Genomic DNA, 60,948 nt, shown 5'->3' on the forward strand with positions numbered 1-60,948 from the left:
TATGGTGTATGTAATGTGCCTCCTTGTCGCAGGACGGATTTCCACTGCTCTTTTATCTAGTGTTTCTTCACTGAGACGACTTACCGAAGGCAAGTAAGCTGCCCCTCCCGAGCCATTATACTGATCCGGGTCAACCAGTCGTTGCACTATCCCCTTCATGCTGAACGCCAGGCGAGCAAGTTACAACTTCCTCTTTTAAAGTCTTAGGTGTGACTCGACCCAGGATTGATCCTGGATCTACCGTTCCAGAAGCGGACGCTCTACCTCTACCAACTGTGCTAACAACCCAATACCGAGAATCATCACCTTGGACGCCGTCGCCCTAAGCTTGGAAGGTCAGTGGGCTGTGTAGCTTAATTGTGCTTAATTTGAATGACAAGCACAAAGACTCGATCCATGTTTAATTCCACAATTTAATAAATACATTCTTATTTCCTTAAGCATGTGAGATTCTCATTTATGTTAATCGGATTGTGCGTATTTATTCATCAGTAACACAGCTTAACATGCCTATGAGATTATTCGCCCACTAAGAAACGCGTATATAAGCCTATATATATACATACCATTAAAAAGCGAAGTAGAGCTTTCATCAGGATCACTGTGCACGAGACATGTGTTTCAGCCTCGTACCTTGACCTGTGGTCGGGAGTGTTTAGAGTGAGGTGCAGCTGCCGCAGTACTAAAAAATATCAAACATGGAATGGTTGTTAGCTTATTATTTCAGTTACTGTTTTGCACTGTTAATGCACGAAAGAACAAGCGTACTGCCATCACTAAGACAACAATAACGTCGCCCTCCCATAAACTACTCACCGCAGCCTATACAAAAAAATATTTAAAAAAAAAACAGAAAACAACTCACAGTGGCCGGAAAATGACTCTGACTGTTGTCAGGTAGCTAACAAACTGCAGCCGAAACAGCGAGTGCCGAATTCGAACACGGCACCTAAAGCCATGAGGCTAATAGTCGATCGATGGCAGCTCAGACAGCCAGTCAGCGGTTTACCCGTCTGTGTCAGCGGGCATTAAAAATTAAACATTTTAGAGCTTTGAATTGAATCTTCATTTCAGTTATGACACTCTATCTCAAAAACGTCTTAAATTTCACAATACCTAGACGTTCTCTTTAATGTTTTGTTTACGCCTTGCTCAAGATGGCGGCTGGTCTTGCTGCCGTTTCAGTATGACCCAGATTCACTTGAATTTAATGGATCTATGCATGTTTAAGTGGTAAGGTTACGTGATTGTTGCATGAGGCACTGATTTATTAGCTACTCACCGCGGTACTCTGCATTAAACCCTCGATCAAACGAATCTCCGTCCACACGCCATTTGATGTACGTTGCTAACGTCTCTGCAGACACAATCAATAAACGTCATTCAGTAGAAACCCTGACGTCACAAACACGAATGGAAGTGTGTGATATCATCCACCGAACGACGTGTGACAACTCGTTGCGCTCCCGTGATTATGACGTCATGCCTTTGACGGTTGTTTGACATCCAGGGGAATGGAGACGCTCGATACTGTCTGACATTTCATTCACCCTTGCTGGAGTCATATACAAGGGAAACATACGGGGGTTGGCTGTTTCGTGGTGCGTTGTCTTTCAACTGCTCAGATACACGAGGTGTATAGTTCATACCGAGCTTCACAGAAAGAATTTCTGAGATTTTTGTCGTCATCGGTGGGTTATTGCCAGTTATTAAGTAAATATTAAACGGGTAGGCCTGCATCAGTTTTCTCCATCAATTAAAACTGACAACCGCGAAATATTTTGAGCGCTGTCTTAAAAAACAATCAAGCCGTCAAAAGTGAATTAGAAGTCCATTTAGACTTAATTTTTGGTACACTCATCTTCATCCAAAGAAAATGGACCTTAACGTTAACAGGCCAACTGTCTAAGTTGATGCTACATTTTTATTTGTTTATTTATTTGATTGGTGTTTTACATGGTGTCGGGTACTCAAGAATATTTCAATTATATGACGGTGGGCAGCATTATGGTGGGCGGAAACAGTGCGGCTACACCTTAAAACTACTCCCTAAATAATTCAAATACATTATTTAATACTGACTAAGTTGAGGCTAGACCTTTGAACTACTTTCTAAGGTATTCAGATACATTAACTCTGGCTAAGTTGTGCTACACTTTTGAACTACTCCCTAAAGTATTCTGGGGTCGATTCCACAAAGACATTTCTGGATTAAGATAACACTGATGAGGTGGAGAAAAGTTTACTTGACAAAACCTAAAAATAAGCTCAAAAAGATCGTATTTCACAATGTCTTTGTGGAATCCGTCCCAGATACATTAATACTGGCTGAGTTGGGGCTACACTTTTGAACTACTCCCTAAAGTATTCCGATATATTAATACTGGCGAAATTGAGGTTACACTTTGGAAGTACTCCCTAAAGTATTCAGATACATTAATACTGGCGAAGTTGGGCCTACACTTTTGAACTATTCCCTAAAGTATTCCGATACATTAATACTGGCAAAGTTGAGGTTACACTTTGGAAGTACTCCCTAAAGTATTCTGATGCAATAATACTGGCTAAGTTGGGCCTACACTTTTGAACTACGGTGCTCCCTAAAGTATTCAGATACATTAATACTAGCTAAGTTGGGGCTACACTTTTGAACTATTCCCTAAAGTATTCAGATACATTAATACTGGTTAAGTTGGGCCTACACTTTTGAACTACAGTACTTCCTAAAGTGTTCAGATACATTAATACTGGCTAAGTTGGGGCTACACTTTTGAACTACGGTGCTCCCTAAAGTATTCAGATACATTAATACTGGTTAAGTTGGGGTTACACTTTTGAACTACGGTGCTCCCTAAAGTATTCAGATACATTAATACTGGTTAAGTTGGGGCTACACTTTTGAACTACGGTGCTCCCTAAAGTATTCAGATACATTAATACTGGTTTAGTTGGGCCTACACTTTTGAACTACTGTGCTCCCTAAAGTATTCAGATACATTAATACTGGTTAAGTTGGGGCTACACTTTTGAACTACTGTGCTCCCTAAAGTATTCAGATACATTAATACTGGTTAAGTTGGGGCTACACTTTTGAACTACAGTACTCCCTAAAGTGTTCAGATACAATAATACTGGCTAAGTTGGTGCTACACTTTTCAATTACTCCCTGATGTATTCAGATACATTTTAATGCTGACTAAACTTAGGCTACACTTTTGACCTACTCCCTATAATGTATATTTAATTATTTATTTATTTATTTATTTATTTATTTATTTATTTATTTATTTATTTATTTATTTATTTATTTATTTATTTATTTATTTGATGTGACTTGCCGCCCTCATGAATATTTTCTCGTACACAGCGGCTGCCAACATTTTGGTGGGAGGACACTGGGCAGAGCCCGGGGGGGGGGACCGTTGACCTTGCGCAGGTTGCTGGCAGACTTCCCCACTTACTGCAGGAGAGGAAGCCAACAAGAGCTGGATTTGAACTCACAGCGGCTCCTGGGTCATTGTGCCGCGCTGACGTGATAGCCACTTCGGCCACGAAGTCCGCCCCCCCCCCCCCCCGTCACCTCCACCCCCACCCCCACCCCACCCCCCACCCAACCAAACAAAGTATAGCATAAAACATCAATTGCATAGGTCTAATTCAATAAGTAAACGCATTTTCCAATGAACTATTCGTATAAAACTTGGTGATAAAATACAGCAAATGATCCTGATGATTTTGAGTCTGTAAAGTCACATTTAGATAATCCACATCAGAACTTTCAGATGAATGCTATGTGTACACCCGTTTGACTGAATTGAAAGAGTACTCTTATGTACCAAAAAGAATAAAATTTGGAAAGGGAAAAGGTTGCTAAATATTCCATGACATGATATTGGGTCGAATTGAATACGACAATCTCGTTATTCATCATTATTTATTTTATTTATTTGGTTGGCGTTTTACGCCGTACAAGAATATTTCGTTTATGTGGCTACAGCCAGAGTTATGGTGAGAGGAAACCATTCATCGGGCCGAAAATTTATTTGCTTTATTCGCGTGAACGTAATGAACTTTTATCAGACTAAAATATAACAGGCCTACATATATTCATTTACGCGAAGACATTTCACGTAGTTCTATAGGAACAAACAAAATGTGTCTGTGGTTTTCTGTACAGGTATAACCAGACCCCAATGGTAAACACAGCAGTTACATAACAGCAGATCTTGCGCAAGATATACGTCTGCCCATACAAACCTCCGCCTATACGCTTTACAATTACTTGTACAAACAACAGCCATAGAAACGCCTCAAAACCCTCCCACGTGCACAACCGTGCACCAGTCCGTCTCTTATAGTCCACATAACACAACCTTTATGTACGTCTCTTACAGTGCACAAACACAGTCTTTGTGTACATCAGCGCCTGCATTCACTTCTGGCGTACACTTATATGTTTGTGCACTGAGAGTTGAAATGAGAGTTCAAATCCAACCGCGTAAATGGCTTTATGATACCATGTTTCCTTGATTGTATGCTAAAAGTCTGCTAAATTTGCAAGTAACTAATTTAACACAGGTCTACTATATTTATTTAGGGATATTTGCGTACACATTTATTTACGTTTTACAACACGTAAAAATTATTACAAATACATGACTCTGGTTTAATACGTGAATGGGGAAACTCTTGGAAACCATGGCACTTGAAGATAATATACCGAATATGTTTGGCAAAAAGTCAATATTGGCTAATGAAATCTATTCTTTTGTATTTACCAAGACTGCTCAAATTTTTGCCTTTCAGTAAACATGAGTAAATATACTATTTATAGTGCAATGAAAATGATTCTAAAATTTGAGTTATAATGCGACCCTCTTAATAAATTTTAGATACTATTTAGCCTGGTAGCACGTCCACAGACGAGGTTGATATTATGGGAAAGGCAATTTATACCCTAATTCTTCTCATTTTTAGGACATATTAGTATATTGCTGAAAGCAAAGAATTACCTTTCTCTCTCAGTTTTTTGGAAGATTAAAGATATGAATATGTTGTTCATTAAATGGACGAACTATGTGAAAAGAGAAACTAAATATTCCTCTTACAACTACATGTATACTGGCTAAAAAGAGCAGACCATGTGCCCCAAAAATAAGAAAAATTAGAGTATTTCGAATATTCTAAAATAATGATAATGTTTAAAAATCCAAAATTATGTTACAATTTCTAAACAAGTTTTACACGATCATTACGTAATCATTTTACAGTCTAGGCACGCTTATTATAGTGTATTTGACATTTTAACACTTAGAAAAAAATTGTTATTTGAACATTTATATTTTAAGAGCGCATAGAGGAGGGAAATACCTTGTTGTTCACCTAATCACTGCGGAACTTATCAATATATCAATACAAACAATAGTCACGTGTCTCACCAGCTCAAAGGGTCGTCTTCAAACACAGAAAAGAGATGTCACGAAGAGATGTCCCCTTTAGCTTATGGGCTTCAGTATGATCACAAAATCCATATATTGACAAGATTCGATCAATTCTGTGATATTTTAGGTTCAAAGTGTTAATTGGGCCTCCGTGTCCGTGCGGTACAATGACACCTGGAGGCTCTCACCAGTGTGGTCGCTATGAGTTCAAGTCCAGCTCATACTGGCTTCCTCTCCAGCCGCACGTAAGAAGGTCTTCCAGCAAACGGCGGATGGTGATGGGTTTTGTAACATTTTAGAAAGTGTTCATGTAACATTATAATTGTTTCCCCTCCTAAACCATGGCCAGATTGTTGAATATAACATTATTAAAGCTGTATATAACATTTCAGTTTGAAGAAGACGTGAAATACATATATTATGCGAACCTCAGATTTGATTAAGAGAACAGGAAACATGTCCTGAGTCGTATTGAAGAGTGCCAACCGCATTAGGTTGTATAAATGTGGATATAGTTGTTTTGTGGGCGTTATCTACGTCTGTGATCTCTTGAGTCCTTGACTGCAGACAAATAAACCTGATTTCGTGTGCAATCGATTGTCTGCGGCTGGGCTGACCTCTTTCCCCTTTCGTCTCCATACTTTGTCCACATGTATAATTCGAAAGCTTTGACACGTATACTCGCACAGATTTATATAAACCGCTGTTGAAGAATGTCTTGACGGTTATACATTGCAATTCGTGTTCTCTAAAAATGCACGTTGCTATCAAATGTCAACTTTGCATTGTGGGTGAAACTAACATAACTGGCTAGGTCGTTATGTCTTGTTGGACCGATCTCTTAACATAGGACCATTCACTTATCATGGATGGAGGTGGTTGGGGTGGGGGGCTTATGGTACGGCGACATGGACTTATTGTGGGATGTAGAAGCGCGATTTGGGCGTCTACTTTTTATTTGGTGTTTTGTGTCGTATCTACGAGTATTTCATCTACATAAATAAGCGATTAAGTCTTGTACGTTTAAAGAAAAAATCTACACAAACCAGGTTATGTTATTCCTGGGCATGGAACACCAGCTGGTCCTGATAGCCCCGAGATACCGTCACAACCAGACTGTTAAATGCGACTTCCCAAAACCAGTTTATCCAATTCTGATTATGTACCGCATTCAACCAAACCAATTACAAAAACTTTTCATGAAACATGTATTTGTTACATTTTTATTTGTTCATGAATGAGCCAGACATTTATCTTAAATTATTCACCATCTACGAGTAAGAAAAAACCTTTAACTGGCACTTGGGACAAGAAATTGAATCCAGGGTTAATTCGAAAGGTACAAGTAACCCTCCAGAGCATGCCTGCAGCGAAATGTCTGTAGTCATTGGGTATCACCTGATAAACCTGGCGCTGACTCACAGACCACACTCATACATCAAAACCACGGAGATGTGAAGTATTTACCCGGCGAGTTAGTCATTCACCATGATAAGCTGATAAGTCTCCGGGGGTCACGCGCCGTTAACAGACGCCTGTGTCATATATGTATGGGTTTAGAACCGATCGATTTTCACCTCTAAAGAGGTCGGGTACACTCTTAAAAGATTAGGGTACAAGAAGTCCAAACCAAGGTTTGGAGTTAAATATGTGGCCTTGTTGGTCCATTCTCTATAGACTGTATGCAAGCATTTGTACACAATGACTTTTCATTAAACGTGAACTTGTATATGAGATAGGTGAGTTATTAAGAAATGTAAGCGAGTGAGCGAGTGCTTGGGGTTTAACGCCATCATTAACAATTTTTCAGTCATATGACGACGAAGGAATCCTTAGAGTGTATGTAAGGTGCCTCCTTGTTGCATCACGTATTTTCACCACCCTTGTATGTAGTGCTGTTTCACTAAGACAGCTTACCAAAGGCAAGTAAGCCGCCCCACCGGAACCATTATACTTGTAAGGGTCAACAAGTTGTTACACTATCCTTTTCATGCTGAACGTCAAGCGAAGAAGTTACAACTCCCTCTTTTAGGGTCTTCTGTGTGGCTCGACCCAGGATTGATCCAGGATCTACCGCTCCTGAAGCGGACGCTCTACCAACTGTGTTATCGGGGCCGGTTTAAGAAATGTGTGCCAAACTATTGTTGGCGTAATGTAGAACGTTTGCGTTTCTTGAAGTGTGACAGACCGTTTGTTTTAAGAGTTTCAGCACTAGGATCGTATGAATCATCCATGCATCACCCATGTGAGCTTGAACGCCCATAAGGTGACTTATCCTTATATTTCATTGATATTTCACCACTGTTTCAACGTATTTCAAAAGACATCTAGTCTCTCGGGCTATTCAACTCCATTATATTCGTCACCATTTTCATTGTGTCATTGGAAATGAAAAATTTTAAATACCCACTTTTAAAATATTATTGGAAAGCTGAAAGTTGAGAACAGTTAAGTGTTGATTAAAGATCTTCAAGGGCAACAATAATGTGGATATTCCTGTCATTCTAGGCTAATAAAAGACTGGTGTGGACGCTTTTTAAGAAGTGTTATTGTCTAGGCGGCGATATTCGTAAGTAAAAATAAACGATTTGTTTGTTTGTTTGTTAAATTGGGGTTTAACGTTGCTTTCAACAACATTTCGGTTATATTATGAAGATGTCTCTTTGTAACCGCCGGGGTCAAATGCCGACAAATTTATAGTGCAGTCTCACTGGAACACATTGTAGAGGTCACCAGATACGACGTCTCAACCAGCCACAGTAATATACTGAAATCAGACCCACCGGTAGTTGCCCTGTTCATGTTATGAGGCTCAAGTAAAGTAGTTCCGTGGATGGAAGGTTTGCGGCAACTGTCTATAAGAGTTGTGAGCCATTGCGAAGGGTAACTGCTTTAGCATGGTCCGTTTCACAAAGCGATTTCGGTGCTTTGCCTGATATTGTAATGGCTTGGTGAAAGAAAAGGACGCTGATGCCAGTAGTTTCGTAGACCCTCTTCTGTTTCGCGTTACTTGACCCCCAACTCATCGCCTGGTAGCAGAACCGTTAAAAAAAATTTGAAAAATACCAACGACGCCCAACGATTGAAAACAATCGCACAGACAAGCAGTTCTACGTGAATTCTAATTGGTCAGTTGGATTTCTCCCGTGAGGCCGTTTATAGTTGGGAACATGAAAACCTTTGAGCGCCTGTCATTTCCCGGAAAGCCAATCAGATTTCGGCAATGACATGTATTTTGTTGCTGTGTCAAGAACCTCTGTTTACAAGATAGTCCGTTGCACGCCAGTTAACGCGAGACAATACGTGGGAAAGATTGCAGGCTAATGAGATTCAACCTTAGAGCGTCTACGGCCGTACATTCCCATACAACTAAAATTAACTGTATGAAACGCTATCACCCGTGGAAAAACACAGGCGCTATTCCTGAGACATCAACAATTAACACAATTGCTCACTAGACTATGTCGTAAACAAATGTACATGCGTAATGAGTAGTCCCGTGACTGGTGTCCTTTTCTAAGGAGACGCTGTATACTGCCACAAGTATACGGTCACTTCAGTTTACTTATACTTTACTGTCAGTAATACAGAATATTTATAAGCCTTGCTATAGTGATCGTGTGCGTGCATGCTGAAGTCATGGGGTTTTATCTTATAGAAGGAAACAGACGTCAGCTTGTGTCACAAAGTCCACGATAGCTAACAGATTATGACTATAAGTACATGATTAGAATAACACAGTTCATACGTGATGCTACACTAAAAGTTTCAGATAAATTTTATGCGGGTACAGGTCAAACAATTAAACACAAATCCGCGATATAGCTGTGACCTCCAGCAAGAAACTTATACACAAGTCACTACCCTATATAATCATGTTGAAACCTTCTGGTATAATATTAAATTGGGTATTTTATGAATATAATTTGGATGTAAAATTTACATATAGCCGGCGCTTAATGACGCAAATATGGACATGCAGTGAAAAAAATTTCGGCAATATACTCTAATGAATGACTATGTATGGCGTCAATTCCGTATTCATTAAAACCCTCTGTTTTCATTGGTTGATGGCTCTTGGTAACACATCGCGGTCGACAACGTTGGTGTGACCGATTGCGCTGCCTGACCTTGGCTGAAGACCACTTGCTCCCCATCAATACGGTGTTTATACTTGTATGTCACTTGTGGGAATGTTCGACTGCAATTTCCCAAAGATCAGTGGTTGATACCGCCATAGTATAAGTGAAAAAAATATTCGTTAAAACACTGATAACGCTTAAGGGACATGTACGTTGGAGATGCAGCATAACACAGTACCGTTGAGGCTTCTACTATGGACATGCGCAGTGTGTCAGGCAATGATCACGACTGACATATGATAAGACTCATGAATACTAATGCATCTGGCATATACCGTTACAGACCGATTACTTTCTAAGGGTTCGAACCGAGGATATACTAACCTCTCCGTCCTATATGCAGAAAGCCCACTGTCCCTGAGAATGGTACGGCGAAAGTATGGAAGACGGAATCGATCACTTTCCCTACAGTTTTATTATGTTGTTCTCCTTTAATTATTATTATTAGGTCTTGAACGTTCACGTGTGCAACATCATTACATTCACATAAACAACCTTACTTCGTTCACATACATAACGTCTTTACGCTCACATATATAACGTACGTCATTATATTCACATACACAATGTCTTATGGTTCATACATATAACATCTTTACGATCACATATATAACGTACGTCATTATGTTCACATGCATATATAACGTATACGTCATTACGTTCACATATACAACGTATTTACGTTCAGCTGTACAACGTCTTTAGGCTCGCAATTATAGCGTACGTCTTTGCGCTCACATATGTAACGTCTTTACACTAGCATATATAATGCCATCAAGTTCACATTAAGCAATTTATTTATTTATTTGAGTGGTGGTTTGTGCCGTACTTTAAAGTATTTCACTTTACGACGGCGGCCAGCATTATGTTGGGAGGAAACCGGACAGAGTGCGGTGAAGACCCGCGACCCATCACACAACATGCCAGTTCACATATATATAATGACATTGTCTTCAAAACGTTTTTACATTCACGGCATCTTATAAATTCCCGGTTCCAGTACTGTAATATTATCCCGCTGTATACTTTAATCCCCACAAAAGCAGATCAGACACTGTGTACGTGAAGGTATACTTAGCACACTAAATCCTTTAGACGGTAAACTAGTCTGACTTGGCTTCCGTGGCGAGTCATTATATGTTCATGAATCTCTCGAAAATCAATGTGCCCTTTGACCTTTGACAATGCGACCAAAGTGTGTCTTGACGTCATATTTTCAGGTCATCGAAAATTTTCTATATAATTTTATTATGATTAGATACAACTGGTACCAATAGAAATAGTGAGTGAGTGCATGGGGTTTAACGTCGTTCTCAACAATTTTTCAGTCATATGACGACGAAGGAATCATTAGGGTGCATGTACGTGTAATGTGCCTCCTTGTTGCAGGACGGATTTCCACCGCTCTTTTATTTAGTGCTGATTCACTGAGACGACTTAAGAGCAAGCAAGATACGGGTCAACCAGTCGTTGCACTATCCTTCATGCTGAACGCCAAGCGAGGAAGTTACAACTTCCTCTTTTAAAGTCTTAGGTGTGACTCGATCAAGGATTGATCCTGGATCTACCGGTCCCGAAGCGGGCGCTCTACCAACTGTGCTATCCGGGCCGGTCAAATAGAAATAAAAATTTGGTTCAGTTAAAAAGCCAGGTGTGTTCATACTTCTCCGGTTATCCCTAAGACATGTCACATATAATGTTCAGGGCCCGGTTGTTGAAAACTTGTTTAAGGCTTAATACCAGATTTATCTTTTGACGAATTCTTCAATTTTGTACTTGGCCTAAAAAAAAAATTGTATAACATTATATTAAATATGACCTAAAACTGCCTCTGCTACACTTTGACTTTGGAGTACTGCAGTGGCTGCTGAATTTGGCTAAAATTTTAAATATAAAATATGACTTAATATCAGTATTAGCTAATACACTTTCGAACAACTGGGCCCAGAACAGTTTTTGTAATATATTTTGTTACAATAAAACTACATGTTGTATGAGTTTTTGCCTACATATTCCCCGGCCGCCGTGTACGACTGAGCTCCCGTCGGATATATCTACGAGGTCAGCAAACCCACTGGACGGACCTGCCTTCTAAACGTGCTACTGGACCTAAGACATGATGTGATATGTCCAGGGCGATCCACGTCTGTTGACTGAACGCCTCAAACAGTCATCCATCCGGTCATACCTGAAACGGCACGTATCTTTGTACGCCTTCCTTCTGCTCTTTCAAGCTTTCCCAACTCCGTCTCAAGTCTCGAAAGACCTGCTTTTGGTGTACATGCACAATTACCCAATGCCAAACAGAGTGACAGAGGCCACTTGGCAGCATCAATACTGCATATGTTATTTCCCCCATTACATGAATGCAGACCTTCTGGCCATATCCAGTTTTCATACATACAGGCTATACAAGATGCACAAAAAATTATGTAAACAATGTACTCTACATGCCAGAAAACACTGAGCATAAACCTGAAAGGTTCGGCCGTATATTTTTTTTCTGAGGTGAAGGATTTAGAGACGGTCCGTTTTGTACCATAAATGACGTTCCCAACGGGCTTCCGTACTACCGAATGGGAGTCACATATATGTATAATCCCACCGCTGTTCAATATTCCACATCAAAGATAAGAAGCGTGTACATGTATGGTTTGTGCATACTAAGAGCTGGTGTCAGATATGGAGTTATTGTGTGTGTGTGTGTGTGTGTGTGTGTGTGTGTGTGTGTGTGCATGTCTTAATCAAATGTGATCACCAATGGGCTTCCGTACAAGCCTAATCACGCTGCTGTTCAATAACAGCACGACACCATGCGACATGTGTGCATGGATTCTATGCAGACAACATGATGACGTGGAGTTGTACACTGGTAGCTCTGTGTATTCGTGTGTGTTTACAAAAATGTGATCACTACCGGGCTTCCATATATGTACTGTGCAATATGAAACCGTATCAACATAGGTGTAACGATAGTCAATATAACAAAAAACATATGTTTTGCCTGCTGTTTGTGATATCGACAGCTGCAGATGCAGATTTATATCCCGCCTTCTCTCCGTTGAATAGCTAATAATTAATGGTCCATTCTTGATTGCCAGAGCCTGTTGTCAACAAAATCACTGGTGTTGACTCATATATATTCTGTATACACTCATACGGTCATATGGCCTCGATTATGGATGATTTACCTCGCCGTGATCAATATATGCACGGCCACTGCAGGACCACTGAACTCGGCTTGTATATACACAGATCGCCATATAATGAACCCGCACGCACATCCGCGTCGGTCGGCCGGCCCCTTGCCACAGGCAGACCGACACTTGACAGAGGCGGCCAGTGCGCCTGCGTGGCCTTAAAGCCTGGCTCGAAGGTGGGTCGCGGTATGTATGAGTAAACCTTGACACAGCCTCTTTCCTCGTCCCTTAGAGACACGTACATCCTAACGGTCAGATTTTTTTTTTTTTTGTTCGTTACCCAGAAAACCACGGAGCTGTGGCACCAGTTCCCACCCCTCGAAACCTCCTCGCTTAATTTACCTGGATTATTATAGAAAGCTATGGAAATTACCTGTGCGGTTCCATAATAGAGATTTCTCCAGCCCAAGGATGGGGTTTAACGTGTCGGTGTGGGCTTTTGTGGCCATATTGATGTCCTGTTGTTTGGAATACGCCACAGGTAAGCCAATGTCTATACACGACCAGAATCTAGAGGATATGGTTACCAGTTCTCTCTCTTGCTTCCTTTGTTTAATTAACAAATCGATTATCTGCATTTTTATTGTTTTTGTATTACGCATCCGCGTGTTCTTCTATGCGCTGTTAGACGTACACCTCGACTAATCCATGGGCTATATGGTAAACCGCTTTAGCACGCGTGCTTCGTTCATATCATTGTTTTGTTCTGCCTTTCTATTTATTTATTTCATTCTTGTTAAACCTACATGCCTTTGTAAGAACTCTCTTAAACGTTTACACAAAAGCATGAAACTCCTTATCATCTGGTTTCGTCCCTTTTGGTTACGTTTACGCCATTTTGTTATGACATAAAATGTGCTTGTCTTTGGTATACAGATGGCGTTTTCCTTGTTCCGGGTTCACAAATATTCAGTTGACTGAACCTATTACATTTTGGCCTTTTCAAATGTTAATACTTTGCTCCCTCTTAATTCTTGAGAGCTTTTAAGTAGTTACTCCTATAAGCCTGGGTGTTTTCACAGAGCGATGAATGGAAGAAAAGACTGAACTTTAGTTGTTCTTCAAACAAAAGCTGCCCGTCAGACACAACCCGTTACGATCCTAGAACTGGGATGACACGATGTTTACCCGTCTAACATTCTCTTTCGACGCGTGGGTTATTTCAACTATTTTCTTTGTGTTAATTTTCACTACCTCTCCATTCTCAATCCATTCCCCTTGTACACTTACAATTTCATGACGACAAAGAGGATCGTTGACTTCGTCCAGCAATATGATAGGGCGTAATAATTCGCACTTGGGTTTCGCGGGCATTGTTAATGGAGAGTGCCAGGTTCTTATCAACCTTTTCTGTCAACATCCAACAACAAACATTACACTCTCAGTTTGCTGTTATAATGATGAGTGCATTTGCTGTTTGTTTTTAAAGTTTAGTTTGTCTGTTCTTCTTAGCTATGACAAAACAATCTTCCTAGTTCAGAAAGGTTATGGCCTTATTTACGATGAAAACACCTGTGCTGTTTTCTAGGAGGTTCGCGAAGGAACCGAAGCATTTCCGTTTTAGGACTATAGCAGCTCAGATGCTCACCAAAACCCGTTTAAAATGGTTCAGTCTTCCTTTATTTAGTTATGTGAAATGTGTTGCAGACAACATTTAAGTAATGTTAACAAAGCTTTGAGAAACGAAGTTAATTTTCTTAATCTCTCGATGTAACAAAAACTTTCCCCCATTTTGTGAATACTGGTACGTATATGTTGATGTATATATGTATGTATGTATATATTTGCTGTGTGAACCTAGACTAGCGTGTCTGTATGCTGTACATATGTAAAAAAAACAAAATGTCCTTCAGGGTGAAAAGATTTATATCTCTAATCCACCCGCCCTGGAGTTAATCAGGTAACAGTATGAAGGTAAACAATATAACCTAAAATCAGTCAGCCAGCACTTAGAAAGTGGGATGCCAGGTTTTTACTTGATACATGAAGGACATGCAGTCTCTCCACATTTGAACCATGGAATGAAAACTTGATCACTCGACAGCATATGTTTACTTTGTCCAATGCTTAAGCTGGAGATCGTCACTTCACATCATGTCTTAAACACGGGATAGAGCAAAAAAACAAAGTAAACTACAAATACACAAGATTGTCTACTTGGAAAAAAGAAACACATTTTTATACGGACAGAGTTTATTACACGAGATGTTATCGCTCAACTTAGGCCTATACTTATATATGTCTAAATTTCATGAAAACATCTGGTAGAACTTTACCCGTAACTGCAAAGGCACATAATATGCATTCAAAGGATTTCATTGATTTGGAACACATGCACAAGACACTCCGTGGCCAGTACACACATGTATACACGTATAAACTAGTACATAAATCAAAATTTGAGAAATCTCCTCTTAACAAATGAAGGTAGAAATGGGAAGTTTTCCTGCATAACTTTGTGAACAACCTTATTTGACAATCTAAAGGTCATTATTGCGGCGATTCTTATCATAGGCATTTTAACCCTATTGCGTTTATTTTTGTTTTCTTGTAAAATCGATGCCTGTTTAATTAATAAAATAATAAGATACGAAAAATGAACATTGGTTGTATCATAACATAACACGTGATTACAAAGATAAACCCCTAAAACGAAAAACCATGGCTAGTACTCGCAGGACACAACGTACGCGCATTCTCGACCTTCATCAAGATACCTCTTCCGGCAAAACATTTTTTTTCTTTTTTTCTTTTTTTTTTTTTTTTGGCTTGTGTTACTTTTTGTGTATAAGACCTACAAGTAAGCTTTTATTCACCTTAAGGTCCAAAGCGCCCTCGTATTTAATAGAGTATATACGTATTTAGGAGAGATGTCTGAGGCGAAAGCTACGTTTAGGTTATTCATAATAGGCGTTTTCAACTCACACCACACGTTTTCCTTAATATTTGCCTTATTTTTCTAAGCACGTGTTTCGTTTTTCTTGAAAACTTATTTACGTTTTCTGTTGAATGCCACCGCAGCCTTTATAAAAAGGCGTCATAGAGTAAAACTGACGCGTTTAATATAGAAGCAACTTACGCCTTTTGTATAAAACGCTTCGCCCTTTTTGTTCTAATAATATTTTGTGGGATATAAACACGTGCAGTTTTGAAGTAAAGCGGTTGTTAGTAGATGAAAAATGTGTTTCGTGGAATAAAATGCGCATGTTCATGAAGTGAATATGTATGTGCTGCACTTCTGAATACAGCTCATGGTGTTTCCAATCATTTCAGCTTTAGTACACTTCCTGTGGTTTTCAGGATTTTCAGCTTTAGTATACTTTATAGAATTTCCGGTACTTTCAGCTTTAGCACACTTCATGGCGATTACAATACTTTCAGCTTTTGTATATTTAATTGGGTTTATATTAATTTCAGTTTTAGCACACTTCGTGGCGTTTCCAGTACTTACAGCCTTAGCACACTTCGTTTCCAGTATTTTCAGTTTGAGTACACTTCATGGCGTTTCCGGTATTTTCAGTTTTAGTACACTTCATGGCGTTTCCAGTACACTGAGCTTTAGTACACTTCATGGCGTTTCCATTACGTTCAGCCTTAATATACTCCATGGCTTTTCCATTATTTTCAGCTTTAGTACACTTAATGGCATTTCCAATACTATCAGCTTTAGCATACTTCATGATGTTTTAATACTTTCAGCTTTAGAACACTTCATAGCGTTTCCAGTATACAGCTTTAGTACACTTCATGTTGTTTCGAGTACGTTCAGCCTTAGTACACTTCATGGCGTTTCCAATACTTTCAGCTTTAGTACACTTAACGGAGTTTCCAGTATTTTCAGCTTTACTACACTTCATGGCGTTTGCAGTACACTGAGCTTCAGTACGCTTCATGGCGTTTCCAGTACGTTCAGCCTTAGTACACTTCATGGGGTTTCCAATATTTTCAGCTTTAGTACACTTAACGGCGTTTCCAAGTCTATTTAGCTTTAGCATACTTCATGGTGTTTTAATACTTTCAGCTTTAGAACACTTCATAGCGTGTCCAGTATACAGTTTTAGTACACTTAATGGTGTTTCCAGTAATTAACACTCATCATTGCGTTTCCAATGCTTCCAAAGTTCCAGTCAAGGTGTCATCAATACTTTCAGCAATATATTGAGGATTTGTGTATAGAGGCACTTAAACTTTTACATTTGTAAGCCAGTATTGAATATATACGGCGTAAAGCACCAATTAAATAAAGTAATCAAATAAAGAATAAAAATCCAGTACAAAGATATGTATTAAAGAAAGCAAACAACACTTCTATATTCGGCGTGTAGGCTAAGATGAAAACATGGTTGTGCATATATTGACATAATTAATCGGAAATGTTGATTCGGATTTGCATACATTTTCATATTTATGCCCGTTAAACACCCCAATCAAAATTCCCGACGTAGTATATACATAAGGTTTAGACGTGACTACATTTTAATGTGGTACTTACTATTCTCAGCAGCATCTTGGGACATTTGTGGGAGTTGATACTTAAAGGGAAGTGTATATAGTGAACATGACTGAGCATATAACACGTGTTGGGTTGGGAAAATACACGTATGTATACAGTCAAGTGTTATGGTTAACCGATGGAGGCGGTTAAATAGTATACATTGCTATATATAACACCATAAATAATAGTGTGTATCAGACAGATTTTAACTCGGACACACAGTTCTATCAGTCATTCTGTTTGTCTGCCGTTCGGCCGGTCAGTCGGTTAAGTTTTAACATCCATTTTTTTTTTAACATAAGTCATTCCCATATAATGAGGGGCCTTGATGCATGACGACATTGTTTTTCTCTAGTATAAAGCCGTATGACTATTTAGGATTTGCGCTTGTTCTTTCATTAGTAGCTAACTAAATACACTAGTCGAATTTTGAGGCCAGATAGCAAATTTTGAATAGGTGTAAGATGCTAGTAGATTCCAAGGGACTGTAAAAACGTGTACATCACGATATCGTATTAATTATACTTGATCGAGCGTGACAAATATATGCAGGAATTTTGTATCAACACTACACACTTTTTTGCACGATGAACAATAGAATAATGTCAGTTGGTTTCTGTCCTTGATACAACATACACTAAGTATGGAACACATTATCCCATAAGCGTTCACGTTACTGTATATACTTATTGGTAACCAATGCATTCCCATCAATGCAAACTGTTATTTTCTTACTCCTCGCACTTTATAATTTAATTATTTACCATACGCAATTCACAATGTTTTTAAATAACAAGTGAAAATCATGTCAATATGTCACTTGCTCATATATAGGTAAAAGAGAGTTGATTATACCAGCAAGCTTTTTAATTAAACCTACCACCCGATAAGGTTTTCTAATCTACAGCGGAAAATCACTAAAGCCTTTTCCCACATTGAACTCGTGAATTGTATCCATTAACCTACATACACAATCAGCCGTCTCGCTATCCAAAAACCACAACAAATTAGATTTCCCGTCAGAACTATGAATTAATACTCTTTTTCCCGTAAGCAACAGGTCAAAGAGTCAAGAGCATTGCTGGTAAAAACAAATCACATAAATAACATTTTGAAATAAATTGAAAATGCTGTTAAAATCCTTGAAATTGAATGTCGACATCGAGTAGCCTTACCTCAAAAAGGTCGTATATAGTAGTTCTTTATATATATATATTATATATATATATATATATATATATATATATATATATATATATATATATATATATATATATTGTGGAGGCTTTCCACTTATTGTGTGCCTCACATGCAGATACGGTATTCCACGTATATGTACATAGTGGGTAACGTAAGGTAAATACATATACAATATATGTCTCTATATACCTAACCCATGCACGGGACCTGTCTGCCTCTATATTTTATTATCACAAAAATATGACCGAAGTTCAAGATACACATATATAGTTAGTGTGATGGCCTTTATTTTAACGTAAGCGATATACTGATAGGTCTTATGTCAGCGTGACTGACCCATTTGTTTGAACAGGTGTCATTTTTATTACATTATCAACGTTTGTAACGCTTCGCCATTCGAGCGAGATAACGTTTTAAGAAACATTAAATCTCTAAAGCAAGAATTCTACAGCGCATGATAAAATAGCATGCTGTGAATACTTGAGCTTCTTAAGTCACCACTTACCAAAAAGGAATTGAGATACGGTGCATCGATTTCCTGTGGCAGTTATATATAAAATGAACTTTGCAAATTGTAATACATTTTGTATATTGTCCTATTTCCGAAGACATTATTGTAATTTTACTGTTTGTGAGATCACACATATAGAAGGGAAGGTAATTCCATGATTCCGTAATTCCATGACAAACTTTTCATTTCGCTATTCAATATTTCGACATTGGTTATATTATCAAATCATTTTCAAGAAATACGCTTCAAATGCACGCTGTGTACGGTCTCCAAAATGGTTATTTTTACACAGCTCACAATATCGTACTACAGTACAACACACTAAGAAAACATGTCTCTTAGTATTAAATTTCACTCCTGCCCTGGGTATCATTAAAACGACATATATCTACCAGTTCTTAAGTTTGCCTCACATCAGCCATCAAAAGCAGTACAGTTTGAAAGTGTTTCAGTGTAACACTGTTGTATGACATGGTGTCAAATGGTGCAAATTTGATTTTGTTTTGTAAAAAATATGTGTAACAGGTGTAACGCAAGGTAAATCCACATGAGTGCAGTCACTGCCCTGCGTTCAGTGTGAAAGTATTGCCGAATGAGAGGCCACACGAGTAAAGCAAAACTGAAAGTGAAAGCAGTAATACAGTCCTCATGTGGAAAGTTAAAGTACATTCAACATGAGTGACTGCACTTATAAGCGTTATATATTACCACTTTTATAAAGTTTATAATCAACACCTTAAACAGTGCAGTCACTCCTCATGATCTCCACAGTGTTAAATGTAACACTTTAGTTTTAAGACAATATATAGTAGTTAAAACACAGACAGTCTATTGCGAACATATAATACATATAAATCCATAGGTATCCATTATAACCAGATATTTATTAACCTATTCCGTGAAGATAGGTCGGATCTTTGATGTAAATATATCGTATTTATGTTGACGAAAGCAACACTTTTTTCATATTTTGTTGTGGCATAACTGACTAAAATAACAATTTTTTCATTCATTTTATAAATAATCGCTGAGTTCACGAATGTGTGTGAATATATATATAGGCCTATATATAATCTGGCAATTTTAGACACTGTACAAATCTCATACAGTTTGCTTGGCTGTTGCTTTAAGTAAGGATGTTTGTCAGGTACACGGCGTGCGGATTGACACTGGTTTACTTGACCATAAACCTGATCCATGTCGTATAAGTGACAAATAATTGCCCAGTGTGGTGTTAAAAACCAACAAAATGAATGAAAAAAGAAGCTTTATGTCTTTATATGAGAGGAATACCAGGAATGCGTGGTTAGTTCACGTGTATCTGTGTCAAAGTTCAATCCACAGTAAAACCAAAGGTCAAGAATGTCTCATAAATGACGTCATCTAATGTAGTATCAGCACAGACATGGATACAAACACACTGTACATTTTCGGAAAAAGCGATTGTACTGAGTTTTACGAATGTAAAACTCTGTGAACTTCTGACCTGCATCTTCTATCTAATTAAATATGAAAAAAATGTCAACTATATATGGGGCGTTGTTCGTGCTTCATGGTCCGTGAAAACTGACATATATATAGGTCAACATGTGTCGTGGTTCATTGCCCTATAGGATCTTGACTATAATGGTCAAAATGAAAACACTGAGAAAAGTTGAATGCAGAGGCACATCGTCTGCTGGCCTCGCATGCACGATGCTATGCTGTACATGTGTTGTAGGCGTAGAAGGTAATAATAACACCGCACGACCGACTCTGCTCTAGTAATAGCTTATATAAGAGGACTTTTGCAATTTACACATGAATGTTACTTGGCGTTTGGAATAATACCATATATACACTGATTAGAAGATATATGCTCCTTCAAATCATTTTTGAAAAATAAGTACATTAATATAGATTTGTCTTGGTGGGTGGGGGGGGGGGGCATTTGTTTCTGGTATAGCCTGTGATGGTCAAAAGATTATAGGAAATAGCTTGTGAATTTCATGTCAAACAATCGAATATTGGCTATAACACAAAATAGAAGGATACTGCATTTCAGCACCTTTCAAGTTTTCAGGTATCTTCCTTCAGTTATCGTGTGTATATTTATCATTTAAATATACATAACATTATATGCCGGTTATATAAACTGTACAGTATTTTCTTCTCTTCTTCTTCTTCTGTATATAGAACTTTGGAGTTTTTTATTTATTCTTGCGCCTAAGCCAATGAGCCACATCACAAATAATATCCCCCTCCCGCCCCCGCCCTACCCTGTACCTTTAACTCAGAAACTACGTTATTCATTGTCTAATTTCAACATAGCTGGGAACGGTAGAAAACTTGTCTTTCACTCTACCCTTTCGTTTTGTCGGTAAATAGATGATGAGTCTCAATTATGGTTATCTAAAGCCGTGTAGTGGGACATACTGATGGCCCGCAGATCCCTTTCTGATGACGATAAGTATATGGGACGTCTCCCGCCTTACTGGTTGCAGTCCAAACAGGCAGTTGGCGTCATTCTGGTAGTGTTAAACTGACAACCTTGCTGGTGTTATTCAGGTGCTTACGTGACGAGCAAAAATTCTGAACACATAAAAACAATTTTCTCGGTAATACAGGTAAAAACATTTAAAATCAACAACGTAATAAAACTATAGTTCATCCTATGAATGCCAAGATTATGAAGACCTCCGGAGTGTTTGTGAAGGGAGCAAGCTTTGTGTAATGACCTCTGTAAAATGTAGACAAAAGAGCTTTTTGAATGACTGACTGAATTTCTGCCATATCGTGGAGAGATCAAGTTAGAACCGGAAACATTTAAAGACCCTTTCGTTCTTCCTACACCGTAATACAGCATAGTTGTTAATACAGCACACGATTTCCCGCCTACAGGCTTTGAGCTTTGTCTTTGTAGCTTTACACTATATACTGCAAGTTTTGAGCTTTGTCTACATAACGTACTACGGTTCAGGCTATATAGCTTTCCTTTATATACTGCAAGTTTTGAGCTATGTCTTCACATAATGCGTTACGGTTCAGGGTGTGTACCTTTCCGCTATATGCCACCAATTTTGAGCTATTCAAGCTATATCCTGCCTACACAGTCAAGACAATAGATTATTTACAAGCTTTGAGCGTCTTATTTCACACATCGGACAAAGATGTACACATGGTTCCGACAATAGACATTTTCACCATAGCAAATTTTGAGCTTTGTCTTCAAACTTTACATTCTTGGCTAAGGCCAAAATTTTCCTCATTTCTATTTTTAGCTGTCTTTGTATATACAACATTTTATTTTTACACATCGAACAAAGATGTACACATGGTTACGATATTAGGCTTTTTCATAATAACAAGTTTTGAGCTTTGTCTGGATCTAAGCTATATGCTACATACGCAGTTTAAAAAAAACAGACTAATTATACAAGCTTTGAGCATTTCATTTTCACACATCGGACAAAGATGTACACATGCTTATGGCATTATCCTTATTCACAATTACAAGCTTTGAGCTTTGCCTACATGTGCATCTAAGCTGTATTCAGCAAACATAGTTAAGACTACAGGCTAATTACTAGCTTTGAGCATCTTATTTTCATACATCCGACAAAGATGTATACGTGGTTCCGACAATAGACTTTTACACTGTAGCAGATTTTGAGCTTTGTCTTCAAAATGTACATTCTTTGCTAAGGCCAAAATTTTCCTCACAGCTAATTTTAGCTTTCTTTTGCCAATAAACAGTGTATATTAAAACGGATGACACATGCAGCGGTTGCTATTCTGGCTTGCTGCAAAGTTTAAGCTTATCTTATGTAGTCGTCACGCATGTACACATTTATAAGCATGTAAACCCCCTGTTTCTATATCATAATTAAGTGTTGAACATTGTAAATATAACGTATAAAAGGAATCATCACATTAGATACTTTCCTCCTTAATTCAGCTCCAGATAAAGAAACCCAAATCTACAGCGGGTGCCGTGCATGATATAGTTGAATACATATATACACATATGATATATACTGTGCATTTCCAGAACTTATACATGTTGTGGGTATTTCTGAACAGAATATACCCAGAACATATATAGATTAGACTATCTGGATATAGGAGTCCGTGGTCTCAGGATAGAGAGAGTGGCGTGGACATTGTTGTCGTGTATTTATGATTTATTGGTCGTTGTTCAAAGTTTAATCTTTAAGCAAGGCAAACAGTACAAAGTTGTCATAAATCCACAAACCCATAAATACAATGCAATAAAACTGTTCAAGCTGACAAACTATGTGTTTGAAATATACTAGAGTATGTTAATATAGGCTTCGCGCGGCATGTAGAAGTACCTTATAAACACACAAAACAATGATGCTGGGGAGACAAAGGGTTAATCAATTCATTTGGTTGTCCGTTCAGAATTCCTGTTGAAAACCTCTGACCTCAGATGGTCATAAGTGTATTAGCTATAATACTGGTAAGTTATATTTATATTCAAATTTTTAGCCAAACTCAGCAGCCAATCCAGTACTTCAAAGTCAAAGCATAACGGAAACACTTATTAGTTCATAATTACTATAATGTTGAAGAAAAATTTAAGATTTGTCTTAACGTTAAATCTGCTATTAAGTCTTAAACCAGTTTTGAACAACCTGGAGCTGGAGAATATCAAATGTTTGATTTATATGACGCCATTGTCAGCAACGGTAGGAAGACATACAAACATTTTCCTGTGGACGGCCGCTTTGTTTAATTTTATGGAGGCATAGTGTTGTTCTCTCGTTTGATTCACCCTGTAGCGAGTTGATGCGGCCAAGAGTTCGGTCACATGGCGATCGACTGTGTATTTAGCAAGAGCTTATTTTCTCAGTTACCTTACAAGTCTTTTTTGCTGATAAAATATGCCTTAGCTCTGTGAGAGCAGGTTGAATTTGAACCCGCTCGCTCACCAGTGCGGTCGCTGTGAGTTCAAGTCCAGTTCATGCCGGCTTCCTCTCCGGCCGTACGTGGGAAGGTTTGTCAGCAACCTGCGGATGGTCGTAGGTTTCCCCCGGGCTCTGCCCGGTTTTCCCCCCACCATAATGCTGGCCGCCGTCGTACAAGTGAAGTATTCTTGAGTACGGCGTAAAACACCAATCAAATATATAAATAAATAATAAATCGTTTTATGGGAGCGCATACCTGATCTGACAAACCAACCGACGAAAGAAAAAAAAATGTGCAATTCAGAGATGGGATCGAATACTCGACCACCTTAATGGTGCATTTATTGTCTTGCTATGAATTATAACTTTTCGTTACAACCTCCGGAACGGAGCAAGACAATGAATTAGGTTTATCAGAAAAATTCGTTAATCTTGCGTTTTGGCCAGAGCGCTTCCATGCAGTTTGTGGACTCTGCTGGTGTTCATTATTATAAGATGATTATATAGACGCGCGTATCCGTAACAATACCAAGGTGAATACAGTGCACAGTTACTGGAGCGTCGCCTCAGAGCGAGTTGTGTTTTTATCCAGTTTTGGGATTGTTTTGTTTGCTGGCTGACCGAATTCCCCTACTTCGTGTACATACATGTGTATGATATTGGAAAATCTCTCTATTCTACCTACACATGACTGTCCATCCGTAAAGCAATATCATATCGAAAGGAAGAATTTCTTTGTCATTCGATCGTTGTAAATATTGGGTTTAATCTGACATCAGAAATATTTTTACCAGTGTATTGTTACTTTTTTACAACTCACGCGACAAGGGTGATTTTTATCTGTGTTTTCTACATACATCGTACGTTTTTTATAGCATGCACCATTGCTATCAAGACTTAACAAAACTTGATAGACCTCTGTATAGCCTTGTGATTTCTTACTCTACTATTTTCTCTATAAATATTAGTGTGTATGACATGAGCCATATATATATATATATATATATATATATATATATATATATATATATATATATATACATATATATATATATATATATATATATATATATATATATATATATATATATATATATATATATATATATATATCCGCGTCGTATATACAGTCATTTTTACATATATACCTGGTAATTCAGCTTTTTGCGGAAACATGCGGTACAAAGACAAGATGCCCGGAAAAAGTGGTATATATAATCAAATATAGTCAAAGACTATATATATATAGTTAAAGTAACATTTCCCCGTTTTAGCCATAAACAGCACATTATGACATAAACCAGATGCACCCAGATAAATAGAGGCCATTTTCATATTCCTTAATTGCCTGGTAATTTAATTTTTCACACAAGTAGGAGGTATATTCAAACACTGTATGATCTTTATGAACATTTAGACTCGCAAATAACTGCAGGTATATATGCATAGTCTGATAGCTCGATTATTTTAACTATATATAGTAGTTTACGATTTATTTATTTATTTATTTATTTATTTGATTGGTGTTTTACGCCGTACTCAAGAATATTTCACTTATACGACGGCGGCCAGCATTATGGTGGGAGGAAACCGGGCAGAGCCCGGGGGAAACCCACGACCATCCGCAGGTTGCTGACAAACCTTCCCATTTACGGCCGGAGAGGAAGCCGGCATGAGCTGGACTTGAACTCACAGCGACCGCATTGGTGAGAGGCTCCTGGGTTAGTTTACGATATGAACCACATACACCTATATGTATACATATCGGTCACATGTGAATAGTTCCCTGGTAATCTAGTCTCGTGCAGAAGCATGACCTGTATGCACTCAGTATATACTGTGCATGTACACGCTGCTCGGAAATGCCTGAACACGCCTTTGTAAGAATTTTACAGCCGGATCCGGTCTTGTCTTCGTCCCCAACCCAACCCCCACCCCCACCCCCATCCTCCCAAACCAACAAACACCTGACTAATCTAATGGAATTCACGATAAGCTAAATGACCTAGAATGTTCGTTATCACAAACACGTTCTCCCTGAAGACGCCAAGGTATATAGCAGTATATATACTACAATTCTTAAGCCATTTCACATGTTTGCAAGGTGTTTATTCAAGAGGGCATATTTCTGTGTAGACTGATAGGCCTATCCAAACAATGCAGTTTTGTCTTCAACATCAAATTTTAAAAATGTGCATAAAGTGCTCTTTCATAGTGGCATTTTCCATGCAGTGCTGTTGATGGAGCCCCCACTGTGAGAAGTATGGTAATGTGACCGAAAATTGCAGTCGTTGAAGCCATCATTGTGAGGAGGGAGGCAATGTGACCGAAAATTGCAATTGTTGAAACCTGCACTGTAGGAGTATGGTAATGTGACCGAAAATTGCAGTCGTTGAAACTTGCATTGTGAGGAGTGGGGCAATGTGACCGAAAATTGCAATTGTTGAAACCTGCACTATAGGAGTATGGTAATGTGACCGAAAATTGCAGTCGTTGAAACTTGCATTGTGAGGAGTGGGGCAATGTGACCGAAAATTGCAATTGTTGAAACCTGCACTATAGGAGTATGGTAATGTGACCGAAAATCGCAGTCGTTGAAACCTGCATTGTGAGGAGTGGGGCAATGTGACCGAAAATTGCAATTGTTGAAAAAAGTCGACAGAAAGTGGAATATTTGTGGGAGGAAAGCCAACTATACAGTAGCTTGTACAAATCCTAGGCTATATACACATCACTCCAGACGATGGCAACATATGTTCAGTCGAAATGTTGACATTTTTGACAAATGTCTCTTCAATAAATATTATATATATATATGAAAAGAGTTATATAAATATATATGATCGTATATGTACATGCAGTTTACACGCTTTACATGAAGAACATTGATAATTAAACACATGTGAAGTTGTCAGGCATTTGGCCAGCACAGTCTCAAACAAAGGAGGCAATCAGTTAATTAAACCTTACGTGACAATTAAAACTAAAAATAATCACTATAGTAGTGTTGTGTGATGTTTGAGGTGTGGGATAGTCACAATTGTATATACACATGTACGCTTAAAAAATGAATCTCTTAAATTTAACAGAAGGTCTGAGTGGAGCTAGAATGTATTCTGTTATTATAACGCAAAATTTTGTCACAGTCAACATAATTTCCTGTTTAATAGTTTAATAGAATGGATATGCTGAATAAATAAAAAGTGTGCGTGTGTTATACCTAACAGAATAAGGTGGATATTGTGTCGCTTCGATCCATAATAGTAGTAAGACACCTGCAACAAACTACCACCAGACAAACAATGTGGCGTTCCCAGAAATAGGCCAGTGCAATCCAGTGGTGTCATTTTGACCCAATACATGCTTTGTGAGTCTTTTTCTCCTGACTATACCAAAACAACTTGAACCCATACATTGCACGCATTGTGTTGCCATTATATTGTTAGGTTTCACAAGGCGTCTTGAACAATCAGTTCTGACAACCATTCCAAAACAACCAAAACACTGTACGTATTGTGATGCCATTGTGGTTACGTTTCACAGTCCACGTACATCGTTACGTGTCCGTGACTATACCAAAACATCCAGTACAGACATACATTATATATGCATTGCTTTACCCTCGTAGTTACGATTCACAAAGCGTGGCCATTAGTAAGTGTTTGAGACGAAACGAAATGAACAAGGATGATCCAGCAGTTACATTTCACGAAAGGCTAGGTATAGCGTTACGTACAGTGTACATGTTCATCGCAATACTAAAAGAACCAGTAAGAAGCAATACTAAAACTAGGCTGCATTGTATGCATTACGTTGCCCACGTAGTTACGTTTGTCAAAACCGATGTATAGCTTCTCGGGCGTTTACCTGTACCAAAGAACCAGTATATTATATGCGGGATGTTGTTGTTGTTAAAGTTAAATTATTACGTGCATCTTGATCATACCAAAACAACAATACATTGTATATTAAATGTAGTTACAAAGCGCACGGAGCATTGTATGCTCGTAACTATACAACAAAACAACCAGCACATTGAATATATTGCTGCACCATTGGAGTTACGTTTCACATATTAAGTACTGATAACTACAAGTTGTATTGCTATATGCAGCTAACCCCAATATACTTAGTATATGACGGGAAGTTAGTTTCGGGAACATTTCCTGCTTTTTTTATGACGCTTAGGGCGCAAATTGGTGACTTATTACTCATTCACTGCAAGATAACAATAGACAATTCAGCCTGGACCCGAGTCGCCATTGCCCGGGAAAGGACCCCAAATAAATTGTTATATACCAAAACGACTCATTGACTAATATTGTTGTTGTTGTTGTTTTGTCCTTTCAGCTCAAAGGAAACTGATAAGCTGCTATCAGTGCAATGTATTCAGCAAAGGGAAACAGCAGTTTTGCGAAAAGGCGCCGGAAGAGCTGATCGTCAAGGACTGTGTGGCCTGTCTGAAGACATTCACCTTCACTTCCATGCATGACCGCTGGTCAAACCAGGCCAGTCCATTCCACAGATACAGACAAGGTCAGGCCGGAAAACAGAACCGCCATTTATATACAGGGTATCCCAGAAGTCGCGCACCATCTAGGTTGAGGTTGAATGCTTGAGCTAAAGTGCGGCGTGTTGCCCCATCTCTTCCAAACATAAAAACCAATGCAACTCTTTCTTGTACTGTAAGTTTATTAGCCATAATTAACTCTGAAAGAGAGAAAAAAATTTAAATCAGTATTAAATCTGAAACACAGTAAAAAAATGAAAATCAGGATGGTGCTCGACTTCTGGGATACCCTGTATATCTTGGGCCAAGTAGGATCTGAACTCACAACTTGCTTTGAATAAAAATCAATTCAAGTTTCTCGAGTCCAACAGCAGCTAGTGGGATTCAGTACAACTTAATAGGAAATAGAATGGTTGAAGGGTCCTGTCCCACAAAGCAGTTGTAAGCTTGATTGATTGTAAATATCATGGCAACATATCTTCATCAGTCTGTATGGTAAACTTCAAACCCAGAGAAAGTCTTCGCAAATCGTTTGCACAACTCTCAAAAAGATAATCAGTTCAGTTTCGCCAAAAAAGTCTGTTGTCTGAGTGACGCTAGAATGTATTCTATCATGGCAGTATATTATTCTATTAAACATAACATACATGTTCTATTAATTCAGCATAAAAATTGTATTAGACTAACAGGATATTATGTGGAATATGACACACTAGTATGTTATAATAACAGAATATATTCTAACATCAGTCAGACAATAAATTTTCTGTTAAAGTTGTCAGATTATTTTTTGAATGCACCATTATGACTGTGCATCTTGGCGACTGCAGTAAACTTTCGTAGTACGATGAAAACTGATTTGCCTATGCAGACATTCATTCGATTTTGATGCTGGAAATTAACCTGCGAATAGTCGTGGGTTTCCCCCGGGCTTTGCCCGGTTTCCTGCCATCATAATTCGGACCGCCGCCGTATAAGTGAAACATTGGGCGGCGTGAAATACCGGTACCAATCAAATAAATAAACAAACAAATGAAGCTGGAAAATAGATTTGAAGGTACTTAGTCTCATCCGTCTTTCTTGAATCCCACGCTTGTGTGGCATATTCTACGTATATATACTTCCTGAATATGCGTAAAGAAGTTATGGCGTACAAAACCCTTCCATTTATTGGCGGATTAAGTAAATCATATGCAGCAAATATATATCAACAATCCAAAAACGAACTATATTATTATGCCAATAGTGTAAATCACAGTCAAACTTAAAGGTGGAGAAAACATAAAAATTACATAACGGTCAGATGAAAGACTACGAAAGTTAGTTGTAAATGTGGTCTTTTTTTTCAACTTTTTTTAAAGAGAAAAAGACACTTGAAAATAATTTTTGCACGGTGGGTATTCTGTATCATCTCTTGGTACATTGTCTTCTATTGTAGGCAATGTAGTTTGAGATATCAGCCGTATACATGCATTTCAGGGGGCCACTTGGTTAGCGCGCTAGCGCAGCGTAATGACCCAGGAGCCTCTCACCAATGCGGTCGCTGTGAGTTCAAGTCCAGCTCATACAGGCTTCCTCTCCGACCGTAAGTGGGAAGATTTGCCAGCAACATGCAGATGGCTGTGGGTTTCCCCCGGGCTCTACCCGGCTTCCACCAACCATAAAGCTGGCCGCCGTCGTATAAGTGAAATATTCTTGAGTACGACGTAAAACACCAATTAAATAAATAAATAAATATATATGCATTTCACGTAAAGTTTGGCACATGTAATGCTGTATGTATAAAAATGCCCCTTCATGCAATAGCTCATAATGGCCTTAAAATAATATTCTTCAGTAATAATAATAATAATAATAATTTTCTGATAATTAATTTATTAAATTTCAAAAAAAATTCAAGTGGTCTTATAAGGTAGAGAACTAGTGAAAATCAAGCAAAATGTGTCAGTTAAAAACATTAGGTGAGATTTAGCAGATGTAGGGAAAGACAACTCGAAAATACAGAGCTGTGCTTTGCGAAATGCCACCGGTATAAATTCCGACAAGGGCGTAATGCATGCGCTGGATTAGGTGAAATATGCCAGTCCATAAAGATAATGCGCTGTCACAGCGTTAACACAATCTGAAAAGTACGAGTGCCATATATCTCGATACGTGTTACGTTTGTGTCAAAAATATTGTATACTAGCAAACGCTTTTCAGTTTTACCTATGTAATATGTTTCATTATTTCCATAAATCTGTCTGTGGCACCACTGTAATCTATGGAAAACGTATCAAATACATTAGATCAATATATCATATACAGATTATTACACGTTAACATAGGGACCACAATCAAAGCAGCGATAACAGTGCGATGGCTAGGAAATTGTCACACGTATAATCGTTGTATTGTTATTTTAGCTCCGTTAAATGAATACATAGTTCCGTGCGAGTTCACAGCTTTTGAAACTCGTATACATGTTTAGCCGATTCCTTGAAAATGTGAAACGAGGGTAGATAACTCTTGTCACCTAGCTGTTTGTAGCTTTCTGTGGTATATTAGAGTAGCTTCCCTTGTTCTCGTATATCTTGCGATATTTTGAGGTGCAACGTGCAGCTCTCCGTCAATCGGTGTGCATGGTTGTCTGCCGTCCGGTCTGTCAGATTTTTTCATATCGTATCTTTTAACATTGGCCGTTTTTAGTTAATGAACCACCTGAGTGCAAGGCATCTACTTTGTACGGGATTGTATGGTACAGATTACATGCTCTCTTAATCCAAAAACAAATTTTATGCTGTCGCTATTTTCTCTATTATGAAGTCAAATGCCGTAAAACATCATTGCAAATATTATAAATTATAATGGATTTAACAACATTAAAATTACATATTATATATCAATTTAAAGAGAGCATATAGTGAATGTTGTGTAAATTAAAGTCATTCATCTTCATTTATTTTTCTTGTTTTTTCAGGCATGACCTACCATTCCAAATATTGCCTTCCGGAACTGGATTTGGATCTCATTAAGGACGAAGGATGTTACAAAATCAACGGACCTGACGGTTTTACTGAGCGGTGTTACTGCCATTCAGAGCTGTGCAATGCCTCCTCTAGAATGAACTCATCTGTTGTTGTACCAGTTACCGTTCTTGTTGGAGTGTTATGGACAGCACTGGCTCACTGGTTTTGAGATGGATCATTGTAAGGAAAAAAATAGCCCACTCAGAGCAGCTCATATAATACCCATAGGCAGCTGCACGTACATTGACCTCGAAATGTAAAAACATGTCTACCTGCAAGTATGTCGTCCAAACAGGGATTGCATCTTTATAGCTTGGAAAATTTGGCTCTATAACGCCGTGAATTAAGGATAATACATACTTCCACAAACTGAGAAGTTTCCCTCTTGCTGCAAACTGAAAGCGAAAGTTTGGAATTTCTTAAATCACAGGCACTTGAAATGTGAAGGTGGATGTAATGAGCAACAAATTGTAACTGTAATTCTGCAAACGTCATGAAAACTGTGCCATAGCACAGTGTAAATAGGTCTCCGGACGTAGAACTGTCACCAAACGTGCCTGGACGTAGTCCGCCAGCGGAAAGTGTTTGAATCTTATCCGGCTGTATGTGCTATACTTGTACTGAGTGATTATAAATTATAAATTGGTTTTTGGATTTTCGTTGCCGGATATATTTTGTGCTCATGGAAATGTGCTTCTGAATGCATATTGATTTATGCTAATAAAATATGTGCTCATTGATTTGTGCTACATACCGCACGCGTCACTTACATGTGTATATGTGTTCCGTACCTGTGGGTGTAGATGTGACTCTGGTGTATTGTACACACGCGACCATGTGTCCATGCGTAATGGAATTGAATTATCAATGGTGAGTTCTTGTACCGAAACACGACATGGATGGAACATGAACTACCAATGCTGAGTTCTTGTACCGAAACACGACATGGATGGAACATGAACTACCAATGCTGACTTCTTGTACCGAAACACGACATGGATGGAACATGAACTACCAATGCTGAGTTCTTGTACCGAAACACGACATGGATGGAACATGAACTACCAATGCTGAGTTCTTGTACCGAAACACGACATGGATGGAACATAAACTACCAGTGCTGAGTTCTTGTACCGAAACACGACATGGATGGAACAAGAACTACTAATGCTGAGTTCTTGTACCGAAACTCGACATGGATGGAACATGAACTACCACTACCGAGTTCGACACGACCTACATGGAGATGAACCGCTATACTAGCCAGTCTTTGACCCGACTGTGTGTTTGCAAAGGATGTCCAGAATTAAACTACTATTTCACATGTAATCTCATATACATTTATATATAGCTTATGCACCGAAAGCGTACTCATGCATAATTTGTGCTATTTAATATGCTTCCCTGAAAACGTCCCTGATAGATTTGGATAAAAGGGTATAGACCTACCGTTCTAAGGATGAATGAGGTTTCTGATGTGTTCATTACATGTAATTTGGCATGTGACACTTTACAGATCACAAGCCTGATTTCACCAATACATCCTCGCATTCTCATTGGCCCCATCGCACTTTAAGCTCAGATTTTACGCACCTGGCGAGATGCAGTGCTCTGTTTTTTCCGGATCAGTCAGTGAAATATATTAAACACAATGAAATATAAAGGAATATAATAATTATTTCAAATGAAATAATTTAAACCGGATTTCTAATTGATGGATTTACTTATTTTATTGGTGTTTTATGTAAAGTACTATATACGAATACATTCGTTATAGTGTATCGGCACGGTTATAAGTCTGTGGTTTGTGGAAACCAGTGGATGTTAAAACAGATCTTTTATTTCATTTATATAAAATTAAAATGTTACTTTTACATCATTCAGAAATTATATGCCCCGTTACACTGTTTGGCTGCATCGATTTCTGACACCTTTAGAAATATAGTTTTAACTTCATGACGCAGTATGATGTGTTACTTTAACTTTTATTTTTCTAATGGTTCAGTCTTCAGGTGTAATGCTGTTGTACCATGTACCATTCCATGTATATATATATATATATATATATATATATATATATATATATATATATATATATATATATATATATATATATATATATATATATATATATACTATGTTCATGTATAAGTATAGACTTTCGTCCTTTTCTGTGAATTATGCAGACTATTCCCTTCCTTGCGTAGAATATGTTCGCCACCAGTTCACAGATCCCTCTGTTTATAGACTATACACTGATATATAAACCATATACGCATGTGTCGGGCAGGAGAGAGATTTAATAGATAACCTAGCAAATACCTCACAGAAAACACAGTATGTACACGTTTGATTATATGATCACAATGTCGTGTGTGTTCCCTGTATTTATAAGACAACAACAACAAAAATTAATAACATCGGTCCAGTCAGATGCATATGTCTATGTTATTTAATTTTCTAGCGAGCATATACCCGAGGGCCGTATTATAACTGGGCCTCTAGTTTTAGGCCTGTGTGGGTTCTTTGACAGACATATTGCAAGACATCAGGTTTTCCGCTGTTACCAAGTGCAAAGAATTAATTTCCCTTTTTTATGTTTCGCTGCTGCGTTTTTGCTTTTATAGCATTCTTTTATAGCTGCTGCAGGGTCAAACATGGCATATCCCGTAACCATGGAAACGAGCTGATCAAATATCTCAAGATGCCTTGAAGTTCTAACAATAGGCGCCTCTGAGCCGATTTGGAGCTATTTTGAGAATGTACTTTATAGTTTGGCTTCAGCGGTGCGTGCTAAATATAGTATTTCTGTTGGCGTACATGTCATTTCAAATCCCCTTGGCGTTATGTCAACATTTCCCAGGTTAGGGTCCCAAGGGTGACGTCCCAACACCGTCGCCTTCACTGACGTCACTCCGGCAGTCTAAATGACCTTTAAAGACACCACGTGAATAAAATGACCTTCACTGAGGATATGCGGCCCAAATGAGATAAATAGGCTTAAAGTCTATTGTTTTTAAAGTGTTACTGTGTGTGTGTTGTTGTTGTTTATATTTATATATATATATATATATATATATATATATATATATATATATATATATATATATATATATATATATATATATATATATATATATATATTAGCACAGGAGTTTCTGTTAAAAGTTCTGTTGTTCATCACATTTTCCTCTGTCGTTATGTCTTAAATCTATGCAGTAACATTTGATATCATTAATGCGTGTGTAAAAATGAAAACGTATAATGATTTGGTATGATTGATCTAAAATGATGTAAGTAGCTCTATATGATATCCATGCTTATCACATATAACTTAGAAAGGTTTCAAAATATGTTTTCGTATCTTACATATGTTTAACAATTGTTTCTTTTCGTGGATACATACTACATGTGTTTTGGATACACAACAACATGTTTATGCATTATATTATCTCATGCGATGTACAATGTTCATGTTTCATAATGTCACATGAAGTCAAAAGCTTCGCAACATTGTTGCGAAATCCATATTATCGGCATAAAATCATGTTGATTGAAGTACTTTTGTAGCATTATGTATATATGAAATCCATACATTATAAACAACTTCGATAGCTACCATTTACGATTTTGATAATAAAAAGTGAATCATATAGCAAGTAAGTTTTATTCCTTGAATTTGGCATTTCCATCACTTTACTTATCATGGTTATAAATTAATGTCTTCCATAGTTACATGTTCACAAAATTTAGTTATTTTTTCAGCAATACCTACTTATTTTCAGTTTACCCTATTTTAATAATACTGGTACAAGGTTAGACCGTTCAGTTTGCCCACGAGACCTGTGGCATTATAACAGTACGGTTTGCTTCAATCCCATCCACTAGGCGGCGCCACCAGTGTAATGTTAAACTGGATCGTTCGAAGAAGAGAAGCGAAGTGAATGTAGTTGGCAAAGGGATTAATTATTTCTGGAGGTGTTGTATTTGGGGGGAAAACCGCTTTAAAACTATGCAAAATATTCAGGTTTCTCATCGTCGTTGTGACAACGGCTCTAGTCGTCATTCGATCGTGTGAGTATGATTTCCTCAGTTACTTCTGGCGGCCTGTTCTACACGGTGTACCTGACGCGCCGTGAGAAATCTGTTAACAATTTTTACAGCGACAGGTGACTAATTCCGGAAATCACACTTTAATACTACAATAATTATCTCTATCTCTCTCTGAAGATCTCGGTTAAGGTGTTTTATAATTTTATAATGATATCCACAAGACGAGCATAATGTCATGTATGTAATATAAATGAAATGTTATTTCTCGAATCATTTCCTGAGGACAGGATAAGATTAGAACAACAACAACATTCAACACTGATTTCTTGTATCAAACTGAAGAGAAAATAGGTGGAACTTGCATACCTTGTTATTATGGAGAAATTATGGAAAAACTAATTAAAGTATACAGTTTCTTCGGTGTCGTTACACTGTTGCAGTCAGATACGTTGTTGCATATAAATGAAATGAGCTAAAATACATAGGGAATATTGTGAAAATTTACTTATTTGATGACATAAGAGCATAAGCTGAATCAAGGCTTTCGGAGTTCACACTGGGTTCAATCTTTGGTCAAGTCATGCGAAAATTGTCATATTTGACCGTGTAATACACCTAATGTGTTGTTACCCCATCCGATGTGTAATAACATGTAAATAGTCATATTGTGTGACCCCAGCTGCTATGTAATACAGTGATTGTGTGGTGCCATATGAATTGCAATGCTGTGTATTATTCCTACTGCATGACCCCCATCTCCTATGTACATTCAGTGTAATAAATACCCTTAATGTGTGCCATAGTGTACTATGTAATACTCCTAATGTGTGACCCCATCTCCTGTGTAATAATATGTAATACTCTCTGTCTTCAATTATACTGGATGGAGAGGATGTAGAATTCACACTTTCTGTGACTACTGTATTTCACGTAAAATTCAGTATGTAGAAATAAATATTTTAGATGACAGCGCTTAAGTTTCACAAAAATGGAACTCATACATGGATCTAAGGTGGATGAATCTATCAGATTCAAGCAAAATATGTCCACTTAATAAGTGCTAACCTCTAGGCATGTTAGATAACATATTATCATCCCTATGAGTAGTTTCTTTGCTATTTGTTTGGTCAGTTACCCTTCATTCAGAATTCGTATTGGGTGCCCCACCCACCTGATATGGCAAAACCTTATTTCCACACACCTGATATTGTAGTTACTGTGGGAGCATGCGAAATTTGATGTATAGGCCTAAGCCTACTTCGTTTTATTGTAACTTAGCAGAATGAATACTCTATTTGTGTGTCAGAAACAAAAAATTGCGACAAAGGACGTATCACTACCTCACCAACATTGTAAGTAATAGCTGGTCATATTGAGACCCACTACCGTAGTGACAGCTATCACATCTGTCAACAACCGTACCTCGCCAGTCCCTTGAGCTGTTCTCACATTTACATCTTCATTCTGATGAAATTTATGATGATATTCATATAACGTATTTGATAAATTTTATGTAATTTTTTTCATGTTGCATTGACTTCAGCGTTGACGTTATAGTTGTGAAATAGACTTCGGCAACATTGTCGTTAATGAGAAGTGAAAGCTGGCATCTCTTGGACTCACTATGGATTTGATAATTGAGCATTTTCGGTGTAAATATTTCCTCTCAAGTGCTGCTTGATACATGTTTTTCACCATGGTAACTACCGTGCAACTTTAAACACAAGTTTTCTGCTCAACAGTCATTCTCAAGTCGACCTGCTAGAAAGTGAACAGTCTATTTGCATATGACGATGTGTCTCATAGTGCGATGTCGCAGCTGGCGTGAGTAATAAAGAGACCTGATTCGTATGAGCATTGTGTGAGGCATGGGAACTGTATATGAAAACACTAACTATCACCGGTTTCTTCAGAAATATCATACAACTTTAAAGCTCTACAGGATCAGAAATTCTGTAGTTTATGATAGAATGGATCTCTCCCCTTCTTGGGGAGACCATACGTCTTCTGCCAATGCATTGTGCATACCTGTACCTCACATATTCATCAGTAACTTGCCAGATGTCGGTGGTTTATACTGGGAAGCAGAATGCACTGTAGACTTGTTTCTCCCACCCATGAAACTAACCACAAGTGAAAAAATTCATATTCAATTCTGGTTATAAAAGTCCAGTCTCTCATGGTGAAGCTTTAGGTAAAGGGGTTTGTCTGGTGCAAATTTTTTTACCTATACACATACATTGATTCTTAAACACCATTGAATGAGGAGTTGTCAAGTGTTAAAGCCATAAAATGTATTTGTGCATAGACATAGCTGTGGTGTTGTTATGTGCAAAAGAGTGGAGAAACTAACGTATAACATAATAGACTAGAGGATCAGAGAGTAAAAGTAGAGTAGTGCAGATAATGTAATAGTTAACATTACCATATAGTCATAAGTAACTGGTGAAATCCCCTGTTTTGTTGATTCAAGGTTGTATCCACATTAAGCAAATATGTAGGCTGATACATAAACAGATAATCTGTGAAAATCTGAGACCTGTGATAGTTCCTGTCCCTTTAGTGGCCCTGAGCTCTGAAGTTTGTTTGTGATGGATGTAGCAAAGTCTCTCCTAAAGGGGCTATAATGTTATGTCCATATGTACTGTACACTGGTATTTCATGTGTCCAAGTGTAGCTTATTTATTTATTTATTTGATTGGTGTTTCAAGAATATTTCACTTACATGTATGTGAGGGTGGCCAACATTAAGGTGTGGAGACCGGACAGAGCCTGGGGGGAAACCCACAACAATCTGCAGGTTGCTCACAGACCTTCCCATGTATGGCCGGAGAGGAAGCCAGCATGAGGTGGACTTGAACTCACAGCGAAAATGTAGCTTGATGTTAGGATTTGTGGCATTTGCATGTTCTGCACATATGCTCATATAATGTACATGTTGTAATTTGATGCACTGATGTGTAGAATTGTTCCTGTATATTACTTACAGAGCATATTAAATGATTGCAAAGTCCCTGTGAAAGTGGTCTATTATAGGTGCATATAAATATGCATGTAAATTAAGAATTTACCGTTATGGTTTAAACAGGATATATATATATATATATATATATATATATATATATATATATATATATATATATATATATATATATAAACTTTAGGCTTTAAGATACATGCACATGCATGACACTTTTAACCACATCATCCATTTTGTGGCTTCATATACATGTAGAGTGAAGCCCTGAAGTGTACAAGGCATGACATCATAGGGTTTTTTGTCAAGATGTTTCACAACTGTTTGATCATGGTAGGCCCACAAACACACAGTGATATATTCCTTTTGACAGATGAAAGATATGGATAGATGATCACACCTGAATTAGTTGCTTAATTAATTTGAAACTATTATTAACACATTATTTGAACTATGGCATCTGTATTATATGTCTGTATACCTATTGGCAGATTTAGAGCATCTTATCCTGGTGTTTTTTTTTGTATATATAATTAAAGTATTAAAGAAATATCAGGACTGAGAATTGTATTAACCCTGCATGTAGGAAGGTGTTCTTATTAATTAGAAAATTAAACAATAACAACATTTTTAATGTAAGGCAAATCAGACTAGATTTCTAGGTTGATGCCTATGCTATTCTATGCAAGAACTATTTGCATTCCAAATTTTTTTTAACCTCTGCTGGAAGATTCCCTGTCTAGCATTCATATATACAGTGAAGATGGATATTTTCTGTACCACACCACCTGACACTTTCCGCCTTATGTCTGCAGTGCTTGTGCACAGCACCCCCAGTTTATGTACCATCAGCATCTTTCTCCTCACTCCAAGACATGATCTCCATTAGCAAATATTCTGGTTTCACTTGAAGCATTTTCAAAGAGTAAACTTACAGACTGCTTGAATACCAATACTGGTTAATGTATTTCTGATGATCTCTTGGTACATAAAGTGTTGGATTACTGGTAGCCCTGGTCACTGTGTCTTCTCACTCCTGAGAGTGTAAAGGCCTTGTTGAAACAACAAACACACATGGGAGGAGGCAGATTATATCTGTGAAGGCAGATAGGCCAGGGAGCAAGTGCCAATCAGTTCCACATGTCAGAGGCAGGATGGTTGAACACCCAAAGGATGGTATACACTTACTCCAGGAGTGTCGATTATTAATGTGTTCCTGAAAACAAAACCATTAACACATCAACATGGAATTGTATTTATTTAGCCTCTGTGATTTTTCTGCTTTGGCAAATAAGATAGATCTTGATTTTGGTTTGAATTTATCATTATTCATCAGAGTATATGAAAGAAGAAAATAATATGGTAAAATTTCAATATGGACCTGACTTTGGTTTTGGAATCAACACATTGTTATGTTAGAATGAAAATCTCATGAGGTTTATGCTATCCCCAATAATTAAGTACCGGTATTACATTTATCACATATTGGAAAGAAACCCCCTCAAATTCTTGTTCACATGAGAACTGTTTAATGAAGTTCCTGCCAAAAAAAAAAACTGATGAATGTATGATAATGGATGTAGATTGGCTGTGACAGCTATAGGGTGAGGAGAGGTATTAGGGATACAACGACTGGGCCTTATTATGTACATTCTACTTGAATTGCCCACTTACTGTTGTAGCCAATTTGTCTTCTCTTTTTTTGCATGTAGTCATAATTACAAGTATACCTGGGCTAGTTGCGTAACAAATCCATAGAGTTTGGCAGACCCCATCCCTCATTCATTGAACCTTCTAACCAGAGGGAGTCCTAGTCAACTTAGGGCCAGTTTCCCTTGAATATATCACTGCAGAGTTGTGTAATTTGTGCTCATTCTAACCTGCCTGCTGATAGAAAATCAATTTCCTTCCCTGCGGACATGTGATTGGGGCCTAAGCCTCCTAATGCAGAGCCCCCACTCAGGCCTGGTCGGTAAGTAACTGGTAATTCTTCTTCAGAGCATGCAGTGAGAGTTAAAGGGTCCCACACTTTATTCTTGTTACTCCACTGCTCTTATTGGCCAGGCTGTAGCATACACAACACACTGGTTCAAACCCAGCCATGGACAGGGAATACTTTTACTTTTACAGTATAAAGTAGTCAAGGGTGCAGGTGACTGGTGACTAAGAAAGGCTAAAGTTCAGTGAAAACCCCTTGCCTTCTGCCAATCTGGTATGCAATAAATTAATCTTCATGTGACACTTGAGAAGGTTGACAGCACATATTCTGTCATAAATTTGTGTTACATGAACAGGTAATATTGCATGAAGTTTGTGTATGGATACTATTTAGCCACCACCTGTAGGATCTGCCCATTGAGCTTTCTCTAAATGTGAAAATCTTTGTGTCAGTGTTGGGAAAGCTTGTTAGTTACTTGCCAAAGTGCCTTGGTTTGCTCTCTCTGTTTTCCCCACCCTTAAAATTTGCCAGTATGATATAAGGGGAATACATTCTCTTTAGGACATTTCATTGTGTATGGCCTTGGTGTCTGACCCTTCATAACAATGGTCCAATAACCTAAAGTTTTCAGTGGGCATTTGCAATTTCTCTTGTTTCTCAATGCCAATTTTTTAGAATCTCTATCAAAAAATTTCTGAAGAACTGCCTCACATGGAAATGAAGATATAGCAACAGGGTAAAAACAGGCTGTCTTATTAATCATTTTTCTGTCCTGTTAATTTCATTGAAACACCAGTAGAGTGCCTCAAACACTCTGACCCCCTTCCTTCCACAGGCTAAACCTAGGCCTGGAAAATGCATTTTCACAGTCTTGTGGGTAAAAGCATAGCACAAAGTATATGTCAAAACCTATGTACAGGTCAGTTTGAGCCGTGTTAGACAGAAGATCTATATGGAGCATTGGCAGAATTACCAATTACTGAAGTGATAAAATCATTGGAGCATAAAGCAAACCAGAAAATACATTTTCTATTCAGAGAAGTTTCTTTAGGCTATTGGAATCATTGCACAGATATGCATCTTGTTAGAGCGTCTAGTGAGTAAAATACATGTTAGTAACATTGTTAGAGGACATATCCGCGAGTATGCAGTGGCTTTATGCTGTGCAGTATCATAACTGCATGTACATGTAAATATCCATCCTCTCATCAATTGGATGCCCTCGTACAATCCAGGAATTTGTCCACTGAAGCATTGACCATGGATCATTGTTATTGGTGATTTATGGCTCACCTATATACAGTGAAGCTCTGGAATATCAGTGTGCTAGCCATCCATCTAAATCCTAGAAACACTGGTATTCTGAATGGTTCATATACAGGGATGCACACACACACACAGACACATGTATGGTTTCTCCAGAAATCGCTTAAGATGGTATGGGTACGCATCATCCAGTGAAAGGTCCAGTTTTTCCTCTGTGGAACATTATATTGTCTGGTAAGGCCTGTGCTTGTTCATTGGCTCAATCACTTGCTCTAGACTGATTGAATGATTATATGGCTTAAAGCCGCATCCGCCATATTGAAGCAATATCATGGCAAGCACTTGTCCTGAACCTGTCTGTACTGTTTGCTTACAATGTCACTGCTACATGTAGCTTCATAGTGCCTAAAGGTTGTTAGGCCACAGGTCAAAGTATATTGGTATCCTTGGATTTCGATTTTGCTATTTTCTCCATTCATAAACATCCATATATGCTATCATGTATACATACGTCTAAGTGATATTCACAAGAGTAAAGTAAATATTATAAAAGATATAAATAAATCCCATGCTCTGACAAAGGAACAAATTCACTAAAAAAACATGGTACGAGAAAGCCTTGGGTATTGCTTAACGCTACAATAAAGCACCAATTATCAGTTTAAATTTCTAATTCTTCTGGATAACAGTCTTGACATCAATGAGACGTGTATCGTTTCAGCTGTTAGTTACCATGTTTGTGAAGGAAACTAACTGTAGCTATCATCTGTTTTCCTTGACATTTTGCCAGCACCATACTCCAAACCCCATTCTTTGATACTCCACTAACACCTGTTGGTGATTATGGCTTCCCTGACTACCTGAAACTGGTCGAAGTGGTCAGCCTGCCAGCGAAGCTAATGACCCAGGAGCCTCTCACCAATGGAGGTGCCGTGAGTCCAAGCAGGCTTCCTCTCCAGGAAGTTCTTTAGCAACGTGCAGATGGTCATTGGTTTCCATGAGCTCAGCTTGGTTTGCTCCCACCATAATGCTGGCTGTCACATAAGTGAAATCTTCTTGAGTATTGCATAAAACACCTATGAAAAAAAATTTTTAAAAATCCTTGACATGTGGCTTTCCAGTGTAAAGCTGAATCCATTATGCCTGCAGCTGTTTATGAATAGTTCAGAAATAGTTCAAAAAAAGGCATTCACTACACTACTTTGTTGTGTTGGGAAATAACCTGGCATTTGCACATAGTGAATTTGGTCAACACTACATACATTCTGTTAGTTTTCTACATCAGACAGTGTTCCAGATTTAATGAGGTGTATATTGTTTGTACTAGGTGATGGGCTAAGTTGCCACCAGTGTAGCACGTATGACTCTAACCAGGAGAACCCAGTCTGTGTTGACCCGTACAGTTTTGGTGATGACAACCTAGATGCCTGTGAGGACGGTGATACACACTGCGTGAAGATGAAGACAGTGGCGACCATGGTGGATACAGAGTCTGGAGGACTACTGGGTGAGTGAGTAACATCTCAGGAATTGAGGGCTCATAATTCTCTCCTGCATCCATTTGTTTTGAGGGAGATTTTTGGCACAAAAACAATCAGGAACAATTAGCCTTGAAGTTAAACAAGTCCAGGTGAATATTTGCTTATATTACATGTTTACATATTATCCAGATAATTACCTTTCACAAAATCTCATCTGTTCACATGTTACCAGAAAAATCAAAAAAGTGCCTAAAATTTATAAAGCAGGTTGAGTTGTAACTTTTTCGAACTTTAGAACCATTTTAAAACTATGAATAGTAAAGGTACGAGTCTGGTATTTAGTGAAAGACAATAATATCGACTATTCCTAGTAAAAACAGAACAAGAAAATAGCTTTGATTAGTGAATGTGGATTTTTTGCCAAAAATCTCTGATGTAGCCGTGTTTAAATATTGTATAAATTTGGTTTGGATGAAACCACGTTGGTTTTGTATTGGAATTAGATGATAAGAGTAGTATTGACATTATGTGTTTCATTTAAGGGTGATTGCCACACATTGACATGATGTATGAGTATTGCATGAATGTATTAGCCATGAGTTCCAGGTGTCTGAGAATTAAGTAAAACTTTTCAAATGACCCAGTGTCTGGAAGTATTTAATCCTGCAAAAGGTAAAGGCTGTACAAGTTTATTATGTGAACAGATGTAATATTCGTGAAATTATAATGCCTCTGGTATTGTCTTTCAAATTACATGATTTATGCTAATACTGTATGTGTCAGTGCTAGGTATCATGTCATGAATTCTTTTTGTTTTCAGACTTTTACCCAAATAATTTAATAGGTAATCTTTTTTTCCCCTATTATTGTAGGGCAAAGGTGTTTATGAACAATATACGTCAATATTATGTGCATGTTAAGGAGGTAAAGGGAGACTAATGGGTTGATTACTGGAGCCTTGCGATGTTATACAAAAAACCACAAAAGTTAATTGACACAAAATCTTGCAGTATCCCCCCAGTCATCGAGTTAAGCTTGAAACTTACATATTTTCCAACGTCATGAATGTATGTTTTAATGGTCACACCTGAAATGTTGGCCATGCATCTGGCTGACTCTGTGTTACTCTTACACCTCACGTTTGACAGTTACATGTACACGCACATTTTCACACAATACACGATATGCTTCCCCATGCATGTTATAAATAGTGAGTGAAACTTCACATACATTGGCACTTACCACATCAACATGGTAGTGCATTTGGTCCCTGTAGAACATTCCAATGACAAGGTCCGAATTGAATCTCTAGGTAGTTCCCTAGGCCAGTGAAATTATACACGAAATATAAGGGTGGGGAGGGGGTTGATGGTCTTGGTTAATGTACATGCCGAAGGGCTTTAGTTTCACATTGGATGTCATCCACTCAGAAATGGGACCAGTGATATGTAATTGAAAGAATGTTGAGGACGACAATTAACACACATCTAATTATAAATAAGTACGACTTTCTCAAATACTTATGGTATGAAAAGCCTTAATTTTCGCTAAACATATATATGTTTTGGTGCATGTCGCATGGGTATTACTGACAGAAGCAAGTGATGCATGGTGTTTGATTATAGTCAAAATGGATTATAGTCATTGCGGTCATCAAGGCTTGGGGAATTTGGAGAAGAGGTGGTTTGCTAATTTCCTTTGTGTAACTTTTTATATCTTATATTCTCCTGTGTGTTAGGGTTTGTTATGACAATGATTCAAAATTGAAAAAATTCAAAAAATAGAAGTTTTAGGTTTGAAATTTGGTCATATAGGTAGTAATTGTTTCATATGATAAAATGATCTTCAGAATCCTTTAAGGTAAGAAAATAAGAAGAAAGTCAGTGTTACCCTGACTATTTTATTTTTTGATATTCTATATTTTGGCAAACTATATTGCAATCAGTAAGATATATGCTAATAACAAGAATACTGTGAGTATAACTAATTTGGAGTTGATCTGTGGTGATTGACAAGGTAGCTGGGGAAAAACTAAGACACATATATGTTTATACATGTTCGTCATATTTTACAGTTATCAAGTGATTATTAAGGAAAAGACCTAGTTGTTTCAGAGTCATGATTCTGAGAGTGACTCAGACATATGTACGCCCCCATATGCTGGCTTCCTCTCTGGTCATTCATGTATGTGAAGGGCCAGCGGATGTTCTTGGGTTTCTCCCTGGCTCTTCTCGATTTCCTGCCACACTAATTATGTTAGCTGCTAAAGTACAAGTGCACTGTATTTCAAGTGCATTGTGTATAATGACCAAATTTGAGCCAACTCAAGGAGTTTCATCGTACGTGGAAACACTAGTGTCCACCAGTTTGACATCATCAAACTCATGGGATGTTTCTCTAATTCCTTTCTTGTTTTGTCAGCCAAGCTGACAGTGATCGTAAAAGCACTCAGTGGGCAAAAGTTGGGCATATCTATTGGGCATGTTACAGTTTCAGCTACCTATATAGCACCCTATGTGTAGGGGCAATAAACATTACCCTAATTCTTCAACATTTTCAAATACCAGTGCAACCCATATATTTGAAACAGTCTGAGAGAACTATTGGGTGTAGAGAAATAATCTGCAATTTGTTTTTTTGTTGTTTTTTTTTTAAGCTTTCATCTTTAGTGACAAACAAATCATTTTTGGTGTCATCTTCCCGGAAGTAGTATGCATAAATTCCATGGGAAAAAAAGTGCTTAAGAGGTCAAAAAGTTTGAACTTTTACTGTACTTACAGTAGTTTGGAGCACATTATGTGCTCACATGTTTCTGTGCACTATCTTGTCTGAATCTGTGGCAAAATGCTTAATTTATAACTATGAATGTACATGCATATATAAATCTTGACAGCTTGCATAAAGAAAGGGTCGTTATAATACATTACTGGGTGTGCCCTTTCCAATGATGCAAATTGTATTGTTAAGGTAGGATGATTTTAGTGGGTTATTTATTTGATTGGCGTTTTACGTTGTTGTACAGCAGTGACCAGCATTATGGTGTGAGGAAACCCAGCAGAGCCCTGGAGAAATCCATGACCATCCACAGGTTGCTGGTAGACCTTCCCACGTACAAGTTGAAGTGACCAAGTAAAAACATGTTTCAAGCAAATGGCTGTTAACCTTTCCTTGTTTATTTTTCTCTCTCCAGGTCAGGTCGTTATTTCGCGATTCTGTCGGAGCGTGCCACAGAAGTCAAACACTTGTGAATACCTGACTGGGGCCAGCTCCTTGTCAATCACCTGTTACTGCGACTCAGATGGCTGCAACTCTGGGCCTACCAGTGGGCCAAGCTCCGTGGTCGTCGCCATGACAACATTCCTAGGACTTCTGATAACAACGATAATCTTGCAGTCATCCTCATAAGGTTTTCTGTTTACAGATATTTGTCCTGGTCATTTAGATCAGATACCTTTTTTTTTTAATAACTGGGATTTTTAAAAATCGCCGATTTAATTTTTTTTTATTTCCAGTTTTATTTGTTACTTTTTTACTTCGTTTTATCATGAACATGTATATTGTGTTTTTTTTTAGCCTTGCTATCTGTAAACACATTCAAGTACATTAAAGTTTTTTCTGTTATGTTCCACTAAATTCAGAGTTATAAGCAAAGAATAGCTTTTCTTCACCTGTATGTTCAATCTGGTGCCACTATTTTTTTTTTATATGAGGACATTTATCATCATACATATCCATGTGAAAAATGGAAATGAAATTCATCAGCGTTTGTTTTTATAAAACATCGGTTTAATATAGACTATCTATACATGTACATGCACCTTCTGCTATTTTTAAAAACCCATCAAGCGCATGTGATCATGACCGTAATAGTTTTTGCTATCAAAACTGCCTACTGCTTCACTGAGACTTTTCAGACACTACTGCCAATGTTTCTTGTGAAAGCATTCAGAGCTCTGATTGCTTACACTTGCTGTCTCTTCCAAGCTGTATCTCCCTTAACAAAGTCACATGTTTCCCTGAGTGTGACATCCACGTATCTGTATACATTTATGGCATTTACAGCCAATTGTACACAAGGTCAGTATCCTAGCTGTTGAAGTTTGCAAACAGATAATTGAAAGAAAGTATATCGTTGTGTCCTAAATTTGTATCTGAAACATCTGAGATGTAGCAAGATATGGGCTTTTAGATCTGAGAGATGTACGCAAAAAAAATTCTCAATCCGATTAATACATGTATTCTAAAATAAGTACGCAGACATTTTTATGGACAACCTAATTTCTAGTTGCTAAGCCATGCTTTTAGTAAGGCTGTTTGCCTATGATCTTCTTGAATTTCTGTTTTCCATTTCACAGATTAAAATATCGGAACCCAACATATGAAAAGAAGAAAGTAAATTAACTATTGTGTCCTGAAATTTGATGATAATAAATGTACTAAAACTGTCTGTACATTAGTAAGTGTGTAAAATTTTGCACATACCAAGGCTTCTCATCCATTTGAATTGTATATCTCCAAATATTATTTTAGTGATCGTGAAATTCACAGCAGAGTGTCAAAACGTTTTCAGCTTAACTATATAAGAATTCTGACCATTAAAGTGCTTCCTTTGATGTCTGTATTTGTTATGAAGGGATTTCATTTAATTGTTTTGTAATTAAAACTCTGTGCAGAGCAGTGGACACTCACTTATGTCTGCAGGTTGTGTAATGGTTATCAACAATGCGTGCTTATAAAACTATGACTTCAGTTGTTTTCCGGGAGACTATCAGGGTACAGCAAAAGTGCCGCTTTATGTATGATCATATATATGTACAAAATTCTATATAGTACCAGAGGGCTAAACACTAGTCATCTAATCACCATGTGCATGTATTTGATATGCTCTTGTCTTTTTTTTTCACTGCAGTGCATATCAAAACAGCTTCGAAAACAAGGGTTGGTTTAGGCTGTTTTATGTCAGGGTATTTTGGCTCTATAACTTGTATTTGATCGTGGACTTTCAATATGAATGGAAACATGACTGCATTTTTGTAATAGTGTAGGATAACTTTGGGTTTGGATGTATATATCCACTTCATCTAGTGTTTTTTACTTTGTTGGGGAGAATGCGGACATTTCAGTTTCTTGTCGGTTCTTTATCTCTCATTTTGCTAATAATTGTTGTGCAAGAAATGTATTCATTAAGATTAGTAGAAAACATATAGGGTACACATCAATATTATATAGTTATTTGATACATTCATTGAGGAGTGTTATGGTCACACATCTGTGTTTACTGGCATTCAGTGTGCATGTGTAAGTTTTAAATTCTTTAGTTAGGCGATAATAACCAAATAGGTAAATGGAGTTTAAAATATGTAGCCTTGTCTGGTGTATTTACAGGCCATGGTGAAGAAGTTCAACTACTGTAGTTATTAGAGGTATTCCATCAAATTAAATATTTGAGCACTCAGAATATATCTATATGTAGAGTATACAAATTCAACAATGTTTGAAAGATGAATTTATGTTCTAATCACTTTAATGTGTATGTCCAGCATGTTGTATTGAAAGAATGATAATTTCATCTTGTGTTAGTATTATACGCATTTTACATCATTTTTATGTACCATATACCACAATGTTACTTTGTATATTTTATTACACAATTATATATTACAATTAATACTTGATGTACATTTGGTTTGACTTTCATTTCACAGTTAGCACATACAATATCTTTAGATTTGTGTTGATGTATTTACTGTAATGTATTTAGTAATTACTGAATTTTTTCTAAAAACTTAAGATGAGCTAATAAACAGGAGTGAATTAAAACTTATGTGTATTAGATACTGGAAAGTGTAATAAGACTTGTACTTTTTTATGTTTTGAATTTTTGTTCTTTTTTTTTTGTCAGCTCAGTTTAGATGTAATAAGGTCAGTTTTCTGTATTTTTAGATTGTTCATTAGCCTGTGCGGGCATCCTTGGCATTTTGCTTTACCTTTACCTATAAAAGGTAATCCTTTGAACGTGTTCTTTTGCATTGCTTCTGGAGTCATGGTGCTATGAATACCATGCAGTAATGCAAGAAATTATCCACTGAAAAGGATACCTTTTGTAGTTTGACCATTTTGAGGGCAGTTTTTCAGGCTATTTACTTAGAATTAATTGCATATAGTCCGATAAACTTTGGTTGGAGGGAATAAAATTGTCCTGCTTTTATTCCTTTTTTCTAAATTTAGTGGTTTCAAATGATTTTAGATTATTTTTGTGCATGTCCACCCAAACATATGTCTGTATATCATTATAAAGGATTGAAACTCTAATCTAAATATAGCCCTGTTCCTGAGCTGTAACAGATACAGGTGTGTTACAGGTGTGTTACATGCATACAGTAAATATGAATACATCTGCTTTTAATACCTGTTTGATTGCTTGGCAGAAGAAGACAGGTACATGTACACCTGTTTTTAATACCCACTTGAATCAGCTCCATCATCAGTGCTTACAACGTGGTTCCAGCATGAATGGTTTGAAAACTCATCATTTGTTCAGAATATTATCGCCACCTTTCACTGCCTTAAAATATTTTGGAATGGTGAGTGCAGATTTTTTTTTTTTAGAAAGAAAAGTTTTGATTTTGCTGACCACAATTCCATTATATTTGATAGTGGAAATGTATGCTGCATCTTTTGTGACAATGGTTAAGTATTGATATGGCTTCAAGTGAAGCAAATCGTCATGGACATAAAGGATCAGGAGACAACAGTACGTGAGTTTAGATCACAGCTTAGGATTTGGTAGCTATAAATAGCTGTAATTTGTGGTCTGGTTCTCCTAGAAATTCCAGTACCATGCTACTAGTTACTATTTAAATTTGGGAGCATATCAAATTAAGTTTGAAGTGTTGATGTATGCATATGTATGTAGATCTGAACCAGTCTTGTGGAACAAAAATGACCTGGCAAGACAGAACTTCTGTCTTGCCAAGACTAACCATGAATTAATTCACGGGAAACATTTGTTGACTTAATTGGAATTTGCGTGCCAAAAAAAGCTATCGCCTATGCTCTTGATTGAAAATTTGTTACGTAACTTTGATGTTGTCAGTCCATATATTGAGTCGGCCAGAAAAAAAAGACAATACAAGTAACCCTCTTAAATACACAATTTTTCAAAGTGTTTTAAAAGTAAGTCTTAGATTATCAAACATATTACGTACTGGATAGTAGGCACATTAGTAGACACAATTCATTGGAGCGCATGCATGATATATGTCAAAGTAATCTGTAGCACAGGTATACTGTATCACGGACATTTGGCGTTTGATGCCACTGTTCAGACATGCACTTCTGAATCTGTTGCTGTTTTTATATCGTTTTACCCAAGATGATGAAATTTTCACACAAAGTGTCTCGTATCTATCAAATATTGTGTGTGAAATATCAAAACCTCATGTCAAAATTTTTTGGGAATAATTGGGTATTCAAGATTATTCATAATCTTTCCAGCCCATGCATTATGAACTTCACGCAAGTGATTGTGCAATGCTGTACAGTGATACGTTACACCGTGCCGAAATCTGTACACATGTAAATACTGTGTTCATCACGACTGTATACCCTCAGGAGCACACATATCAGTCTGTTAAATGTATTCCCCCAGTCATATCCAGGTGTCCTTCAGAGTGAACCATAGTGTATCTGTAATGACACCATTGGTCAGAATTGTACAGTGCAAATTTTAGGATGATCTAGAAATGACTTTAGTTTAGTGACACCATAGTTCAGACCTCCAGGTTGTGATCTGTTAAGTTTGAATCAATGATTACTTATCTGTTGAAGCAGGATTGATCAGGTGTGACATTGTTGACACAGTGGGTTTTCAGTCTTTTATCTGGTCTCAGGTATTCTACCCTGATTAACTTGTTGATCATTGGCCTAATGTATAGTGTAGATACACTTCCAGCCAGAACTGTATACCATGCTTTTAGATGAAATAAAACACTATAGATTTTACACAAAAACAGTGTCATGATTTTGTACCTTTTTCATACCAGTCTGATTCCTTAGTACAATTTCTGAATCTGAGAAATTACAGAAGGATTTTGCTCATGTATTATTTAAGAAGTCACATTTTACTTGCTGCTTGTTGTCACAATGTGATATCATACCACCAGTGATGAATCTGCTGTCATTTTTTTTCGTTAAATAATCCTATGTCAATACCAGAGCTCAGTTAATATGTACATGCCTTTGGACATTTCAAGGTCTGCCAGCAACCTGCGGATGATCATGGGTTTTCCCCAGGCTCAGCCCGGTTTTCTCCCACCATAATGCTGGCCGCTGTCATATAAGTGAAATATTCTTGAGTACGGCGTAAAACACTAATCAAATAAATTGCAAGTTTCAATTGGTGCCATTTTTGGCGCATTCCACAGCTATCACACTGTCAGTGCTCCTCAGGTTTTACTCTCTGTAAACTCAGCCAACCACTGTAGGGTGCTATTTTAGATAAACTACATGCTGGCACTATTCACACCACTGCAATGTATTGATCTTTGTTGTATGTTGATCCTTGTGCCTCACTAAAACAGCACACTGAAGTCACCAGATATGACTAGTGACCTACCCATTCACAGTATACGCTAACAAATTGGGTTCAGCAGTGCTTGATCTATCCCCTAACACAGTCCAACCAGGTATGTTGTCCAAGTGGTGGCAGTGTCACTGCTCAAATGCTGCAAAATGTTATTGGATTGATGTTTTATGCCGTACTCAAGAATATTTCACTTATACACTGGCAGCCAGCATTATGGAGGGAGGAAAGCGGGCAGAGCCTGGGATGGGGGGGGGGGACCCATGATCTGCACGTTGCTGACAGACAACCCCCTCCCCCACTTCCCAACCCAAGTACGGCCAGAGAGGAAGCCAGCATGAGCTGGACATGAACTCATAGTGAACACATTGGTCTGGAGGCTTTAGTGATGGTGCTGCACTAACATGCTAACCACTTGGCCATGGAGTGCCTTTATCAGCAGCTCCCCTAGAACCGTTCCAGCTGCTTTTCAAGTTCAGTATGTTTACTCTCCAATTTTTATCTTACTGGTTCAACTGCGAAGTTGGAAGGTTTGCAAGGTACGTGCCAGTGAGTGTTGGTTTAAAGAGCATTTGCCTGGTCAGCATTTTAATGCTTGCTTTCAAAGAGACTCTTCTCATCAATGATGGAATAATAATAAAAGATATTTTAATATAAAAATCTTTATTTACAAAATCTGATAGAAATGACATGGTAATGTGGTTCCAGTCCAAACAAATGCACGCATACCAGTACTATTAAGACTTATGTCACAGTACTATTGAAATGAATTAATCATAATCTTTTAATACATCACTAATATACTTCATAATATATGTCTATCAGATTTGGAAGAATATATCCATACATACATGTAGATCATGTGTGTTAACAGTCTGATCCCATTATTATACATTCATATTTCTCACAACCACATGCACACAAACATACCTATTGGCTCAACCCAAGCAGGTAATTTACTTCATTGGTTTAGGCAGGAAACAACTATACAATGTGCTCATTTAATGTACTACATACAAGAATTCAAGTAATTCATGGTGTTATAGATTCACGCGTACACGTAAATCAAACTGCTCTATCCAAATATGGTGTTCCTATATTATGGTGTTCAAACACATAGGGAAAAGACATTTGCAAACTATTTTTAAAAAATGAACTACGTAAAAATTTGTACAAGATAAACAATTAGTCTGTATTGATCATACACAATCATGTCTAGAGCTTATTTCTGACACTAGAATTACAGATGTAAAGACATAAGGCAGTTGGGAATGCCATCCATGGAAACAATCTGTGTTACAGCTCATTCAACCCATGTTCCAGGAAGAGGTCATATATACACAAAAGGTGGTAGAAAAGGTGGTGGACTTTCAGTGATGGATTTGACTTTAAGGCGAGATTAGGAAATCAGTATTAAAGTTATCATACAGTAATGGCTATTATGGTATCAAGGACAACAGATAAAAACTCCATAAACGAACACATGCATGTATTATCCTTCACAAAGCTTACTTCTATACTTCTGCAGTCGTTTATACTTTGATTTTTAACTTGAAGGGCAAGAGGAAAAGAATGACTATACTGAGGATTGGCCAACAATTCTACAACACAGAAATTTTTGTTAAATGTACATGTTAGGACTGAAGTTCTGACATATGGGTAGTATGCGTAGATGACAAACAAACTATCAATTATCAATGTGAACGAAGTAAAAACATGTTAATATTTCCACTTTGGTGAACTACATGTACCAGTACTGAAAGTACTATGGTATTCACCTATAATTATCTCCTCTCCGACGATTAAAAATTGCATTCAAAATGTTAAAATGATTTCCCCATTGATATACATTGTTTCTATCCCTTTCTGCTATTGGTAATATTCACACTTATGATAATATGAAGGTATGTACATATGTCATCTTCAGTGTAGTTTTGAAACAAAGTATGTAAGTAAACCGCAGAAAACAGCAACTGGCAGGAATTTTACTTTTACCTGGCTGCCAGTGTTGCACCCATTAAAGTCATTACAGAAACAGTACTGAATCGACGGATCTGACGTCTGTTGAGGATTGTAGGGGTCGTTTTTCCTGGCATTGATGCAGTAGCCATGGCGTCGCAAGACAGGCATGCGCAGACGATGGCGAGTGTCCTTTATCAGTTCACTTTCACACTCTCGGATAATTTTAACACCACCTATAAAAGACAACATCGAAAAGAGCAATATAATACAACTGTGCTGACTGGCTGATCAAGCGTAGCCTTCATTATCTAAATTCCAAAATATACAAGGGATTTTCAGAAAATCATCTTCGGAGTAAAACAACATCCAATTTCAAATATACTGATAACAAATTGATTGACAGAGGCATTACTTATGTAAGAACCTACATCGAAACGTCACCAACACAATAAATCCAGGAATTGTTATCCATAAGTAATGCCTCTGTCAATCTATACCATCCCAATTCCTAAATGCCTCTGAAAGATGATAACAAATAGTTCATTTGTTTATTTTTTTATTCAAAACTTTAAATTTCCACTTACTTTTTCATCTTCGTATGTGTCATGGCAATTTAATAAGGCCAATAAAACAATGATTCCATGTCCATTTGATTTTTATCAATGTAAATGAAACTGTCACTGTGAAAAATTTACATTACGGCAGTAGAAAATGCAGAAGAATTAATACATAAAAAATGCTTCAAATCGTGGATATAAGGTTGCAAAAAGGTAACCAGTAAAACAACTGTTATTAAAACAGGTTATACCAGAGATTTTGGGCAAAAAATTTATATCCACCATTCAAATTTTCTGTATTTACCAGGAGTAGCTCATATTAGTGCCTCTCAGTACATATCAGTCTCACACATGTACTGTTTATAGTGTTAAAATTCCAAGCTTGAAAAAATACTTGCATGAACAAGTGGATTTGAATTAATTAAAATCCTTCATGCAAAGTTTTACACAGAGAAGCTGTTTAGGCACATGAAAAAAAAGTTTTACATAGAAGCTGTTTAGGCACATGAAAAAACTACTTCTTTTGCCTCATGGAAAAATGGTCAAGGCATATAAAATGAAACCAGGACAGGGAAAGATAAATAAATGTGTGAAAAGCCTTACTTCCAGGAATGACTGGGTTTTGAAGTTTGAAAAAAAAAAAACAATCTCTTGTCCGTCATTAGACCTGTTCAAAGCTGTGCACATTCTGCTGCACATCACACTCTTCAACCGTCGACAATGCATTTACCTAGCCACACAGCACATTTAATTTACTCACCTTGAGTAACCAAAAAATGTTTTCAAAATTCACTGCATTTGATAAAAGTGAGAGAGAGACGGTCATGGAGACAGCCACTCCAGTTTTTTAATGATGTCTTATTTTACTGGGTTTTAATCAGACAAATGTGAGGTGCTTCCAGGCATATAAACCCAAATATATATTGACTACACAGCGACTTACTTCCATGTTTCTGAACAACTTTAACACAAAATTCTGAGGGTCCACATGGTCGCCATGGAAACATGATCAGGTTAAGATTTTCACCACATCCTCCCATGGAACTGGAGCAGCGATGACAGAAAAGCCCTGTACCTGGAATAATACAACAATGGTATTTGATCAGTCACATGCTATAAGCAATTCCTGTCTGATCTGGCACACCAAATTATTTAAATTAAATCTTAAAAGTCATAGTATATAGAAGGGTTTATAATATGCAAGTTGTACAAGTTATACATCGCTAATGTGCAAGTTATACATGCAAGTTGTGCAAGTTATACATCCCTAATGTGCAAGTTATACTTAGTACATGTCATTCTAAACTTTCTTCATAAATTTTTTTCTAAACTTCTTTTCAAATAGGGTTTATTAATTGGGTTAGAATGTCAAAGAATCACACAAAACAAAACAAAAAGTATGGAAAGAAATATGTTTTATGAATTGTTTTAAAACTGAATTAGTAACAACAACTAGGTAAAACACAGTTAATTACCGTTCTGTTGGCATATGACCTAAAATTTGCCCTCAAAAAGCTCTGAGTTTATGTAAGGGGCAAATATGTCATAAAATAATTACTCTTAGTGCTAAAGATTAGATTTTTCCAGACAAATATCATCCTGCCTTCCAAAGAAACCTCCAAAGGCAAAAATACCTTTTTGAACATGAACAGAATTGCTATGATGAGGCCATCTCAGGATTAATCAGGGGCAAAACTTTTGGTCACTCACCATAATTTTAAATTTGAATTAACCATAGTGAAAAACTTAGATGCATAATTTTCTATAACGGATCAGCTAGATCATATGGCATAAAAAAGAAAAGTACATGCTGAAAAAAAAAATTATCAAAGGAAGAAATAAACAAATCGTAAAATTTAATGTTTGCCCAAAATATCACAAAGATAATCAAAAATGTATAAAGACTGCTGCAAATCTTAAATGATGGTGAAAGGAATACAAGCTGTATTTGACTGTCTTCATTTTCTATGAACACAATTATCTTTGACAATAATGGGCATGACCAAGGTCTGGAAGTGTCAAAATGTCTCTTTATTAGTTACTGGTATCTTCTGAGATATAATTTATGGATCTTTCTGTGCAATACATGTTCAATTCTTACAATAGGGCCACACCGAATTACCTCCCTTGAGGTCACTCTCCTATTTAAAAGGTGTGTTTTTGGAGTAAGGTGTGGTTGGGTGAGATTTCAGAAAATGGCTAATAGCAAGTTTCTGAGTTAAAGCACCATAAGCTAGTTGATGACCTAACTTCAAGGCAGAATTTAATTTTGTAAACTTATTAAGAAAGCCAAGGATAAACGTTATATATTTTTTTCTTTATCCATTTAGAGGTAATTTTAAAATCCTGGCCCTATTTAACTACAACAGACAGCATAAGCTCGAACTCTTAAGCTGAAAACATCAACTTCTTTTACGATTTCTTGACATTTCTATGACTCTAAAAGAGTGATGTCATGTTTTACACTACATCTAGTCTAGTGTAATACCAATAGTACACCATTCAATTACAGACGAAGACGATTCAAATTTGTGTACAAGATAGAGTTTAACCAATGTGAATTAAGTCATGCTAATTACAATTTGTATGATATTTTGTCATGAACTGTGAATAAACAATGTAAATGATAAAGCATTGGGAAAAGCACTTGGGAGACAAACATCAAATGACTACATTAGGCCAAAACCCAAAACCAGTTAGAAATGTATATACTCACTTTTCACTAGAAATGAATGTAAAAACACATATATTTACTGGTAATTTGAAGAGAAAAACAAATAGAATTTTGAAGCATACTGACATGGTTTTATTTCACAAGAATTTTGAAGACTCATCCATTTACTGCATAAGACATTTTGTTAATTAGTTGGGGTGTTTTTTTTTTCAACACAATAACAGTTTCCATTGTTTGTAATATGGATTTTTACATATATTGTATGGAATGTGTATGCAAATGTGATATGTTATTATTCTGATATATATAAGCCTACAGAGAAGTGCAAAATCCCATGTAACATTTGCACTGTCAGCCTTGTAAGCCAGATCAGAGTATAATACAATCCATCCTAGTTGTTCGTTCAACTTCATCCCTGATGTATGGGCAATAAACACTGACCAGATGGCGGGGGGGGGGGGGGGGGAGTGCGTGTGGGAGGTTGGTGGTAGGGTGGGGTTTGGTGGTTTGGGAGGTGGGGGGGAGTAACAATCGTGGACATGGGGACATTGAGATAATGCAGACGGAGGTTTTCCTAATAAACATTTACCTGAAGGATGGGTAACTTCGGTGGGGGATGTGTGGTGGGGGGGGGAGTACAAAATTATAGATGTTTAACTACCCTAGCTTACCTCTATAAGCTTTCTATCGTCTTAATCTCTAACCTTAAGGCTCTGAACTGGTTTTTAAACTGATTAGAACATTTACTACGGCAGCCTCTACAAGGTCTGAACACTGGCTGCGTATTACATATAACCTCATATACATGTATATGCTACCACGTTGGATACTATGGCCATTACACAAACTATCTGGATATACAAAAATGTATGTACAAATGATCAATCACTCCTGTCTCTATAAAATTAATTCTTTGCAAATTAGCTAGGTACAACTATCAAACACAAACTTAGGTGAACCTCCATTAAAAATTAAGATTTGGTAACTTCCGTTTACCTGCGTCCGCCATTTTAAGCATAAACTGAACCGCTCCGACACCAGGTACACACTTTCTAATAGGCACTCACACACCTGTCCACATAACCGATCATCAATTCCTTTACAGATTATTAGAAAAACTTATATTACCTTCTTGCACGAGAGCCATAAGCCCAAGCAGCACCAGACAAGTTGTAGACCACCCCATTTTGATGATCCGTTTTACACCATGGCCAGTTTAAAGTAACAGTCACCACTAAGGTATGTGGGACACAAGCTAATGAATATTCATCGCCAGGTAAAATTTTCACCTGTGTTTTTCAAGGGAGATAATCATGTCAATCTACTGACTCGCCTGTATGCATTTAGCTACTCTTCGTATGTCAGAGAAAATGGTTTTCCCCAGAGAGAGGGGGCCTGTTTATCAATAGCTTTCAAATGATATCATAGCTGCTCTTAGACAATCATCAGCCCACTTCTAAGTCACGTGACTAGAGTACTGGCGATGAGAACAAACCGAATTTAATCCACGTGAGATAGGATATGAATATTGTAAAATATAGTTTTTAGATAAGAAATTTTTTTCCGGAAAAGTAATCAGAATGAGCATAACCTACAGATATCATAGTTTCATTGTCCTGTAGTTAAACTTTAGAAATCGGGAAAAATCATCATTTCGCCTATTTAGCACCATGCTATTTATCAACTCCTGGCCCTTTCGAGGTACCCGGCTGATCAAATCTATGGATATTTAGTTAGTTTATCAGGTTGATGGCTTTATTTACACTATATGCTCAGTTTCAAACTATATCATTAAAATATGGTCAATCGTCTGGTGGGAAATAAGCCTCGATTAAAGTGCTGCGCTGGAGCGATCATCAGATCGTTCCCGCCAGTGAATTATCAAGTTCGAATCTAGCTTTCAATACTTTTACTGCAGATTTAAGTCTGAAGGCGTGGTAGGTAGCAGCCGAACGTCAGTGGGTTTACTCCTAGCGCTCCGGTTTCCCTCCACACACAAGCCTGACACCAGTCATGTAACACGGCGATCGTTGAACGAGATAAGCTGAACATATCCAACTCTTACTGCATTTACCAGGCAGCCGATTGTCTTTATGTGTCTTTATATATATATATATATATATATATATATATATATATATATATATATATATATATATATATATATATATATATATATATATAAATACAAGTGGAAAAACCTTTACTGTAGTATTTAACACCAATCAAACAAACAAGTCTTTTAAGAAAACCTGCATGCTAGCTTTCAGTTTGCTGTGAGCACTCGTGTTACACATTTCTACTTTTCAAGGCAAAGCCGGTGACACAGTTTAATTGATATATCATAACACACTTTCAAAATGATTCAGCATAGCTGCAAACGAAGTGTACAGGTTTAGAAAGGTATATTCCTGTATACGATCAATGTTCGCTTCACTTTGACTTGCTCCTCCGGCCTTTAGCCTTAAAAAATAGACCTTTACCGAAGTGTGCATGAGTGGGTAAAGTTTAGAAATGGTAATATTTTATGCAAGCGTAAAAAAAGATTCTGGAATATTAACAGAAATATATTTTCCGTTTAAAAACATTGCGCAGATCGATATAGATGTGTATAGCTGCATTACTGGAGAATTTTGCCCCGAATACAAGCTTCTCGATGCTTTCGCTAGCCGGGTAATCTAGACTGCAACAGCTAAACCATTAGGCCGTACAAAATAGGCGACGTAGCGTGTTTGGATCACCAAAAAACCGCGTATACCACCTGAGGTCGACATGTGGTTTTTCATGTACAGTACGTGTATATGTGCAGTCGTTTTCTTTGGAGCCTGTCGGGTTAGTTTTCCCCGCTCATGACAAAATTCATGACAAAATCCACAGTCTTATAAGACGAGATATTTGTACATTTCACTTATAAATTGAGCAGCAGAATGACTGAAGGACCTCCTACTAATGCGGTTGCTGTGAGTTCAAGCCCAGAACACGCAGGCTTCCTGCCAGGTCGTAAACGTACGTGGGAACGCCATCCGGCAACCTGCGGTAAGTGGTGGGCACACACCGGGCTCTGCCCACTTTCCTCCCACCATAATGCTTGCCGCCATCGTATGAGTGAAATCCTCTTGAGGTAAACACCAAACAAATAAATAAATGAAAAAAATATAAAATAAATTGTGACTGACTCCACAATCTTTACTTCTACGATGGTGGTTTTGTGAGTGGACAAAACCGGATTAAACCACCAACCTTTGGCAAAGTCAATGAAAATTTGAATTCACACATGTTTTCAGGCTTTCAACCATGAGTCAGCACGCACAAAGTCACCAGCATCTTACTGCTATCACGCAACCTCACAAGTGCATGGGGCCTACACTAGCCAGCATGCAACCTCGCTATAGGGTATGCATCCTATACCATCTAGCGTGCAGCCTCACTACCGTAGCCTACCCGTCAGCATGTACCCAACCTCAGCAGTGTAGGCCCTCTTTTTAGTAGCATCTGTCAGGCTGATGAGACGCAAAATAGCTGGACACTGACCAAGCCAACGAATTTTACAGGTATTTTTAACAAGTATGCTATTGTCTTTGTTCGTATTTCTTAACACCAATGTGTTAATTAAAATTCTGGACATTATTTTCTTAATTTCGACTGTTTGAGAATTTTCACTATTACAAATGGAAAATTGCAAAGCAGTACCGGCGAGTACAAAAAGCACGTGACTTTTAATACCTGTATTTAACAGAATAAATTGACCTGTATACCGCGTTGTACGAATAGATTAGTAGTCCAAGGGAGATCACTCCTATCGCACTACATACACAAAGATTGTCTCCATGTATAATGTTTGTGTTAGTAAATGTCCCTTATGTACTAGATTCTATAAGTTGCTGTGTTCTTTAGGAAAATCCGTGATTGCGTTTGCGTTATCTCTGTATTTGAATTGCATACATCACCATACTTTATATTACCAAAATTTGAACATCTGAAACGAACAATTAAAATACGTAAACCCTGCTATTACTATTGCACATTTTTTAAGAACTG

General features: G+C 37.5%; 4 protein-coding genes across 5 annotated transcripts in view; 2 read left to right on the forward strand and 2 right to left on the reverse strand.

Annotated features, from left to right (window-relative positions):
* LOC135467121 (uncharacterized) overlaps nucleotides 1-1,689 on the reverse strand; it is a 5,943-nt gene extending 4,254 nt beyond the window's left edge. The window contains exons 1-3 of the mRNA XM_064744881.1: nucleotides 1,650-1,689; nucleotides 1,283-1,357; nucleotides 567-682 (exon numbers count right to left, since the gene is read on the reverse strand). Coding sequence (XP_064600951.1) covers nucleotides 567-682; nucleotides 1,283-1,357; nucleotides 1,650-1,689 — 231 coding nt within the window. The remainder of the gene's footprint in view (nucleotides 1-566; nucleotides 683-1,282; nucleotides 1,358-1,649) is intronic.
* An 11,272-nt stretch (nucleotides 1,690-12,961) lies between these two features.
* LOC135466398 (uncharacterized) lies at nucleotides 12,962-31,586 on the forward strand. Its single transcript, XM_064743846.1, has 4 exons — nucleotides 12,962-12,969; nucleotides 13,068-13,264; nucleotides 28,250-28,435; nucleotides 31,369-31,586. The coding sequence occupies exons 2-4, from the start codon at nucleotides 13,195-13,197 to the stop codon at nucleotides 31,584-31,586; spliced, it is 474 nt and encodes a 157-aa protein (XP_064599916.1). The 5' UTR covers nucleotides 12,962-12,969; nucleotides 13,068-13,194.
* Nucleotides 31,587-32,646: 1,060 nt separating this feature from the next.
* LOC135466397 (uncharacterized) lies at nucleotides 32,647-47,553 on the forward strand. Of its 2 annotated transcripts, XM_064743844.1 has the most exons (3): nucleotides 32,647-32,742; nucleotides 42,980-43,159; nucleotides 46,324-47,553. In XM_064743844.1, the coding sequence occupies exons 1-3, from the start codon at nucleotides 32,658-32,660 to the stop codon at nucleotides 46,536-46,538; spliced, it is 480 nt and encodes a 159-aa protein (XP_064599914.1). In that variant the 5' UTR covers nucleotides 32,647-32,657; the 3' UTR covers nucleotides 46,539-47,553. The 2 variants fall into 2 exon arrangements, 1 of the variants encoding a protein (XP_064599914.1); XR_010444112.1 differs by lacking the exons at nucleotides 32,647-32,742; nucleotides 46,324-47,553 and adding an exon at nucleotides 35,337-35,491 and having other exon boundaries at nucleotides 42,980-43,121.
* Nucleotides 47,554-52,369: 4,816 nt separating this feature from the next.
* Nucleotides 52,370-58,156, reverse strand: LOC135466399 (UPAR/Ly6 domain-containing protein crim-like). The gene is made up of 3 exons (XM_064743847.1): nucleotides 58,039-58,156; nucleotides 55,180-55,311; nucleotides 52,370-53,912 (listed from the first exon to the last, which is right to left on the reverse strand). Exons 1-3 carry the CDS (start codon nucleotides 58,094-58,096, stop codon nucleotides 53,641-53,643), a joined length of 462 nt encoding a protein of 153 aa, XP_064599917.1. The 5' UTR covers nucleotides 58,097-58,156; the 3' UTR covers nucleotides 52,370-53,640.
* Between the last annotated feature and the right edge of the window lie 2,792 nt (nucleotides 58,157-60,948).

The sequence above is a fragment of the Liolophura sinensis genome, chromosome 6 (genome assembly GCF_032854445.1).
Source record: "Liolophura sinensis isolate JHLJ2023 chromosome 6, CUHK_Ljap_v2, whole genome shotgun sequence".
Classification (NCBI taxonomy): Eukaryota; Metazoa; Mollusca; class Polyplacophora; order Chitonida; family Chitonidae; genus Liolophura; species Liolophura sinensis.

Bases quoted from the DNA above. Each gene is read 5' to 3' on its own strand.
- LOC135466399 (XM_064743847.1), bottom strand. From the start codon at position 58,096: ATGGGGTGGTCTACAACTTGTCTGGTGCTGCTTGGGCTTATGGCTCTC. The intron at 55,312-58,038 runs GTAATATAAGTT...GTATTATTCCAG, and splicing joins TATGGCTCTCGTGCAAGAAG to GTACAGGGCTTTTCTGTCAT. The intron at 53,913-55,179 runs GTAAGTCGCTGT...TGTCTTTTATAG, and splicing joins AGTTGTTCAGAAACATGGAA to GTGGTGTTAAAATTATCCGA.
- LOC135466397 (XM_064743844.1), top strand. From the start codon at position 32,658: ATGGAGATGAACCGCTATACTAGCCAGTCTTTGACCCGACTGTGTGTT. The intron at 32,743-42,979 runs GTAATCTCATAT...TGTTTGTACTAG, and splicing joins ATTAAACTACTATTTCACAT to GTGATGGGCTAAGTTGCCAC. The intron at 43,160-46,323 runs GTGAGTGAGTAA...TTCTCTCTCCAG, and splicing joins AGAGTCTGGAGGACTACTGG to GTCAGGTCGTTATTTCGCGA.
- LOC135466398 (XM_064743846.1), top strand. From the start codon at position 13,195: ATGGGGTTTAACGTGTCGGTGTGGGCTTTTGTGGCCATATTGATGTCC. The intron at 13,265-28,249 runs GTAAGCCAATGT...TTGTCCTTTCAG, and splicing joins TTGTTTGGAATACGCCACAG to CTCAAAGGAAACTGATAAGC. The intron at 28,436-31,368 runs GTCAGGCCGGAA...TTGTTTTTTCAG, and splicing joins ATTCCACAGATACAGACAAG to GCATGACCTACCATTCCAAA.